Genomic DNA, 71,642 nt, shown 5'->3' on the forward strand with positions numbered 1-71,642 from the left:
GGACAAGAAGATGGGTGTAAAGGTGGGGCCAAAAGGAGGCAATCTTTCCCCACAAAATATCCCCGAATTGGGATATTTTCTAGGGGGAAACAGCTGGACAGCTGTAAAGCACACACAGTGAGGAAGCAGGCCGGCCCATTGCTTTGGCTGCAGGTGGCTGGCCGGCCACCCCCCCTAGCCGGCCGGCTAGGGGTCAAAAGGTTCAATCAAATTTGGTGGCCGGCCACCACATGGTGATGTTCCCCTAGGTCTCCTCATCACAACCATGTGGTTCAAAGTCCAAGAAAATGGGTCCAAGGGGTTCAACATTGGCTCGGAAAGAGGGGTTCAAAAGGGTCAATCAACATTAATGGCCGGCCACCACTTTTTAGTGGCCTCCCATGTGTGTACATCACAAATATGTGGTTGAAAGTTCGAGAAAATGGGCCCAAGGTGTTCAACATTGCAGTTAAAGAGGAGGGGCAAAAATGGAAAGAAAAATTAGTGGTCGGCCATGGGTTTTTAGGAGCCTCCCAGGTGTGTAGATCACAGATATGTGGTTGAAAGTTGGCAACACTAACCCTAGGGTATTCAACATTAGCCCGGAAGTGCGAAAAACGGGCGTCGGGAGGCTCCGGAGGAGAGATAACTGGTTGCTGCAACAATTGCTGGCCTCCCACCCTTCAGTGACCTTCCTGGTGATAAAACAGAGGTACCTGCCAAAAATGAACGAAAACCGATGCAAAACGAATGTTCGGGGGCCAAAACACGCAGTTCGGGGCCCCGGAAACTGCCCGTTAAACACCGAAAGTGGCGTTCGGCCACGAAGTGGGTTTCTCAGACCCCAGTGTCCCTAAAAAGGGAGAAAATAAGATGTATGCCAAAAATCAGAGCAAACGGAGATGGTTAGGCGGTCCCGAACCGAGGCACACGGCCTGACGGCTCCGAAAACCGGGAACCGGACTCCGAAATGGGCAAAATGGCCTACGGCCACCAAATGTAGCCTGCAGACATTGAGAGATGGTCTACAGGACCTCTTCCTTCCCTCAGGAAAAGAAACAGAGAAAACCGAGTCTGGTTCGCAAACCGAGACAAGGCACAGAAAAGGGTTCGGGAGTCCGGAGGCAGGGCTCACGGCCGCAACTCCGAAACTTCTGAACAAGCATATTATGCAACATCACCAAGCGCTCAATCGGTGACGCCTGAGTCTTAAGGTCGGTCAAAAATGGGGTGTCTACAGCTAGTTAAGGGTAGGAGTTCTCTTGCTGGTTGATGTATTTGGTGTGCGAATTTCTGGCATTTTTCACACTTCTTCACATATTTCTCTGAGTCTGCTTGCATATATGGCCACCAATATCCTTGCGAAATAGCCCTGTAAGCGAGCGACCTTCCCCCTTGATGACTTCCACACACCCCTTCGTGTATTTCAAACAGGAATGCTTCTACTTTGCTGGGATGAACGCACTTGAGGTAAGGCCCAGAGAACGACTTCTTGTATAATGCCAAAGATGGAGATAGCCAAAATTGCTGCGACTTTGCCCTTATTCTGTTGGCTTCTTTTTTCTCTTCTGGTAGGATGCCGTCTTTTAGGAATAGGATGATGGGATCCATCCAAGAAGGGCCTAATTCTGTGCAACATACTTCTTCTGCTTCGGGGTCTTCTATGCTTGGTCTTGGTAAGAAGTCGATGAGTAATGGATGAGGGATTGATGTATCTGCCAGTGAGGCAAGGCCTGCTAGCTCGTCCGCTCGGCTGTTTTCCTCCCTGCCAATTTGTTCTATCCTTACCACATCAAACTTCTTGATTTCTGTTCTGACTAACTCTTGGTACTTGGCCATTCTGTCGTCTTTTGCTTCGTATTCGCCAGAAATTTGGTTTACCACCAGCAGAGAGTCACTGTATACCTTTAGTTCGGTTGTTTTCATGAAGTGTGCTGACTTGAGTCCTGCGAGAAGTGCCTCATACTCTGCTTCATTGTTGGATGCTGGGAAGCCAAGGTTGATTGCTTGCTCCACAACCAGGCCGTCTGGTGAGATGAGGACTATGCCAAGCCCTGCGCCATGTCGGTTGGATGCTCCGTCCACAAAGAGCTTCCACATCTCTCCAACGAATAATTTCCAGCAAGTGGAAGGATCAGATGATGCCGTGAGGTCTAGAATGGTGTTTTCTTCAAGGTCCATGTTGGCTATCTGTCCTTCGTCCTCTGTTTGAACTGTTGGTGAGCCTTTGTTTGTCTCTTCCTTGTTGTCCTTAGTGTGGTTTGCCTTGGTGCTTGATTGACTACCTTCTACTAGGGGTTGCGCTATTCCGGCGTCAACTTCCGTCCCTAGTTCGGTTGTGTCAGTTAGGTCGACTGGGCAAATATGATGACTTCCAGGAGTAAATTCTACGACGAAGTCTGCCAAGGATTGGGCTTTTATTGCGGTTTTAGGTTGGAATTTGATGTCGAATTGTCCCAACTCTACTGCCCACTTCAAAATTCGCCCACTAAAGTTCGCCCTTTCAAACAGAGCTTTTAATGGAAAGGCTGTGAGGACGACTATGGTGTGGGCGTGAAAGTAATGCGCCAATTTTCTGGATGCCATCATTAATGCTAATGCTAGTTTCTCCAAGGGCAAGTACCTCGTTTCGGCTCCCAACAATGTCTTGCTGACATAAAAGATGGGCAAGTGTTGTATTCCTTCTGCACGAACCAACACTGCGCTGACTGCGTGCTGAGAGACTGCCAGGTACAAAAAGAGTTCTTCACCAGGTACTGGAGTAACGAGTAGTGGTGGGGAAGACATGTACTCCTTCAAGCTTTCCAGAGCTCGGTCGCATTCCTCATCCCATTCAAACTTGGCCTTTAAAGCTTGGAAGAATGGTCGTAGTCTGTCTGATGACCTGCTTATGAACCGGTTGAGTGCAGCCGCCATGCCAGTGAGATGTTGCACTTCTTTGACTGAGTTTGGTCTCTCCAACTCCTGGATTGCTTTAATCTGAGAGGGGTCTGCTTCTATACCTCGGTTGGTCACCAGGAAGCCCAAGAATTTGTCAGATCCAACTCCGAATGCGCATTTGGACGCATTGAGGCGCAACTTGTGTTTCTTCAGGATCTGGAACATCTCGCCTAGATCTTTAAGATGGTCATTCTCATCCTTGCTTTTGACCACCATATCGTCGATGTAAGCCTCCATTGTTCTGCCTAACAATGGTTCAAACATCTTAGTGACCATCCTTTGGAATGTCGCCCCTGCGTTCTTTAGGCCAAACGGCATGACCTTGTAGCAATATAACCCCCTTGGAGTTGTGAAGGATGTGACCTCCTGGTCTGGTTCATGCATGGCGATCTGGTGGTAGCCTCTGTACGCATCCAGAAAGCTAAGTCGGTTATGTCCTGCCGTTAGGTCCACCAGTTGATCTATCCTTGGTAGAGGAAAGCTATCTTTTGGGCATGCCTTGTTGACTGTTTTGTAGTCGACGCAGACACGCCATTTACCATTCTTTTTTGGCACTACAACTGTGTTGGAGATCCATCTTGGGTAGTGCACTTCTCTTATTGCTCCTGCCTCTAGCAGGTTGCCTACCTCTTCTGCCACTATTTCGGCGTGGTGGAGTGCCGACCTGCGTGTGCGTTGAATGACTGGTCTGGCGGTTGGGTGGACATTGAGTTGGTGACTGATGAAGTTTGGGTCAATACCTGGCATGTCGTAGGGTGTCCAGGCAAACACTTCGATATTAGAGGTCAAGAATTCCAAGACCTCTAATCTCTCAGTGCTGGACAACGATGAGCCAAGCAAGAAGAACTTATCCGGGTTTTTCTCATCTATTTTTACCTCCACCAAATCCTCCACCGCTTTCTGATCGGCCTCTTTGCCGACGTCTGCGAATAGTTCATTACTTTCTGGTTCTTCCACCGAATGAACGTATCCCTTGGCAGCTCGGCTTCCATTCGCTGTGGCGAAGCATTGTTTTGACATGATCTGATTGCCATAGACTTCTTCAATTATGCCGGTGTCGTTGGGGAACCGCATTACCTGATGGTATGACGACGCTACCGACCGCATGGCATGCAGCCATGTTCTGCCCAGGATGATGTTGTATGTGGAGGGGACTTTTAATACCCAGAACTCCACTTGTTTTGTTACACTCCCTGCTCTGACTGGAAGGATTATTTTGCCGACAGGCCACTCTGGCATGGAGTTGAATCCAATCAGGGGAGAAACTGCAGGCGCCAAGTCTTTGTCTTGCAGCTTCAGTTGTTTGAATGTGTCGTAGTACATGATCTCGCATGAACTATCTTGGTCAATCAGAATCCGCTTGACGTCAAAATCCTTGACTCGGAGAGTGACGACCAAGGCATCATTATGGGGGCAATATATTCGATCCAAGTCCTTATCTGAAAAGGACATGACATTTGTTGCCTCTGTCTTCCCCTTCTTGGCGGCAGGTTGGGCACTTAACACTTCCCTAAAGTGCTCAGCCTTCTTTATCGATCCCCTGAGCTTGCATACACGCTCAGGTTCAAAGACTCCATGTATTACATTGATGATGCCTTGTGGTGGGGCGTCAATTGGCATTCTGTTGGGATGATTATTATGATCTTGGGGGGCTGGTTGCGTCCCTCCTTCAATGTATTCGTCCAAGTGGCCTGCTGCCACCAATTCTTCCAAGTGCTATCTTAGTGGCGTGCAATTCTCAGTTCGGTGCCCCTTTTCTTTGTGGAAGGTGCACCGTGATCTGTCATCGTAATTTTTCTGACCTTCCCCTAACTTGGCTGGCCACTTGACAAAAGGCTCGTCTTTTATTTCGCTCAGAATCCGATATATTGGTTTTTTGAACACCGTTGTTATGGCAGTGCGGATTCTCAACCATCTTTTGTCTAGGTCTTCACTGTTATCTCGTCTGCCACGCCCGTTTTTGTTCTGCCTATCTACTGTATTGACCTTTGCTGAGGCCTTCTTTTCTGGCACCGTGGTTGCACTAGATTTTGCTTTTGCACGTGCGCCATCCTCTTTTACCCTGATGTGCTGATGCACTCTTTCCATCAGGGCCTCCATGGTGAGGGGTGGCGTCATGGTAATCGAATCCCTTAGTCTGTTCCCTACTGGTAGGCCTCTTTTATATTGCGCAATGGCTAGATTGGTGGGGCAGTCTCCAATCTGGTTGAATGTCTCCCAGTAGCGACTGTTGTAAGATTTGAGGGTCTCTTTTTCACCCATGTCGATGGAGAGTAACTGGTCTATCTCCACCGGTGTTTTAGTGTTTGTTCGAAACCTTGTTACGAACGCTTCTGCCAATTGGGCCCAGGAGGCTATGCTGCCCTCTGGGAGCTTTTCGAACCAAGTCAAGCCTAAGTCGCCAAGACTTGACGGGAAGAGTATGCACATTAAGGCCTCGTTTCGCCTGTACACAGCCATGACTTGGCGAAAGTGGCTTAAGTGTGAATACGGGTCCGTCTTCCCTTCATATGTGGTGAATTTCGGCTGAAGGAAGCCTGATGGTAGGGGCGCGTTTTCGATTGCTGGGACAAACGGTGAAGTCTGTAGTCTTGCCAACGCCTTGTCCGTTGGTTCGTAGGCCGATCGCGGTATCGGCATTCCAACCTCGACGATTCCATGCGTCCGAGGAGCCAACCGTTGTAAGGCTGAAACTCGGTGTGGATCCCTCGCCCTAGCGTCCTCCTTGCATCGTGCTTTTTCTTCGAGCACGGTTCGTAAGTCGGATGACCTGGGCAGCTCGGTTTGTCTAGATCTGGTTTGGTGTGAATGTGAAGGCCAATACGTGCTTCCTTCAGTGTATGATCTTTCGGATCTCGTCCTCTCAGACCTGGAGTGACGAGTCCTTGATGATAAGGAATGAGTGTCGCCTGTCCTGAGGCTTCTGCTCTCTCCTTGGGAGGGTGTAGTATTCCTACTACGATTCTCTGAGTGGCGAGGGGGCGTCTTGTGCTTGCGCCCCTCTCCTGTCGCCACCTCTTTAGTCTTCATCTGGCGTTTTAATGCTTCCATGTCCGCTGCCATCTTCCGCATTAGTTCATCTTGTTCCTTCACGCGATCTTCCAGGGCTTGTGGATCAATCCTCCTCATTTGCCTGTCAGGACTTTGAGAGTGACGAGGGCTGCTATTCCGCCTTCCCCTGCCACTCCTCCTGGAGCTATGTTGTTGGGGCTCCAGATCCGCCATAGGAGGGACAGAGGGTAATCCTTCTCGCCTTGCGCCCCCGTCAGGAGTTAGCCCGTCGACGGCGGACTGCGGTAGTTCTTCAATGTGTGCCATTGATTTGAGAAAAATGAGAAGCTTAGTCAAGAGGTTTTTGTTCTTGTCTGTTCTTCCCACAGACGGCGCCAATTGTACGGGGAGGAAATAATTCTCCTCGTATAATCCTGTTGACCAATTCCACGCTCCTTCGTACGACGTCGCTTTATCACATGAATACACAAACGTGAGCTAGCCGGCGGGTGTGTGCCGGAAACCTCTCCGATGCCTAAGTCAGTAAGTTTGACAAATAGACAAAGTTTTATGTTATCAGAAAGAATTACGTTCAATTACCTCCTCCAAGGTGATGCTTGTGGGCTTTTATAAGTTTTCCGTGGCACAATCCTAGTAGGACTTGTACTTCTCCATGCAGAGTCCTCCTAGGATTCATTCTCCTAAGGATAATGCTTATCCTTTTACACCCTCCCCAACTGCTTAAACCAAGTGGGATGGTTTTCTCCATGGCCGAATTACTATTTGACCGAAGTAACATTAGCTATGCCAAGCCACAAAGTGGGCCGTACTAACAGTAGTTTGGTTTTTCTTCATGCTACACCATATCTCGGTTCTCTCATACACGAACCGTGGTATGCTTGGACCGATCTACTGAGTAGCTACATTCCGACCGACCTACCCTAAATTCATCATGACCGGACTACCTTTCTTGGGACCGTACTAACTCAAGTTGTCCAAACCGAAGCAGCTTTACGATTCCTTAGCCGAAGTAACTTCATCTTTTTTGACCGTAGTAAGTCAACATCTCGGAATAAATCTATCGTTCTTGAACCGGAGTAACTTTAACAGCTTGGGCCGGAGTATCTTTTATCTCTCCTGGGCCGGAATAACCTTGCGGCCTTTTCACCAAGTCCTTGGTGCTTTGGGCCACGAAGCCCACCACATAGCTCGGCCCAATTTTTACCAAAAATTACCCTCTTAATTCATATCTTCAACAAGTATGATGTGATTATAAATTATTAAAAACAAAAAAAAAAGTTATTGAAGATGGGGCAAAGCGATTTGACGCAGCGGTGAATAAGTTATTTTAATAATTTTGTAAATTTTATAAGAAATGTATGAAAATTAAAAAAAAATAATGTGATGATTTATAATAATTTTTTTAATTTTTATGTATTTATTTATTTATTAAAATTAGGGCAAATTACATATACACCCCTCGAGGTTTGGCTAAATTACAAATACCCCTGAGGTTTGAGAAATTACAAATTCCCCCCTGAATGCTATATTTGCATAAGAAATTAGGGGGTAATTTGTTATGAAATATAAACCTCAGGGGGTAAATTGTTATGAAAATACAAACCTCAGGGGGCGGGATGTAATTTCCGAAATCTCAGGAGTATCTGTAATTTAACCAAACCTCGAGGGGTGTATATGTAATTTGCCCTAAAAATTAAGACAAGTGAGAGAGTACAGACAGACAATTTGCGACCTGGACTGCTTCTCCGACTGTGACTCTCTCCCTCTCTCTCAATAGATAAAATTCCCAGATATTATTGTGCATTGAATTGTGCCTTTCCTCTTCTTACTCTTCACCCCCCAAAGATCTAGACCGAGATCATTTGCTGTAAACAGATGGACCGAAGACGAACCGAGACTCTTCAGAGTCAACTCTACGTTCGCCAGTGGAGCAGCGAATCTAGCGCCACCGCCGCTTCCTCCTCTCCGGCAATGTCGCCGTCGCATCACCACCACTCTCGCTCTTCTTCCGCCACCGGCATTTCCACCTTCAAGCGCAATCAGACCTTCGCCGCCAAAGCCGCCTCCGTCAGGCTCGCTCAGGTCATGGCTTCTCAAACGGCTAACAACAGCGATGAAGATGAAGATGACGACGATGACAACTACAATATCATCGACCGTAACTATAATTCTTCGATTCTGTCTGCTAGATCTTCCTCCCTTGCGGTATTATTTTTTCAGTCCGCTTGAGTTGTGTTTTGATTGCTATTTGAGTTTGATGTTTATGCGTGATTATTTTTGATACATTATATTTTTTTTCTTCTTAATTGTGGCTTTTTATCGTGTTTTAACTCTTTCCTGGAGTGAACTTTGAGAAATCAACCGCGAAATTGTGTTTGGATTCCTCGTGCAACTGAATTTTGCAGTAGTTTTTTGTTTTTTTGTCTCGAGGGAACAACAGAGCCGTTTTGGATTGGATTTTTTTTCTTTTGTGAATTGCAATTCAAGGTTATGTTTTGTCTAGATTCAGTACAGCTTCGTAATCTCACAGAGAGAGAGAGAGAGAGAGAGAGAGATGCAGGTTCATTGTATTGTGGATGGTGTGTTAAGTTTACATAAGCTTCCGAATCTCTTTGAGAGAGAGAGTAATGCAGGTTCATAGTAGTCTGGATTGTGGTTGTGGATGTTGCTGTAAATTTAAATGCAGTAAAAAAACTAAGGAATTAAACTGGTCTGTGAATGTTTTCAGATTTTTTAGCATGGATGATTATGCTTAATTCTTATATTTCATCAACATATGTGTATTATGCTGAATTTTGAGAAATCAACCACAAATTCTGTTTGGACTCCTTGTGCAACTGAATTTTTCAGTAGCTTTTTTGTCTCGAGCAAAACGACAGATCTGTTTGGGATTGGAATTTATTTATTTTTTGTTTCTTTTCTGAATTGCAGTTCCTGGTTATGATTTGTTGTGATCTTAGTTTTTGTTCTACTTCAGTACAGCTTCCTTTCTGAGAGAGAGAGAGAGAGAGAGAGAGAGAGAGAGAGAGAGAGAGAGAGAATAATGCAGGTTCACCGTAGTCTGGATTGTGTTGTGGTTGTCGATGTTGCTTTAAATTTAAAGGAAGTCAGAAAAAAAAAAAAAAAAGGAATTAAACTGCTCTGTGAAAGTTTTCAGATTTTTAAGCATGGATGGTTAGGCTTAATTCTTATATTTCTTCAATTTATGTCTATATAAAGCTTGTTTGAGGTGATGATGGTAGTTCAACAAGAAGGCTAATTGGATTTTCTTGTATTTTAATTAGTTAGCACAGAACTTTGTAGAGGAAAATCCTTCATTCCACTCAACATCAGCTGGAAGGCCATTAATGTTTATTCCTACAACTTCTGCAGTACCACCTAGTAGAACATCAGTGAAGACTCCAATGCCTGTACCACCAATTGATCCTCCTACTTATAGGATAAAAGAGACAAGGTAAAAAGAAAGAATAATATGGGTTCCCACACACAAATTATGACTGCATACTCATTACATATGCGATGGAAAATTGCACTTGTAAAAGTGGCAGCATTTGCTAAAACCATTGGTTTGAGTAAAAAAAAATAAAAATTCATGAATCGTTGGAATAGATTTGACGTCTTGTTTCTCACCATAGGAAATACCTGTATATGTCCATGCGTACGCCCACTTGCATGTGCTCATGTGTGAGCTTTCTAGGTTGACTGATATTGAGTGATACTGGTGCTTATGCAATAGTGTGTCTTTGATATGGTTCTTTTATTGGATTGGGTGAATATAACTACTGATATAAATTGCAGATTCTCATCAGATATGGGGCAAATGTACTTGAAAGATACAGGGGATCAACGGGAAGCTTCTACCCTTCGTGATGAAGTACGTTAATCACACGTATCAACTTTATAAATTTCTGTCAACGTGCTAAAATTAACATGTGTATGCATATATATATATATATTTTTGGTTGTGAGTGTTGAAAATTATACATCTTTAGTTTGTTGTTTAGAGATATAAAGAAGAGGATATTATGTTTTGCTATGCTTGAAGATTCTCTTGTCATGCTAATGTCTGCTCATTCTGCAGCTTGATATGCTGCAAGAAGAAAATGAGAATATTATTGAAAAGGTGCAATTTTGTTTTTGTATTTTTGCTTTTATTTTTTTTTGGTCCCCAATAAATAAGCCACACACACCCTAAATGATGTAGCTTGTTTAAAGTTCAAACATGCTATCTATAGCAAGTAACATGTAGTTTAAATTCTGTTTTACAGCTCAGGATTGCAGAACAGGGGTACGAGGAAGCAGAAGCTAGAGCTAGGGAGATTGAGAAACAGGTTATGTCTTTATTATCTTGTGTTGCGCATCAGAATGTAAGAATATGGCTTAGCTTCCAACTAGGAATCTTTGATTCCATTATTTTACATGTTGGGTTCCTCCTTTTGTGACAGGCATGCTTGTAGATCTCTTTATTACTTCCCAAATGGGTATTATTGCTAGGCCTGAAATTTTTGAAACAATTGTTTATTAGTCTATGGTTCTGGTAGTGATAGATTATCCCCACCCTTCAGTGCGATGATCTTCCATTTCACTTTGACATTTTTTCTTTAATGTATTTTCTATTAATTCCTTTATATTAGTGTTTCTATGATTGACTTGTCTGACTTTTGAGGTTTTCCTTATTTTTGTCCCAATTTTTTGAATTTAGGCTGAAACTCCCCTCCAATACATAGCAAATAGTTTACTTGAGTTTATCACATGAGATCTGTTGAATGAGCATGGCAATTACGTTTCTAAGAAAACATTTTGTTGCCAATAAGATACTTTTTTATTGATAATTAGGAGATTAGGTTGAATATATTGAAAGGATTTTATCTATTCCTACCAATAACCAGCTCTTTCTCAATGTGACGCTGAAACTTTGCTGCTTGATTCTGATTCATCAGGTAGCTTCTCTTGGACAAGGAGTATCTTTAGAAGCAAAATTGTTGAATAGGTATGCTGGAGTTAATAAATGTATCTTACATCTGCCTGTTTGTGTCTAATGTTTGATTGTAGTTTCATATGATTAATCACGTCTCATGTTAATCACTCCCAGAAAGGAAGCTGCATTCCGTCAAAGAGAGGTAGGGGGGACATTCGAGTTGTTTCTTCATTTTGAATGTAATCGTTTGCCAGTGAACCTCTCAATTTATTGCCTTTGGATGGGGATAAACTCAGCTTTGTACATAGGCTATGATTTGAGGGGAAAAGTTGAAATTCGTATTTACATACGGGGTTGACTTGGTGTTCTTGACTTCGCAAACCTATTGGAATCTTTCATCTTGTATATGGCATGGTATTCGAATTTTTCTGCATTCTTTTCTTTAAGCATAACATAGAGATAATTTATTTTCACAGGCTGCTGCACTTAGAGATGTAAAACAAACAAGAGACGGGGTAGATGAGGAAATTGCCTCCCTCCGCTTAGACCTTGAGGTAAAGTATGCTGCCACAAAGCAATTATTAATTTATCTTTCTGTACTTATTTTATTGGGTCTTCCACTACTGTTGCATGTTATAATTTTATGCTTTGATATTTTGCTTGAATCAGAAAGTGAAAACTGAGGCTGCAGCTGCTGTAGACCAGCTTCAGGGAACTGAAGCTGAAGTTAGAGCTCTTCGCTCTATGACACAAAGGATGGTTTTAACCCAGGGTGAAATGGTATGTATTTGCATAGTTGTTTGAAGCCCATTACTGTTATTCTTTTCAGATTAATTGCACAAGCATATTACATTGCAGGAGGAAATTGTTCTTAAGCGTTGTTGGCTTGCACGCTATTGGGGTTTAGCTGCACGACATGGTAATCTACATGTTGCAATTATGGTTGCTCATTTTCATCTTTAATTATTAATTTGTCTGTTTTTTTTTTTTTAAATGTTCATTTTACCAACCCTAAGTAGTTAAGATTAAAAAAAGTGCAGTTGTGTTGTTTTGTCTTGTGTACTTCTACAAATTATGACAGTTTACATGTATAGACTGTATGAAGCTTTTTACGCCATCAAATCTTATATCTCTCAAAACATGCCGTCAAAAGCACTAAATTTTTTACCAAAGTGCTCTTCTTTTGTTCAATTGTCTATGTACTCACCCTTGAACTTTATAATACTTGGGTGTGGGGGTTAAGAAATATTGTGTGCATATTTTTCAATTTAGTTCTGCATTTTGTGAAGTTATCTGGAATTGACAAGGTCCTGTTGACACCTGCTTGGTCTTTATTTGTTTTAGTTTGATTGAGTGAATTCCTTTCACACTTTATCCTCTCAGATGAGATTTATTTTATCACAATGGTTCTTTGTTGTTTAGGCATCTGTGCAGATATTGCAGCATCAAAGCATGAGTACTGGTCATCTTTAGCACCTCTTCCTTTGGAAGTTGTCCTTTCTGCGGGACAAATGGCTAAAGAGGAATGCTTGGAGAAAGGTTAGCAGCAATTTCTCGTTGAAATTTCATGTGAATGTCATATTCTTTGATAAAGAAATATTTTTACATTATTATACATCTCCTTCAATCATGTTTGTATCCACAATGTTGAGCAGGTGATGAAAATCCTGAGAGGAGCAAACTCATTCAGGACTTGAATGATCTAACTGGAGAAGGAATTATTGAGAGTATGCTTTCAGTTGAAATGGGCTTGAAGGAGCTTGCATCCTTGAAGGTTTCCTTTTGAGCAGAAGATCAAAAATATATGTTCAATTTATCGTTCATTCTTTAGATAATGCTGTTCATCAGTTTTAATTTACCCAAAAGAAAACTTATACAATGAAAGTTCAGACGCAATCCCGACGGGCACCCAACAAATGTGCTAAGAAGCCATTACCTCACAAAGAGGATTTCCAAAAAAGCCACTCACAAGCCCAAAAGGCTAGGGCAAAGAAACAGAAAACCTCTTGCAACCTGAGAGGAAATAGGCACAATTAAACACAGCTCAAACCACATGTTGGTCGTCTTTAAACATGACTGTTTGACTTTCAAGTTTAATAATTTGGATCTTCTCTTTGTGCTTCTTTTGATTTTAATCCCTTGATAATGTTTGCTTCTCCACCTTTCAAAGGAGTTTATTCTCCTTCCATCTTGGTTTCATCAATCCGTTCAGCTATAACACCACCACTCAAGTCACCATCACCACTGTGCTCAGACATATGGCTCATTTAGTCATAACTCTTCACTCTCAAAATGCTATGATTCATACTGAGACCAATTCTATTGGAAGTTAGGCATCTTAAGCTTTAAATCCATAGGTCATGGGTTTATATTGGAGTTCAAATGAAGGAGTGATACAATTTCAAAGTTGATTCAACATGCTGGATAACAAAGCTGCAGACTTCAGTTTTGGGTTCACTTTGAGTTGAAAATGTATTTACTAAGAGGGATTCGAATTGCAAGCCCTATACCACTGGAAAGAACTATTAGTCTAGTTGCTAAAGCAACAAATGGTGCTTGATTTCGAGTTTTCTAGAGAGAGAGATATGGTCATTTTTCTACAAGGTGTCCAGAATCGGAGGCCTTTGATGTTTGGCTACCAAATTGGATGTCCGAAGTGGAGATCTAGAGAGCTTTTCACGTTGGAGGACATTACCAGTGGACAAGAGACCCAGATGTCCGCCCTCACATTCGGCGGTTGTGACATCAGCTTCTTAAGTTCATAAATTCGTAATTTTAACCAGAATCATAGTCTATAGGTCTCCAAAACAGAAATTCATTTGCTCGGCCAAGCTTCAATGTCAAATAATACTCTTATTACTTTCTGCAAGATTCTCTACCACCTATGAAGCACGGGTACATGTATGAGTACTGGTACTGGGTACGAAACGGGTACGTCGATACTATAAAATCCAAAAAAAGTAGGGTGCAGGTACGGCTTGGTACGCTTGTAAAAAAATATTTATTTTTAATTTGGAGTAATGTAAAAATTAATTAAATGGTTTAATTTGTTAAGATCCAGCCTATAGTTAACATTTAATGCCAAAAGTAAAGGTATATATCAAAATTAAATGTCAATATATTAAATAACTTACAAACCATAATTTAATTTTAAAATCATGGTAGACATAAAACTAAAAATAAAAAAAAAGTTTAGTGAAAGGAGTTTTATCTCTGTAATAATTGAGGTACGGTGCGGCTTGTGTATATATTAGGTACGTCTAGGTACACCAAAAATTAAGAAGAAAAAATTTGGGTACGTATTTCGTGTACCCAGTACATATGCAGAAGTACCATACGAGGAATCATATGCCAGTAAGTACCCGGTATGGGTACGGCATGTTTTTCGAAGTACCCATGCTTCATAATCTACCACCCTTCTTCTTCTTCAAGTTCTTAATTGCAGTGTTTATGATATTGTAGTATTTATTTTTAGAAAGGGTTGCTATACCTACTCTCATGTTCCATATTGCTCTTTCCAAGGTTGAGGATGCTACTGTGCTTGTATTGGAACAACAATGGCGTGCAAACGCAGTTCGATCATCAGTTTCAGGTTTGTCTTGTACATGTTGCTGACATGCTTTGTGGCTGATGCCTGCTTTAATTGATAATGTCCCTTGCAGTTTGTGGTTCCTTTTCAAAACTGCTACCGGTTGCCCTGTAATTATGAATATGAGTCCTCTCTAAAAAGAGGCACTTGTGTTGCATGTGTTGCAATGTTTTTGATAATTGATTTTAGTTGTTCTTACCTGGGATTTCCCTTTCATCAAAATTAGTGTCCCAAATCAGCAGTCTCTTGAATATAGAAAAAAATATATATGTACTTTTTCTGCACTGGCCCTCCCTAATTATCTTCGTATTTGCGTTTATCACTTATGTTTAAGTATTTCACATGTGGCCCCTTTTGATCTGATTACTCTTGTTTATCCTTCCGTCAGTTTCTTCTCTGAACATTAATCTAACTGATTTTATAAGTAAAATACTTGTGCCGATATGTCTCTCATTGTAACGTACTGAACTGTATTGCTGGAAATGGGTAGTGACTCCAATTAGCCTGTTATTAATTGATGATAACAGTGAGAACACAATGTAGGTGGATAATATAGGGGCTAGGATGAAATATTAAAGAGAAGTGGGCAAATTTAAAGTTGTTGAAACATGGGTTCACCCCCGTGCAAATATCCTTATAAAATTTATTTAGCTTTCACTTTTCCAGTCTCATTTTCTTGTTTTGCATTCCATATTGTATTTTCATCATTTGAGCGTGTCATTCAATCCCAAAAAGTTGGGATATGGCCTATGTTACTTGGAACATGGATCGTTCCAGTACGTGGAACGGGAACATGGTGCACCACATGCTCTAAAATATGGTACGATATGGGGTAGACTTGTATATATTACACTTGAGAATTTAAGGTACTTCTATAGTAATTTTCCTTTTACTATTAGGCATCCAATAAAATGTAAATTTTTTTTTTTTTTCATGTAGCAAAATATTTCTATGAACATTATGGCCCATTTTTTTATGTTTTGTCTTGTCAAAACTAAACTCATCTTAGATTTTAGTTCAGTATATTTGAATTTTTTTCTCCTAACTTTTGGGATCGCTTAAGATCACTAGATTTATCATTTTGGATCGGAAGTGTACCATGTTTCGGAACATTCGTACAAATACGTAATTCGCTAGGGTATTAGTGTTTTTAGTAACATAGGATATGGCTTAATTGGGTCAAGATGACTGAGTTTAACATGTACGGTTATTTATATACATTATGTTGTGGAATCTCTTATTTGTTTTATTTTTATTTTTTTCAATTTTGAGGGTACATGTCCACTAGCCAACAATTGAATACTCAATTCTCTGGATGCTTTCGTAGCACTTTTCTTTATTGGATGATGATGTCTTTAAGATAATGTCTTAGAGTTTGTAATGAGATACAAGTCATAGTAAAAACAAAGAAAGAATGACAAAACAATAAAAATGAGGACAATTTTAAGGGATATAAGTTGGCTAATAAGGAGGTTAAAATAACAATTAGAGATACTAAATTAAAAGCCTATGACGATCTTTATTCTAGATGTTAAAGATCGAGAAAATAACATCTATAAGCTTGCTAAATTAAGAAAAAGGAAGGTAAGAGACTTTGAGGCTTAGTTTGATTTATTCTTATCAGAGTGAATTTTATTTATTATAGTTATGACTTAGAGGAAGTCTAGTGGTTAATCAGGAACAGAAATGATAAAAAAAGCCACAGATTCAATAAATGTATCAAAATACTTATTTTACCTTCTTTTTTTTGTTTTTTGTTTTTTGTTTTTTGTTTTTTGTTTTTTGTTTTTTGTTTTTTGTTTTTTGTTTTGTTTTGTTTTGTTTTTTTGTTTTTGTTTTTGTTTTTGTTTTGTTTTTTTTTTTTTTGTACTTATTATTTTTTCCTTTCATATGCAGATATCAAGACACCTGGTGATCCGAAGTTTATGGATGCATTTGGTATGTTGTTCATGTTGCATGCTTTAGGTTTCTTTAGTGAAGTTTACTCCTGCATTTTGCATTAGAATCCATGTATGCATCCAAATTCCAGAAAAAGTACTGCCATCATTAAGTAGAGACGCAATTTTGTCAAAAGTTTTTGAGCAAGCTAATTGATGCAAAGTATAAGAAGTTCAAGGAAGACTAAATTTAGAGAAGTGATGATACTTGGACCTTGGCATAATTTCATAGAGAAATGGATAGAAATCTTCTATAATTATGTTTCTAGTATTATTAAAGTCTTATTTTATTATTATTTTTATGTTTTCTAGGATTTTTAAGGTTAGGGGTATTTTGGTAATTTTATATTTGCTGACATGGGCCGTTTGGGTTGCCCATTGGTCGACTTGTGGGTTAAGTTATTGAATTGAGTTTTATTTATGTTTTTTATTTAGTCTTAAATTAGTTTTGGAAGTTTAAGATATTATAATAGTTTCATTTTTTAGTTCTAGTTGGTTTAGGAAGTCTCCTACTCCTATATAAAGCCATGTAATGCTTATAATTGAGAGAGTTGATCTTTTATAAAAAGTTGAGAGCTTTGAAGCTTCTTTATGGGTTGTGTGATGCAATCAAACCCTAGGTGTGATGCCTAAGGAATTCTAGGAGTGATTCCTAGATCTATCTTCTTTTCTTTTTATTTCTTTCTTCAATTCCTGCAGCCTGCAGCACCCTAAACAGTGTAAAATCAGCCCCAAAAGCCTACTATTGTGGCTGTCCCTAATCATCCAGCATCACTAATGCTAGAATTTTAATTTAACAATCACCTCTGACAGATACGAGGAATTCTGTGCAAAAGTTGTATTGTATTAGTATCGCAAGCTTATCCTTCTTCATGGTTTTGCTTCATTCTTTGGTCATATCATATAATAATTGATTTTTTCTCACTTTTGTGGTCTTGCTCTGGACATGAATTTGTTTCTACAACTTGCAAGTCTTTCTCTATTTCATGGCATGTTTCTGCTAATCAAGACACTGCTGAAAGTACTTTGATTTTATTGATAATGTGGTGTGATCATATGATGTGGACTACTGGAAATCCCACTTGCAGAATGCCCCAATTTTTATTATTGAACCATTCTATTCTCCCGTTAGGCAGTCTCAAATATTTGAAAATTAGTAGAAACTTTTCTATTGGTTGCATTGTGGATCATCCAGGGGGAGCTGGTTATAACTTTGAGGTCTTTGTTCACCTGCAGAACTGAGTCCAGAAGATTCCGAGGATGTTCTTTTCAAGGAGGTCTGGGATTTCTCTCTTATTTGCCATTATTTCCACCTGAGTCACGCTAATTAATATGTTCACACTACTACAATGGCTTACTGAAGTTGCATATTTTATGGGGTCACAATCTACTGTTATTTTATTTAGTGAATTCATTTTCTTTATTTTGGTGTATAGAAACAATTTCATTTTTTTTCCCAATTATGAATGGCAGAAGTAATTTTAATCTCAACTGGGAATCCCAAAGAGTAAATTTCTGAAACTGAAGTTGCGAGTTCCATCCAGCACCAGCCTTGTCAAGGATTTGGAAATTCAGCATGCCTTGTCATGAAGAGATGTGTTACATATGCAGATTTCTTTTTTCTTTTCATCTCTATTTGCATCCCTTGCCTCCATAGAATTTCGTGCAAGAGTTAAAACTTCATGGTTTAGAATTCTTGGTCAAACAATGACCTCAATTAAGTTTTATGCACAATTTCATTTTTACTATATTATTTCTGTGCAATCTTTTCTTAGTTTAAACTTGATGGCTAATCCTGATGGCATTTTTTGTTTTGTTAATTTCACTTTTAACTTGCACAGGCATGGCTTATGTATTTTTGGAGAAGAGCTGAAGTCCATGGTATAGAAGAGGAGATTGCCAAAGAACGACTTCAATTTTGGATTAGCTGTAGCGGGCACTCACCAACCTCACATGATGCTGTTGATGGTAATTGTTACTTGACTTTAAACCCATCTTCACGCGCAGATATCAGTCATTAGTTTCAACAATGCCATTTGAAAATTTTTGGTGGGCATTGGTCATTGTCTTTGGAATTTACTTAGCTTAATTGCCTGATGTGTGTGGTGCAGTTTACATGTTACACAAACTTTCAAGTTGTCTTTCTGGAAGCAATTTTTTCAAGTCCATGCCTAGTGTTACATAGACTCTTACATTTCTCTCAATGTACCCATGTCTATTGGATATGACAATATGTGTCCAACCCCGTACTCAAATTAGGCACTTGAATCCTCTAATCCCCACCACCCCCTTCCCCCCAGCCACACACACACACACTCAAAAAAAAATAAAATAAATAAATAAATAAAACAAGTAGAAGAAGAGAGGAAAGGAAAAAAAGCTTGCCTATGCTTGGTTCATGTTGTTTTAGCCTAGCTAGTGCTCAGCATGGTTAGTATTAACATGAAGGGTAACCCAATCTTAAATTATTCAAGCATAACCAGAAACCTTTTTTCGACAGTTGCATTCTTATGTAACAATGATGCCAAGTGCCAGCATTGAAGAAGGATACGAGAACAGAGAAAGGGGCCTCTATTTTCTGGAGCCTCTTCCTTGATGTTGCTGTCTGAAATCATGTGAAGACTATTTTCAACAATCAATTTTTTTCTCTAGGCTAGGGGTGAATAAGAAGAGAGAAAACAATATGAAAGAAGAAAATAGATGAAAGGAAGACAGAGAGGAAGACAGTAGGTGATGCCAGGAAGACAAAAAGAACTGGATAGTGTCATTTGGTTTCTTGGAACCGAATATGCTTGGATTGTTTAGGACCCTTAGTTTATGAGAGTGTTTACTTAAACCGTAGTTTGGTCACAAGGCTAGTGAGCCAATCTTTGGCCCTTGGCGGTTTAGGCTTGCTATTAATTTCAAGCTTGGTTTATTAACTAAATAAACGAACACAAACCAAACCATCCACAACCAATCCTGTGTTGTTTGTTAATCGCTCAGTTTATTTGCAGCCTACTTATTTTGTATATGTATGTGTGTATTTATTTATGTGACCTGTAGATAATAGGAGCAAGTTGGTTTCTTGAAAAAAGTTAGGTCTGTTTGCTTGTGCAGATGGATTTATTTCATTTTGAGTTGACTAATGGAAAATAATGTTAAATTTGTAAATGACTTATTCTTAAATTTTGTGTTGGTATAAAATAGAATATATTTTGAATCTCTTGTCCCTTTGGGCACATCCGATAACATTGGAACAATACAAGGAGAATAGATTGTGAATCTCACAATTTTAGATCAGATAATTCTATGTTTCAAAAGTAATGATCAAATTTAATTTTTCATTAAGTAAATTTTGTAGATATTTGAGGTATTTCTAAACACATTGAGTTATTTAATTCCTGAGTGAGGTAATATTAAAATGGCCCAATTCACATTTTGGGACAAAGTATACAAAACGTGATGTATTGATAAAATTTATGCTATTAAGCTGGGGAGTACCAACTGTGTATCCTGTAAGGTTGAGTAATAAAAATGTGATTTATGGAGATGCGTTAGCCTGTTCTTCTGAGCAATAAATTAGAAACCGGTCAAAACATATATTTTGCCCATACTAATTGGGAAGTCTAAAACATGACACAGCTTTATAACTGCAATTGTTATATTGAGATTTGAGTGAGTTGGCCACCATAACTCTCCAAGTCTCCTAAGGGCTTAGTTAGTCCTAAGGGAGAGGTCATGGATTCAACTCTTCCTAAGGGGAGTTGAATTATGAGGCAAGCACTTGGTGCTTTGCAAGGGTGAGGAGGCTAACTCTCATAGGTGCTAATTTAACCACTAACAGCTGACTTTTGCTGATAAATTATTATTATTTTTTTTGGTTGAGATTTGAGTATTTTTTTTTAGTTATCATGTGCAATACAGCATTCCCTTTTCGTCATCTATTGTTACTTGCTTGCTTGTTTGCTTATGGTGAGTGGATTATGTTTCAGTTGAGCAAGGTTTGATGGAGCTGAGAAAATTGGGTATTGAGCAACGACTCTGGGAAGCAACCCGCAGAGAAATTGAGCAGGACCCGTCCATTGCCGTTGCATGAAACTCTTCTATGCAATTGGAAAACTTTGCTTCAAATATTTTTTGTGACACTTTTTTTTTACTTTGGATGTATATTTCTATATTTTTTTAACTCTTCTCAAGTGCTTATGTTAATAAGTGTAGGATTGCCTATAAAAAAAATAGAAGAAAATAGAAAATGTGAATTTTTGACAGATGCAAGCAAGCTTTTGTTTAATTATATTGAAAGTGTACCCCTCTTAACTTGGAATCATTGGAGCTTCACCTATTAATGCTGATATCTGAATAGAAATTGTGTTTAGAGGGCAAAACTTTTGGTGTCTGTTATCTGTTATGGAATGATAAGCAGGGAGACTGTGTCTCGCATCCATTTGCAGAGGTTAGTTACTTCCCTTAATCCTGTCGATAACCTTTCTAGAGAGTGAAGGTGTCCCTGGCTTGGACTGAAAAGTTGATTAATACTACTGGCAGGCTCTTTGGCTCAGCACAAACATGACGAAATTAAAGAATTCATGGGTGAGTTTCTAAATGCACGCACTTAATTTATCTTCACATTTGTTGCATGTATTATGAGTATTACCTCATGATCCAAGATGAAGTACTAAAACAGTATAAATATTACCTTTGCGCTAGTGGTATATAGGGTATTAAAACAGCTATTTTGGCCGATTCCAGATGATTCAAGCAAAAAGAAAGTTGGATTAAAAGCTCCAAAGCTTTTATGCAATTTTTATGGTTAATAGCAGTACATTATTTTAGAGGCTATTGTTCAGGAAAGCCTCCCTAGAACCAGTAGTAGTTTATGATTTATATAGACAGTCACAATGGTACAGCTTAAATAACAATTTTAGGGGAAAGGTGAGTAGAGAGAGAAAATATTTGTCATTTTTCTCACGAAAGATTGTAAAATGGCCGTTTTGGGAGCTTAGAAATTTTAGATTAGACTGCTCTTTTTTATTTATTTTAAATATGCTTTTTTTGTTTTTCTTATTGAACATATACTATGTTATATGCAGGTGCAGCAGCCTCATCACGCGGTTTATGGCATTCCCATGCGCTGCTGCATCCTGCAGGCTTTGTTTATAATTCTTGTTGAGCCTCTTACTGAAACGTACGTTCCTATAAATAATTAGAGATGACAAACTCAATTCAAAACCATGAATTTGTCCAATTACACTAATTTAAAACTCGTTTAAGCCATCTAAATTAATAAATAAGTTTAAATAAGTTGGATCTTGCAAATTCAACTATAATTAAGTTTAAATAGGTTGGACACAGGTATCTGTTTACAACAGCGACCTCCACTTATGGTTGTAAATGAACAAAGCTTTTCACGAGCTAAACTTGACTCATTAGGTAAATAAACAAATACAAAGTATATTTTTAGGCTTGTTTAATAAACGAGCTAAGTAAAAGGTCAAATAAGCTTGGCTTGTAAAGTTTAGTTTGTTTATTATTTTTTTAAATAATGGGATAAATAAGTTTGGCTTAGCTTACTCAATTCATTTGTAGTCCTATCTTCACCCCACCATTACCGTTGCCCCTAACTCTACGATTACTAACAGCACCACCTCTACTACACCACCATCACTACACCTCCACTCCCATCACATCACCGCCACTATTGCCGTCACTACAATTATTATAGAAAAAAATCAATAAAATAAAAAGGTTAGTAGGGTTTATTTATTCAACCTGTTTATTAAATGAGTGGGGTTGGGCTTATTTTTAATGCTCAACTTATTTTGATTTCTCCCAACCCACCCATTATATATATCTATAAACACACCCTCATAAACAATTACCCTTGGATAAGTATGTCATCCAAAGAGTATGGATAATGTAATAGAGGTGGTGTCTTTTTTCCTTTTTTTTTTTGGGGTCTGGAATTGGAAGAAAGAGAAGAGGTGTCGAGTATGGGCAAGTAGGGAAACCTTGCTAATATTATAAGATGTTGAATGGTGGTTGGTACTGGTGGTGGGGGCGTGAGACCTCCTCGGTGGACACGCAGCAAAAAGTACAAGGCATTCTTTCCAGTAAAAAAAGGTGCGCATGTGGTCAAGAAGATGGAGAAGTTAGAAAAATTATGGTGTGTACTATATGTATCTTATAATTATAAAAAAAAAAATAGTATAATTTCATATTTTTGTGAATCATAATTAAAAAAAAAAAAAAAAAAAATCCTAACCAAATATTACATGAAGCATAACTAAACATATATATGGTATAAGATGTGTATGATAGAATTCTCCTAAAACTCTTCATAAAGTTCAAAGCTACTTAAAGGCCAGTTTTGACCCTAAACTTAGCTTTTACACTCTAATGAAATGAGTAAATTTGCTATAAAAATTACCCACACAGCTATAATTTTATCTCAACAACTTCATAACAAGACTCAATACTTTCATTATTAATTGTTGATGGAAATGAAGTTAGAGATTATTTAATTTAAGTAATCAAATTGACACATCTAATATACTGAGAACCAAAATAATTATACTTTGAAGACCATTTATGTAATTAACCGTACTAAAAAATATTTTTGGGATGATGATTTCTTCAGCAGGTTTGAGATATGGAATTGTGGATGGAGGTGGAAGTTGATAGGCACGGGGCTTTTGAATTGATTTAATTCTACTTTCTGTCTCTTGAAATGGAAATGATTGGTCCAAGTTTTATTAAAAACCAATGCCACATAAGCATCCCCTTCCATGTTTCCTCCAACATGCTGAAGTGGGTATCATTCTCACCTTGACATCATCATCACCTCCATGACCTCCATGAGAGAGAGTGAAAAAGAACTCTTATCAGGTTCCCAATTCCAATTCACTTTTTTGTGTTTTCAACATTCGTTCAGTTCTATTCTAGCCATTATGTGTTGTTCCCTTTTTGTGTATAGAATAAATCAAAATTAGTAAGTGACTATATGGGGAAAAAACTATGGAGTATGGAGGGGGTTTAGGATTCAAATTTCATCGCTTATCAAATAAATATGAACTAAATCTTTTTATTTTTAATTCCAGAGCTATGGTAAACACCTGAAAATGGTAGAAAAAATTTATCTGTTTCTTGATAAGTATCGCAAATGATCTTGATATTTGACTTTCTATGAAAAAATAAATAAATGATATTTACATAATTAGAGTAACATTGTCAAATTATGATATTTTAACATTATCACGTGTCAAAATCTGATTTTTGATATTATGATTTTATGGGGAAGAGAGAAGTATGGCTGCTAATGACAGAAGTCCTCATGAATCTGCATTCTGCCATCCGACTTTTCTCTGAAAATTCCATATGAATTTCTTGGAAGAAATTATTACATTGGTGTGCGGGGGTGATTTCCGCACTATGAAGAAGGGTTGAACTTCGTGAATGAACACCGTGCTCCGGGAATTGAAGATCTGCACAGAGTAACAAACGGTGAGGCTGCCCGACCGGGGTTTGGTCGGAAACCCCTCCGATGGTAAAGTCAGGGACTCAGGGAGAGGAAAAAGAGAGAATACAAAGAGTATATGTGTTGAGTGTGTCCATTTTCGGATCCCTTCTGAGTGAATAGTGTTCACCTTTTATAGGAGAAGGTTGTTTGTCGTTCAAGTCCTTCTCTCTCCGCCATCTGCCCAACGTGTCTTATTCGTGGTCGTCTCCTATTGGAGGAGGACGACCACTCCGCCTGATACTCGGGTGCAGGTCTGTTTTGTTTGTCTCATTAGCGGACATCTCTCATTGGAAGAGGACGACCACTCCGCCTGCCATTCAGACGCAGGTCTGTCATATATGCTCCTTGTCCCTCTGCACCTCCATGTCTCCACGTTATGTTCATACAGAGGGAGAGGAGCAGAGTTGTTTGTCTCTAGTGGACCCAAGAAAGATCTTCAGTGAATTGGCCTTCTCTAAGTTGGTCTGCTCTAGAACGGTTGTCCAACCAGGAGGTCCAACATGTTGCTCAACCCACTTCGGAGTGGTTCTGTCCATCCAGAAGGTCCAATATGTTGCTCAACCCACTTCGGAGTGGTTCTGTCCATCCAGAAGGTCCACCATGTTGCTCGACCCACTTTGGAGTAACGCTCGTACATTGGGCCGAACTCCTATGATTGTCTTACTTCGGAGCAAGTGTTGGCCATAGGGCCGAGGTCCGACCTAGCTCCACCTTGGAGTGAGTATTGCATTGGGCCTAGCACCAAGACTTGATTAATTTTCACCCACTTCAATTGGTTTTCATATTCGCCAATTTTTCTGGGGAAAATGGGAAAGAAAATCCTGTAAAGCTCCTTTCTATTGAGTATGGACCAGAGTGTTATCCACTACTACTATAGGTCATCTGTACAGTGTAATCTTTGTCCTATATGTAGTATGCATTTCTTTGGGGGTAAAACAAATGCCAAAAATAGTGGGATTGTAATTCTTAAAAAGCAGCTCATTGTTGTTGCTCTCACTTTTCATTTTCAGAAATATATTCACACCCCATCCCCACTTGCTGACTCTGGCCAAGACAGGAGAGTGAGACCCAACTCTGAAGCAACAGAAGTTGTATATAATAACAAAGTCTGATTCTATACACATATTATTGAATTATGAAATAAAATATAAAATCTAATTGATTTAAAGTATATTAAATTTACAATTTTAAGTAGGGCTAACACTCTATCAAAGGTATGTAAACAAATTCATTTTGTTAAGTCATGGGATTTCAATTCATAATTTAATTTAATACTGTCACTAGTTTTCGTGACGCATGACAAAATGACAACATAGCAACAAAACTAAAAATATGAGGTTCAAGTGAAACTATTGCAAAATTTTTCTTAATGGTGCAATTTGTCCTAATAACAACAAAGAAAACAGCACTCTCTTCATAAAGACACAGAACTGAGCAACCCCTTTTTGCCTCTCTCTCTCTCTCTCTCTCTCTGTAGCCTCTTTCCTCTTTATACTACTGAAAGTCATGCCATCTTCTTCACAATGGAAAACTATGGCATTGCCATTGGCCATAGTATTGTTTGAGGGGCTAATCCTTGTGATGGAAGTAGAATCTTCTCTGTTGTCTACAATGGATAGGATTAATCAGCTACCAGGGCAACCCCAAGTCAGCTTCGAGCAGTATTCTGGGTACGTGACTGTTGATGACAAGAAACAGAGAGCTCTGTTCTACTACTTTGTTGAAGCAGAAATAGATCCACCTTCCAAGCCTCTTGTTCTCTGGTTAAATGGAGGTTTCTTCAACTTCTCACTTCCTCATGCACACCCCCTACACATGTCTATTCTATTATACAAAGTGTACAACCTATTTCTTGTGAATGTTTTCTGAAACTGTGAATGAATTTTTTTTCTTTTTTCTTTTTTCCAAACCTATAATTTGGTTAATTTAAAACTCTACATTCAGTAAAATAGTTGCTAAATGATTTTCAGATTTAACCCATCCTTCTCATTCGTTAAATTACTCAAAATTTAGAAGTAAACTTGCAAAAACATTGCATTTGCACTGGTTAAGTAGCCAACTTCTCCAAAAGCTTAAGTTGTTAACAATGTATCAAGCTATTCAACACCCTCCTTCCTGTGCAACCCCATCTTGCACGATACATAGAGAGAGAAGAGAATGCAAACGAAACCAAATGCAAATGGAGATAATTCAACCCAAAACTTCTCTCAATCTCAACTCTGAAACCTTGTTAAAGTTACCAACTTTCCCGAAGCTTAAACTACTATGAAATGGTCCAAAAATGTATATCAAACTGTTCAACAACAACCGCCACTAATATATATATATATATATATATTGCAAATGGTATGTATTTAATATTATTGGGTATCTAAATTTTGTTTTGATGTTGATTGTAGGACCTGGTTGTTCTTCGTTGGGGGTTGGGGCATTCTCTGAAAATGGGCCTTTTAGGCCTAGTGGGAAGGTACTGGTCAGGAATGGATACAGCTGGAACAGAGGTAGTGTATTGTATTATTGCCTTTTTAAGTTGTGCACAAGTGGGTATTTTGAAGCAATGCATGAACTGATCTCATGTGATTGTGTGTGTTTATTGATTTGCAGAAGCAAATATTTTGTATTTGGAGACACCAATTGGAGTTGGTTTCTCTTACTCAACTGATTCTTCCTCTTATGTAGCTGTCAATGACAAGATTACAGGCATGTCTCTCCAATTTTATCCACATTTACCCAACTTTCTTTAATTTCATCACATTGATCATTTCCAAAACCAAGTTTTCCGTAGAGTAAAAAAATGAAGTCCTCGTGTATATATTTTCTAAAAACATCTCTATACTCAAATCACAAGTCAACTTGTTGGAAAATGCAACCTATAATTTTTACCTCAAAGTGAAGTGTATGATGTAGATTCAAAGTTGGTATGATGTGGGTCACATCCAAAATGAATGTGGTCCATAGATATATTTTTCTGAGTACGTAGCCTTGTTTTCTAAGAGTTCTTTATTATATTTTTTTTGGGTACAAGTTTTATGAATCTTATCGGGGTGTAGTACTATGTAAGTTTTCAATTTAATTTCATGTTCAAAGTTCACCTTTTTTTATTTTTTCTTTTTTTCCTCTACTTGGACTAGAAAAAAGTCCCACTTTACAGATAGACAGACAGCCTTTGAATTCTGAACTCTTTGTCTCTGTCTTTGTTTTTCCATTATAGCCAGGGACAATCTGGTGTTCTTGCATAGATGGTTTGCCAAATTCCCACAATACAGAAATAGAAGTTTGTTCATTACAGGAGAAAGTTATGCTGGTAAATAACTTTCACTAAAAAAAATATTTTTCTAAAATCAGAATACTTAAGATAGAGTTAACGACTAATTGTTTTGCTCGCTTACGAACAGGTCACTACGTACCTCAACTAGCAGAACTTATTATTCAATTCAACAAGAAGGACAAGTTGTTTAATTTGAAAGGAATCGCCGTGAGTAATCTAGTGATGAAAAATTCAAACTTTTGGTTGTAAAAAAAAAAACCCAATTGAATTCTTGTTGATTTATGAACACTTTCAACACGATTTTATGATCTGTATTTAAGTTTTTTACTTGACTGCAGTTAGGTAATCCAGTTTTGGAATTCGCAACTGACTTTAACTCGAGGGCTGAGTTTTTCTGGTCTCATGGACTGATATCGGATTCCACCTACAAATTGTTCACTTCCACTTGTAACTACTCACGTTATGTGAGCGAGTACTATAGGGGCTCTGTGTCTCCAACTTGTTCAAGAGTCATGAGCTTAATAAGAATTGAAACGAGTAGATATGTTGACAAGTATGATGTTACCCTTGATGTCTGTATATCATCTGTGCTCTCCCAATCCAAAGTCCTCACTCCCCAGGTGAGTTCAACCAATTTTTTTCATTTTCCAACTTTACTTTGTGATCTAATTTGAAATTTGTAATCCATTCTGATTTGTTTTCTATAATTGGACAGCAAGTTGCAGAGACTGTAGATGTATGTGTGGAAGATGAAACTGTAAGCTACTTAAATAGACGAGATGTGCAGAATGCTCTCCATGCACGCCTTATAGGAGTCAAGCGATGGCTCGTTTGCAGCAAGTAATTCTCTTTCATAAATATCAATAATTAACCAGTCTTACGTTGATATATTAAAATAGAAAAACCAAAATCCTCCTAAAGCACTTTTGTCAATTAGCTAGCTTTTAAGTTGAAGCAGCATAAAAAAATACCAAATCAATTATTCCGAATTGTAGGGTGTAAATTTGAATAACAAAACAATCATGCCTCCATTGAGAAGGCTGGATGTTGTCAAAAGAAAAGCTTAGGAAGGATCATTGGAAAATTTAGCTGGTTGTTCTGCCCCCACTTTACTGCAAGAATTTCTTTACAAATGGAGTGATAATGCACTTCTGTATTCTTGAATGCACCACTTTTGCTACAAACTGAGTTCAATTACACCTAGATCAATTTGTAAATGAAACATGTCACTGTGAAGAGTTTTCTTGAACTGTGTTGTTTCTTTGGTGAAGTTGTTTAATTCATTTTTTCTGATCCATGGATATCAGTATCTTGGATTATGAGTTGCTTGACTTGGAGATACCAACAATCTCTATCGTGGGAAAACTCATCAAATCGGGAATCCCTATGCTGGTTTACAGGTATTGCCACTGAACTTCAAAGCATAAGATCCTATGTAGTTGTTTTAGTTGATTTTATGTTTGGTTTAAATCACAGTGGAGATCAAGATTCTGTTATCCCATTGATTGGAAGTCGAACGTTGGTTCATGGACTAGCAGAAGAGATAGGGCTGAAAACCACGGTGCCCTACAGAGTTTGGTTTGCAGGGATGCAGGTAATTCATGCTAAACACTTTGTTTTTTGTTTTTGTTTTTGTTTTTTGGCATTCCTAAAATTCACCAGAAACCTAGTGAAAAGTAGGTATTTTCTCAATAAAGAGAAATTTCCCCCAAAGATGTTTTGATTAATCTTCTCTTTCAGGTTGGTGGATGGACTCAAGTCTATGATGATGTCCTTTCCTTCGCCACCATTAGAGGGGCATCACATGAGGCTCCTTTCTCTCAACCCGAGCGATCGCTTGTGCTGTTCAAGGCATTTTTGGGAGGCAGGCCTCTACCGGAAGCATTCTGATCTATCTGATTAATCCCAATTGAGATTGTAAGTAAAGTTTGATAAGTGAATGCATTGTTGATCTTTGAGAATGAAATTTTTTGTTTGTTTGATTGCTAGGTTTGTCCATGTTATGGGACTTCCAAATCAAAGAATTTTGTAAAGGTCTCAAGAAATGAAACAATATTTTGCCATATTTCTTCTTTCTACCGATGTGAATGAAAGGGTAAGGAAATGTGAATGAAATATAAATCTCTACTCGAATCCAAGATCCAAACACAACATAAGAGAACCGAAGGTCAAATTGCTCGAAAATCAGCTCAAGCAATGTATTTAATCATAGAATCTTGAAACAATTATACAAAAAATTGCAGCTCAAGACAACAAAATTCCACGCACAATCAAATTATAACACACAAAATCGAAAGGATAACTACAAAGACTAGTTACAATCAACAACTTCTAGATGTGTTCTTAGAGCAGGGAAAAACTATAATAGGAGCTCCAACCTGCATTTTTAGACAATTGAACTCCAGAGCTAAAATTGGCTTCGATAACATGACAGATATGCTAAGGTTTCTTTCGTTTTCTCCAAGCTCTCTGGTCATGGAATCCACAAAATTGGAACTCTGCTGTTCAGGAGACTGTTCAGTGTCATTTTTTGGTTTCACAGGCAGTCCTGACACCTTTGCAGGATGCACCGCTCTTATCCTGCATGAGATAACTGTATTAAAGCACGTGAAATATATCTATTTAAAAAAAAAAATTATATCATTAGAATCAAATAACATAATTTGTTTGCAATCAGACTGAGCTTGCCTTGGAGCCTAGGAGTACAACTAACCTGCACTCAATTTGGCAAGAATACTTGAGAAGATGAGGATTATACTCTGTACGGCCACTGCAATTTTACAGAACGGAAAAAATTTAGTTTTTTTCTAAAGCAGACTTTAATAATTGTAGACAATTGCAGAAATTACCTAAAGCTTGGAAGTGACATATTGATTACTGGCCCCGTCAACTTGTTCAAATTTGGCTCTGGCACTGCCTTTGCCAAAGCTGAGATGAGAGAGATAATCAAAACCAAAAACCTAAAAAAGAAACAAAAAAAGAGAGAAGAAAAGAATACTTCAACCAACTCACCAGCAGTACCAACGCTGATGGTGCAGATATCTGTTGCCACAGGGCCCTTGACTTCAGTCACTTGAATATCCAAGCAATTCATTGGCTTGTTGAATGCAGTACCAACGCCAATCATGCCCAAAAATCCATTTGCTTTGCTTTCTGATTGCCTTGGTATTGCTGTAATTCGCTGCTGTAAACAAAAACCATATACACAAAAACACCTGGGTTTTTTTAATTTTTTTGAGAACTCAAAGGCATCCCAGTATATGCTTTAAGATGAACGAACAAATTTGTTTGCAATGTAGAGTTTCAGTGGCTTACTGATAATTCTTTTATCAGTAAAATTAACATCTATAACCCTTGTTTGAGAAAAGTTGATCATTTGAAAGAATCACATACATCAGAAAACGAGAACAACTTAATGTTTGAATTTCGATATATGACAGCAACAATAAAATGCTCAACTCAAACGCCCACCTTGGAAAACCGAGCAGCTTGACTTGGAAGTCCCACAGCCTGTGAGAATGAATACAAGAAAAGTAGAAACACCGCACTTCTTATTAAACGAAATCTAGCAAGTATGACAGCATTTCCTAATTAACCAGCCATACTAAACCTTTTTTTTTTTTTTTTTTTCATTTTCCCTAATGTTATTTTTCTTTTAAAAATTATGCCAGAAAATAATGAATTTTCCATAACTGATGAAATCTGAAATATCAAAAATATATACTTGGGACTCTGTAGCTTCCCACCTTTCGTCCATGAACACATGCCTCATCACTGCTCACAAGCACCCTAGCAGCCCATCTGTTCACAAAAAGTATGAACCTTGCTTACTTTCTAACTGCTTTAAAGTTACAGTTTCATGGTCTAATTAATGTGCTTCATGAGTCATACGAGCTGAATCAGCCTTGTCAAAATGTTCGTTTGCACATTTGGCTTACTGTTCAAGTTTTAGTCCCGACTTGTAAAGATTTTTGAAGTGGGTTATCTTTACAAGCACGGATTATTTGCTGAGCCTTGTCAAAATGGTTACTGTTCAATTTTTGGCTTACTGTTCAAGTTTTGGTCCCAACTTGTAAAGATTTTTGAAGTGGGTTATCTTTACAAGAACGAATTATTTGCTATTAGCTTATTGTTACCTTGTGGGTTATCTTGTAAACACAATTATTTGCTATTAGCTTTGTGTTACCCAAAATAAATAGGTAAAAACTTACGCACAAGATGTGGGTGGATTCCATACAATTCCTGCAATCACCACGAGCTGAACAAAACAAAATACCAAGTCACTATTCTAGTTCACAATCCCCCCCCCCCCCCCCCCCCCCCCCCCCCGCGGGAAATTGGTTTCAACTTAATCAGTTTCTAGAAACAATATAGCACTCATTTCATGCTTTCCCATGATTACAAAGATGCAATTCAATCCAGAGCTATCAATTTAAGGTTAAAACACAAAACCTCATCAAAGATTCCAACCGGACTGTCATCATAACTGGCAAGAAAGAAGCCACCAAGCGTGTATCTGTCAAGTACAGACTTAAGTTAACTAATGAGAAATGAAAATTCTCAAAACTCCTCATTTGCCTCACTAAGATTATAGTAAGGATATACCCAAAAGCTTCAACTAATTTGAACTCTTTTGGGACGAAAGCTCGAGCAGTTTCTGCTTTGACAAGATGAAGTTGATATAGGGCACTGCAAACAGAAACCAGGTGGTTGTGCAAAATTACTTTCATGCTGGCAAAGAAACATACATAATGAAAGCAATAAATCCAAGAAGAGAAGAACTCTTGCCTGCCCCTGAATACCCATGGTGGCTTGCCATACCCTGAAGGTGGTTTTACTTCTTTAACCTCCATGAAGAAACCAATAGTCCCTCAGAAAGTAAGGAATTTGAGCTCCATCCACAGAATGCCTACAGGGAAAAAATGGAGAGAGAAAATAATAGCATCAACATATGAACGATGGACTAAATTGCCCCACAATGCAATTAATTATTGACAATTAGCAAAACTCAATAGTGAAACTAACAGTCGAATCAAAACAACTTGTACATAACAAAGAACTACACTTTGGATTCTTGATAAAAACCAGCATGATTATGCCTTTTAAGAAGGAAGGAGTAGCCTTTGTAGGTTCAAATGACATCTAAAACTGTGTTTGGTTGGGAGATTTAAAAAAAAATTTAAAAAAAAAGAGAAAATAATGTGTAAAATTAGATAAAATATATTTTATTCACATTTCACTAGGGATGGCAATCTGAAACCGGCCCGATGGTGACCCGACTCCCCGACCCTGAATTCAATGGTTATTCACCGAAAAATATCCCCTATGGGCCGGGGACGGTATGCAAAAATTCATCCCCGATGATATTCGGGCCGGGGACGGGGACACATATTTCAGCCCCGGCCCCGGCCCCGATCCCCGGCCCGGATGTCCCCGAAGCAATATATATATATATATATTATACATACTTTCTATACTGCTTCTTTCTCTCTCTCTCTCTCTTTCTTTTATTTCATTTGTTTTTCATTTCACATCTAATCTCCCTCTCTCTCTTCCCTCCCATCTCTCTCTCCCTCGCACTCACTCACTCACCGTCTCTGATCTCTCTGTCGTGCTCACCGTCTCTCATCTCTCTCTCCCTCTCACTCACCCACCGTATCTCATCTCTCTCTCTCCCTCTCACTCAAAGTTCCTCTGTTACAACTTACAAGCCATTAAAGAAGCATCTGAAGCAAGCCATTGAAGAAGCATCTGAAGCAAGCAGATCTGAAGCAAGCCTCTGTTACAACTTACAATCCTTTCATCCATACATATATATATAGATATATATTATGATTATTTTAACAGATCTATGATTTTTTTTTGAAATCTATGTTTTTGAAATCCTTTCAACAAATGTATGGTCCATCCTGAGATTTTTTTTATGCCTACACTAACCAACTTGACCGATCAATTTTATGCCTACACTAACCAACTGGATTTTTTTTGAAATCCTTTCAACAAATCTATGTTTTTTTTTTAGATATAGATCTTTATATATATGGATTCAGATCTTTTTTTTTTTTTTAAACATATCTAAATGTTTTTTTCAAAATCTTTATATATATAAATGTTTAGTAGATCTATAATTTTTTTTTGGATCTGTGTGTTGGATTTAGATCTTCTCATTCAATGTTTTTTTTTTTTTTGACCGGGGAATTTTCGGGGCCGGGGAACCCCGATCCCCGTTAGGGGACGGGGCGGGGATGGCGATAGGTTCCCCGTCAGGGATTGGGGACGGGGACGGGGGAATTTGTACTATCGGGGATCGGGGACGGGGGGTGTGATCCCCGGCCCCGCCCCGCCCCGCCCCGTTGCCATTCCTACATTTCACGTCCGTTTTTCCTTCTCCTTTTCGAAATCCCAACCAAACACAGGGTAAAAAATTTCCCAAGACATACTGCAAGGAAATGGATGTGGAAAAAGCTTCAGACCCCTAAATTATGACTCGCACAATAATGTAGACTATTTTATGTCAGTTACTGATTGGTTTAAAAAATCAACCCTATGTCATTAGAGGTGAATTTAAGGCTCGTGTTTTAGGTTTGTCAATAGATAATGTTTTGTCCCCATACCACCCAAAAAAGTGTATTATAAAATATATTTACATTTTATTTAATTATACATATCTTTTCTCTTTCTCTCTCTCTCTTTTCAAATTTTTTTTTCTAAATTTTCAACTAAACAGAGCGTAAATGTGGAGAAAAGACCAACAGATTGGCCCGGTGGTCGAGCGCTCCCTCACTAGACCTAATGCTTATGCTACTTCCTTTTTCCTTATCCCATCATACAGATTCTTAAAAAAAAATTTAAACAAAACAAAACAAAACAAAATAAAATAATAATGAAATCCATGACAAAGAGAGAGAGGATAAAATCACAAAATCAGTAAGAGCACATCAGTAGAATAGGATAACTAAATAGGAAAAGGCATATATATTCACCAAAATATTGAAAAATGAAGGTGTTAGCACACATTTGGTAACAATGAATAGAACCCATGATGAGTGTTTTCAGAGGAAAAAGCAAAAAAGGAAAGCACTTTTGTTGAGAGAGAGAGAGAGAATTCAAGAAAGTTTTTTTACTTGCGGATTTTTTGCCACAATCCCAGAAGCTTAGATGCAATCCCAGAAAGCTTTGGCGTGAAATTTCTTTGTGGGTTAAGAGTAGGGATGTGAATTTGGCACTTTGTGGGTTAAGAGTAGCGGTGGTGGTGATGAGAGAGAGAGAGAGAGAGGGGGGGGGGGGTTTGTTGTTGGTGGTGGTGGTGGTGATGAGAGAGAGAAGCATGAGTCATGACATCAGCAAAGAAGTGAAGTGGATAAAATAAAACCATAACTACTTTTTCTATCCAATCCAATTCCAATCCCCAATCCCAGTTCCAGTTTCCCATGACCACTGATTTGGCGCCAACCGATTACTCAATGATAAGTTTTTATAATGGCGGTGTTTGACAACTTGAATTTTTTAGTTTTTTTTATTAAAAGATAAATTAATTATAAAATTAAAAAAAATAAATTCAAATAAAATATCACATCAAATTTTATAATTATTTTATTTTTTTTTTTCACACAAACATCACATTCAATCACAAAAAAACTCAACTATCTTCTCAAATATAAAAAAAATAAGTGCTAAATTTATCCATCTTAGAATCAACAAAACAAAATTTTTCCAAAAAGGAAAACTTAATAAAAAAAGAAAAGAAAAAGTTTTTATAGAATTCGATTGAGGCGTTGAGAAACTTAAAAAAATAAAAAAGTTAGAAAAAGTATCAGAAATATAAGAACACAAGCACATTATCTTTTACCTTTTCAAGAACTCACCACCTCCTCTTCGATCTATAAAAAATTGGAAAAAACATTATATATATGCTGGTTGAGCTAATCAAATGAAGGATTGTTGAGATGAGTTTTTAGTGCATGCAGGAATATTATAAACATTTTTTAAAGTATATTTTGGTACATTTGAAGCTTCTTTGAAATCACAAATGATGCCTTTCAAGTTAATTAATAAATATATATATTTTGAAGCCTAAAGTTAAGAGTAACACACTATCCACAGACAATTACATGTATTAAAAATATTGATGTACTTACAGATACAAATATTTCTTTTGCAATAATATTTTTGAATATATCGATATATTTGGTATGTGTTACTTTATCATTGCTCTAAAACTAAACCCGAGCTAATTTTGTTATTGTAAGTGGGGACAAGGGAATGTTTCTTCAATAAAACTTAGGAAATTACACCTGTGAAGATTAGAAGTGATTAAAATATGAGCATTTCTCTTCACCAAATAACTTTTCCATACTCTTTAAGAAATATTACAGTACAATAGTGCTTTTACAAAATATTTACTATAATTTTATGAAAAATTATTAAGATTTTAATTATTAATGTTCCTAAAATTAATTACTCTCTCATTGATGTTTTTCTTATAATTGCTTGTAATTTATTTATTTTTTGTGAAAAAAATTATATAAGAGTTTTTAATGTAATTTTTGTTTATAATTTATGGGTTAGAATTAATTTAAATAGTTTAAAAAAGGGAAGATTCAAATCTTGGGTGTAGGAGTTTTTTTTTTTTTTTTTTTTAAATTCAAGATGAAAGTTTCAAATCTTGTGCAATTTAAAGACTTGGACATCAGACTAAACATTTTAGACACAAAATTAAAAATGTATTATAAATTATCATAATATTTTTTATATTTTTTTTTATAAAAATTTAAAAATTAATAAAATAAGCAGTTATACTTTAGGATCAGTCAAACTTTAACCAGTCTGTTTTAGTTTCTTTTTGTCCACAAATTCCTCATAGTCCAATAGGTGACAACCCCAAATTTTATTTATTTATTTTATTTAATTTTTATTAAAATAATCTTTTGCCCTAACTACTGTGGGCCTAATAATCGAAGACATTGGACTGGGTCCTGGCAAAAATCGTTTATATTGCAGTGCTTTCAAGGCGGGGAATTCTATTTATACTTAGCCTCTGTTTGGCAAGTTAGTTTCCAGGTTTTTTTTGGCTATTTTAGCCACAAAAATAAAATAGGCTATTTTAACCATAACAAACAAAACATCACATCCAATCCATAATCATTACATTCTTCTCTCACAAAAAAAGTCAAAAAAGCCAAAAAGCCAAAAAGCCCTTTCCAAACCAAGCTTTTTAGCCAGGCTAAAATAGCCAAAAAAGTCAAAAAGCCAAAAAGCCAACCCACTTCCCAAACCAAGCCTTAAAAAAACATTTATGTGAGTCTAATTTTGTAAGTATATTTTATTAAATTATTTATAGTTACAATTTATTTTCAATATATCTTATTTTTTTTAAATTATTCTTTTGAGATACACTCAAATAAAATTAATTAAAAATTTTAAATTACTTTTGAAAAATCTTTATTTTGATCATGTATATACATGAAATAAGATCAGGAAATTCGACACCGGCGAAGGCGGCACTAGTAACGAAACAAAGTGAATTTAAAAGTTTGAACAATAATAACGAAAAACAAGCTAAATATTCGCTTTTATCTAATACAAAATATAGAAATCAATAATTGTACTTTTATATTTATGTGAATATTTACATCTTCTTTGATGGGTTGTTTTAAAAAATTATTTTGATTATTACTCTCATTTATTGTTGGATTTTGTTCAAACTTTCTTATATTTGCAAGTAACAACATAATAAAAAATGATGACATTGTTGATAAATGTGAGTTTTGGAGTGAGGAAGAAGAAAACAAAATAATAATTGAAATTTGGGAAGAAAATGAAATGATTAGAATAGGAAGAATACATATAATTAATTAAGGTGTATCATGAAAAAAAAATATATATTTTAAAATTTAATATGTATTGTTTTTATTAATAAATTTATATTAAAATATAATAAGAATTAAAATTTTAAAATTTGAATTTAGCGTACTAGAAAGGAGATTCTATTTGCACTTAAAAAATCGTTAAGTTCAATTTTTCAATACAATTTATTAAATTATTTAAAATTATTTTTTATTTTTAATATATCCTATATTTTTTCTTAAATTATCCTTCAAGGTATATCAAAATAATAAACAAATCAAAAATCTTAAATTAAACCACTTCAAAATGCGTGGTTCTTATACTATGTCAATATCAATTGAATCCATTAACATTAATGTGGATATGGTAAATGAGGTCAAGGAGGTAGAGCAGTGCGTGGTATGCGTATTCATGATTTGCTTCAGGAATAAAGCTTGAGACCCCACCCCAGTGACCCCCAATGATCTCCCAGTGCCACATGGCATCGCGTGATTGGAAGGAAAGAAAAAAAAAAATGTTTTTGGCCTACTGGGGGTGCTGGGTGCCACTGGGGGTCCCTAGCACCACTGTTTGCTTCAGTTAGGAATGTTATCAGGTGTCAGAGACGGAATTAGGAACTCATTTGCAAGGGGGCAAGACATGAATTCAGATTTAACATATATAAATTATATAAAAGTTTCAATTTATTTTAATTTTAAATTTATAACATTTAATTTAAATAAAATTAAATTTTTTTAAATATGATTAAAAAAAAAACTTAATAATTGAAATCATAAGTCCTAATTTATAATTTTTTCTTAATATGTAAAATTAAAAAAATTATAATTATATCAACGTGACATTAAAAAAAAAAGATAATAAAAATTGCACTTTGCTTGGTTCTTATTTTTTAAAAACAGTTTTCAGAAAATTCTACACTTTTATTTTCCGTATTTTTTTGTTTTTACTAAATTTTTTTAATATTTTATGCAAATTTTTTACTTTTTAGACACACCTAACATAAATACACCTAAAAAGTAAAAAAATTGTAAATTTTTTTTTAAAAAATTCACTAAATACCAAAAATACAAAAAAAATATAAGAATTAGTACATTTTTTGTATTTTTATGTATTTCTTAATTTTTTAAAATATTTTTTCACAATTTTTTTACTTTTTAGACACATCTAAGTAAGGTGCATCTAAAAAAGTAAAAAAAATATTTAAAATTTTAAAAATATTCACTAAAAATAAAAGAATACAAAAATCAAAAAACTCAATTTTTAAAAAACTTAATTCAGAAAATTCAAACCAAAGTGATTAGAATTTAAAAACAATAATAAAACCACATACATATTGTAATAATGAAAAGATTAATGACATAAGCAACACTTTTTTCTATGTTCCTAAGTTGATTTGACTTAAAAAAAAAAACCTACACTTTTAATCAACAAAACACTGTGCAACAAGTCAAAACAGTTGGTGTATGTTTGGTTTGGTTTTGAGGGAGTGATTTTTAAAAAAAGTTTTGGAGAGAGAGTTTAAAATTTTTTTTGATTTGTTTGATTGTATATTTTGAAAGTAATTTTAAAATTTGAAAGTTTAGGATGATTTGATATTTTGTTGTAATTGAGTAGATGTGTGTGAGAGAAAAAGTGATTGAGAATGAGAGAGGAGAGAGAAAAAGTGATTGATTGATGTGTAAGAAAGAGAAAGTGATTTTGAAAATTTTTTGAGAAAAATCTCAAACCAAACAATTTTTTGAATTTTTTTTTTTTAAAACTCATCTCTCAAAGCTAAACCAAACATTTTTTTTTCCGGTCCATTGGCTCTTTCTCATCGAGAAAAAGAAGTGAATTTTTAATTATATTTTAGGGTAAATTATTGACACCTCTTGGAGTTTACATTTATTACAATTTCTTCATCATTTTTTGAAAATTACATACCCTCCCTGAGATTTAAAATTTCATTATAGATTTTCCCCTTAGTAATTTAATTTTTTTAAATACTAATTTTACCCTCACTGGGTAAACTACATTGACACCCCTCACATTTTAGAAATTACAATCCCCTTCCTAAAGTTTAAAGTAACATTACCAATTACCCCATCGGTTAGTATTAGTTGGAAAAAAATTCATTGAAAAAAAAAATAATTGGAAAAAAAAATTTAATTGAAAAAAAAATTATTTAAAAAAATTAATTGAAAAAAAAAAATTGTTAGTAAAATTTCTAAATTTCTGTTTAAAAACCAACGTAAACTCATTTTTTGAATTTATTTTTTTTCCTCAAATTTATAAACTGAGACAACAATTTATAAACCAAAAAAATTATCAAACAAGTTTTTATCACAGCTTTAAAATTTTTTGTAAATATAAATTGAAAACTAAAAATGAAATGGTTACCAAACAGGCTTCAGATGATAAAAATGTCGTAAAATTAACAAATAATTAAGTAAGTTACCAATGTAAGAAATGACTTATCAAAAGATTCTTAGGTTATGTATGGTTTGATTTTTAATTTTTTTTAAAAAAAAATTAAAAAGTACTTTGGTTAAGAAATAAAAAATAAAAAATAATTATCATTTAAGGGTAAAAAATAATTATCATTTTAATTTTTGGACAGGTTATATACATACGTATGACTGTTTTAGTTTAATTTGTAAAAAATTATTTCTAACCACTCGAAAGATAAAAATTATATAAAAATGATAATTATTTTTTATTTTTTATTTTTTATTTCTTAACCAAATTAATTTTTAATTTTTAATTTTTTTTTTCTAAAAATCAAACTATACATAACTTAACAATCTTTTGATAAGTCATTTCTTATATTGATAACTTATTTAATTATTTGTTAATTTTACGATATTTTTACCATCTGAAGTCTATTTGGTAACCATTTCGTTTTCAGTTTTCAATTTATATTTATAAAAATTTTAAAAACTGTCATAAAATCTTGTCTGATAATTTTTTTAGTTTATAAATGGTTGTTTCAGTTTGTAAATTTGAAGAAAAAACGTAAATTTAAAAAAAGAGTTTACGTTGGTTTTTAAATAGAAATTTAAAAATTTTACTAACAAAATTTTTTTTCAATTAATTTTTTTTCAATGAATTTTTTTCCTAACTAATACTAACTGATGGAGCAATTGGTAATGTTATTTTAAACCTTAGGTAGGAGATTATAATTTTTAAAATGTGAGGGGTGTCAATGTAATTTACCTAGTGAGGGCAAAATTGATATTTAAGAAAATTAAATTACCGATAAGAGAATCTGTAATGAAATTTTAAACCTCAAGAAGAGAGATGTAGGTCTTGTTTGGTTTGTTTTTCAGAAAAAATTTTGAAAAAAATTTTCTACAAATAAATTTTCAAGAGTAATCAAACCAAACAAATTTTTCTAAGAAAAATCTCAAAATTTTGTTTGGTTACATACTTTCCAAAATCACTCTCTCTCTCATATACATCAAATCAATCACTTTTTCTAAAACTCTCCCCAAAACAATTTTCCAAAACTATTTCTAAAAAAAAACAAACCAAACAAATTTTCGTACTTTTTATCTCAAAAATTATTCTACAAACACAAACTAAACACACCCGTAATTTTTAAAAGATGAGAGGGAGAACTGTAATAAATATAAATCTCAGGGGCGTTAATGTAATTTATTCTATATTTTATTTCTTATTTTATGTTCAGCTTTTTTTTCTTTTATTTTAATGGAAAGAAAAGACCTGAGCCATCTAAGAGCATCTCCAACGGTGACTCAAATTTTTCACCAAATTTGAGTCAAAAATGACCCATTTCACTAAATTGATACCACTCGCTCCAACGGTTCACCTTTCACCAAATCTATCCCGGGACAACCGGGTGGTCGACCGGCCTGTTGACCGGTTAGGCAAATTTTTTTTTTTTTTTTTTTTGCTAATTGTCTGAACTTTTTTTTGAACTTTCTGAACTTTTTCGGGACGACCGGCCGGTTGACCGGTTAGGCAAATTTTTTTTTTTTTTTTTTTTAACGATTTGAACTTTTTTTTCCTGAACTGTTTGAATCTTTTACTGGTTGACCAGTTGGTCAACCGGCCGGGCAACCGGCTGGTTGACCGAAGTACCTCTTTCAACGGTTAGTAACAGTGATTTGGTAAAATCTGTGTCTCGTTCTCAGTTTGATACTTTTTTTACTGAAATCTCATTTTGATATCAATCTAGTGCAACGATTGGAACTTGAAAAAATAAATTTTTTATCAAAATTTAAATTTGATGCTGGGTTTGATTCACTATTGGAGATAGTCTTAGGAATAGGTGTGACTCATTTGACAAAGACAAAAGCAAAGCAGAGGAGCCATCTTTGCTTTATTTATTATTAATATTAAATTCAGAAGTAATATATATTAATATTTTTTTTTATTTGAGCGAGGGGCCGTGGCCCCTGTTTTTCTGAGCGTTGGTCCGTCCCTCGCAAGTGTGCTATGACAGGTAGGGCTGAGCAAGAAATTCGTAAAATCCGTAATTTGATCCAGTCCAGTCCAATCCGATAGGTTTAGATTGGTTTTTCGAATCCGTGGTTTGGTTCCGAATTGAAGAATTAAAAATCCGTAGTCCATGGATTGGTTCCGGATTGAACCTCACGGTTCCGGATTGGAACCGATCCGGACCGTATACAAATAGTCTATATTTTTATTATACATCCTCCCCTATAGTATCTTCTCTTATTCTATATAAAATCTAAACTCAAACCTAAACCTCGTATAATATCTTCTTTTATTACTTTTGTTTTTTAGTTTTTAGTTTTAATTTGTAATGATCTAAATACTTATGATGAAACTAGTTTTTTTATGATTGTTTAAATTCTAAAACATTATGTCGCTATTATAAAAAAACATGTTGCTATTGTAGAACTAATATAGCGCTATGTTTATATTTTTATAAAATTAAATTATTATATATATATATATATATTTTTGTTATTTAATTATGCGAATCCGTGGTCCTAAACCGATCCAATCCGTGTTGAAATGGATTGGTTCGGATTGGTTCAAAGATTTAAACGGATCGGATTGGTTCCGATTTTTCAGGAACCGTAGATAACGGATTGGTCCTGGTTTTATCCCAATCCGGTCCAATCCGGACCATGCTCACCCCTAATGACAGGAGGGTTTAGAAATAAACTTTTTTATTTAGGTGTCGTTTGGTAACACTTACGTTTTCAGTTTTCTATTTATATTTATAAAAATTTAAAAAATTCAAATAAAAATTTGTTTGGTAAAATTTTTAATTTATAAATCAGTGGTCTCAGTTTATAAATTTGGCAAAAAAATAAAAATACAAAAAATGTGTTTCCATTTTGAGTTTTCAATTTTTTTTTTTACCACCTAACACTAGCCACCACCCGCTACCATTTTCCACCACTGTCTTCCGCCACCACCAGCCACCAGCCACCACCAGCTACCACCCACTTGCCACCTACTCGCCACCACCACCCACCTCTCGCCACCCACCACCATCACCTACCACCCACCCGCCGCCACCACCACCACCACCACCACCACCATCACCTACCACCCACCCGCCACCCACCTGCCACCACCACCCACCACTACCACCACCCACTCGCTAACACCGACCACCCGCCACCGTCACCCACCCATCCAGCACCAGCACCAGCACCACCACCCGCCACCCACCTGCCACCACCACCCACAACCCGCCACTACCACCCACTTGCTACCACCCGCCACCGTCACCCACCCACCACCACCCACCACCACCTGCCATCCGCCATCCGCCATCCACCATCTGCCTGCCACCACCACCCACCACTACCACCACCCACTCGCTACCACCGACCACCCGCCACCGTCACCGTCACCGTCACCCACCCACCTAGCACCATCACCACCCGCCACCCACCTGCCACCACCACCCGCCACCCACCTTCTACCACCACCCTCCCGTTACCACCCGCCACCATCACCCACCCGCCACCACCTACCACCACCCGCCATCTGCCATCCACTTGCCACCACCACCCACCAACCGCCACCACCACCCACTCGCTACCACCTAGGCCTGTAAATGGATCGGATCTGTCAAAATTCGAATCCGAATCCGATTAAGGCAAACCCGAATCCGATCCGAATCCGTTTAGTATATATCCGATTGTAGATATCCGAATCCGAATCCGAATCCGATGATTTCGGATATCCGATCCGATAATCCGATCTGATCCATTTATTTATTTATTGAGCTACAATTTTATATAATTTGATTTTTTTTTTCATTTTATGTTTTTTCATTCAAATTGAGAATAGTCGGATCGGATTATCGGATTATCGGGTCTGATCGGATTTTTACATATTCAATCCGTTTAATAAACGGATTAAACAGATTCGGATTATCGGATTACCGGATCGGATTTTTTTGTACACGGATTCGGATTATCGGGTCGAATTCGAATTAAATCCGATTCGTTGACCGCCCTACTACCACCCAACACCCGCCACCGTCACCCACCCACCCATCACCACCACCCGTCATCCGCCATCCACCTACCACCACCACCCACCAACCACCACCACCACCACCACCCACTCGCTACCACCCACTACCCGCCACCGTCACCCACCCACCCATCACTACTACCCGCCACCACCAGTCGCCATCCGCAACCCACTTGCCACCACCACCCGCCACCACCACCATTACCACCCACTCGCTACCACCCGCCACCGTCACCCACCCACCCACCACCACCACCACCACCACCCACCCACCACTAGCTACCCAGCACCCACCGTCACCATTTTTCACCACTGTCTTCCGCCACCACTTGCCATTTCTTACTCTTTTTTATATTTTTAATTTTTTTTAAATATTTTGTCAATTACCAAACACGTTTGTAATTTATGTTTTTCTAAAAAGAAACAAAAAATAAACAAAAACCAGTTTATAAAATTTTTGTAAATATAAACTGAGAACGTAAACGTTATCAAACACACCCTTAATGGTTAAAGTTTAGAATTAAGTAAGAGTGGGTGTGTTCTTTTTTTGTGGTTGTTTGGGAGCCACGAGGAGTGAGGGTGATGCTATGTAGGTTAGAAAATAATAATTTTTTGATAATTTTAATTTGAAATTAAAGTAGGATTCAACTGCCGATTGAGGTGGGTTTGAATAATTTTATATTCTCTTAAATGAGAAGATTGCTATACACAAATAATGAGCCGAAACCATTGAGTTGTGAATGAGAATTGTCTCATAAAGTGAACATTAATAAAGTTGGGTTTAGATTTAAACTTAGTCTTACTTTGGACTAGGGATGGCAATTTAAACCTGGCCCGATGGGGACCCGACCCCCCGACCCCGATTTGAACGGGTTTTCTTCGAAAATTATCCCCATAAGACCGGAGATGGTATTGAAAATTGAATCCCCGATGGTTTTCGGGCCGGGGCCGGGGCCGGGGACCGGGATAGGTTCCCCAGCCCCGACTAATCCCCAACTAATCCCCGTATATATATATATATATATATTATGTTTAGGGTTATTTTGTGTCACTTCTCTCAGTCTCTCTCTCACTCACATCACACTTACTTCTCTCAGCCTCTCTCCCTCTCTCTTCTGCTGTGTAGTTCTTGTGATGAAGATTAATGGCGGACGTGTAGATGGGCAAAACAGAGACCTTCGCTTTCCTTCGAAGCCGAGATCTCCTCTGCTGCCACACTTGTGCTTCGTCGGCAATGAATTTGCCGTCACCATCACCAGATCTAGAGTCCCTTCTCCTCCGCCGTGAGAGCTCTTTCCCCAACACAACGCCGTCGACGATCCAAACAAACGGCAATAATGTCACGACCCCAAACCGCCCCTAGTAGTTTGGTGCCGTGATGGCCAGTAATTGGAGATTACCGAAGGCCAACTTTCAAAATTCACACACAATCAGAGTATAGATATAGGGGGCTCACAAGTGTGGAAGCAATAATCTAAAATACAAGTGGTCCATAAGAGCAGTGTATAAGTCAAATGAAATGGCATACATCTTTACATAGCTTTACAACTTGAATACAAATAGAAATGAAGTACAAAAATACATATTACATCTTGGTAAAAGGCTTCTCAAGCCGACATGTTCAAAATACATAAGCTTCAAAATTGCCGACATAACAAAATACATGAAATACAAGTCGAGATACATAATATTCAGGATTGCCGACATAAACATTGCCGACATAACATGCATCCAAAACATCTTGCAAAACACACATCTCAGCGTAGCCGACTTCTTGCTTGTTACCTACATACATACATAGGGAGGGTGAGCTTGGATACTCAGTGAATGGTATAAGTAATAAAGGGGTTAAATGAATGATACCCGAGATCTTTTCAAAACAATACATATTATATCCTTGTCAAAACCATACATAACATAGCCTAGCTTGGCTTGAAATAAAACATCATTCGAAACTTGGTCTTTCAAAACTTGCTTACTTAACATACGTCAATCTTAAAACATAACCTCGGCATAACCTCGGTCCTTCAAAACAAAAGCATAACCTCGGCATCGAGCACACCCGTTCATAGTCCGTTGGTGGCCGATAGCTTAACAAGGGTGCTACTTAGGCTTAACGTCCCCTAGCACGAAAGGACGGTGCTACCTAGGCTTAGAGTCCCCTATCACGGAAGGACCTTCAAAACAAGATGTGCTGCGAAAGTTTAGAGTCCTCCAGCACAAGGGACTTCCAAAACAAGATGTGCTGCGAAAGTTTAGAGTCCTCCAGCACAAGGGACTTCCAAAATAAGGGAATAATCGACCCGGAATCGATTAGACAAACCCACCTGCACAAGGCAGTCGGTGGCAAGGGAGATATCTCAAACAAGGGTGCTGCGAAAGTTTAGAGTCCTCCAGCACGAGGGACCTATGTTACAAAGGCCCGTAGCCCTTTAACACTAGAGTGCTGCGAAAGTTTAGAGTCCTCCAGCACAAGGGACTTTCAATTCAAGAGATGCTGTGAAAGTTTAGAGTCCTCCAGCACGAGGGACTTTTCGAGAATGTCGTCAAAACAAAGCTTACTTGATACATTGCCATTCAAAACAAAGCTTATACTTGATACATAAAATAGGGATATCATTCATGCTTAACAAATACTTTTATCAAAACAAGGCAAAACTTTATCAAAACCTTAAGAACATAACTTTATTAAAAATACCACTCACTTAGTTCTTGGGACGTCGGGGTCAAGGCAAGTCCAAGTCCTACAAACACATGGCAAAGTATACTGAATGCACTTCTCAAAACAAGTCTTACATGCACGCAAATGATCTCGGAAAAAAATGCTGGAAGTCAAAACACTGTTTTACATGTCAGGAAGACATGCTGGGTACCAACCAGGTCTTTGCCGAGGTCCCACACCTCCTGGCTGAGGTGTGGCTACCCTGGCTTCGGCATGCGGCTGCATGCCGAGATGCGCACAAGACAAACTAAAGGTGTAAGTGATCATGCAAGGTAGGCCAAGGTGAGATACGATACTTGGCCTAAGTGTGAGGTCTAGGTAAGAGTGATCTCGGCGACTACACCTCGGGAAGTGAGGTCTGGAGATCTGGGTTTCCACCCGTGAAGAACAGGAAGAACATGGACATGAAGATCATGAAGAACATGAATGTTAAAATCATAACTTCTTTATTACAAAAATCTGGGATTTCATGCTATGAGTTCGAAAATATGGACCTGGGCACCCATACTTGAAGATCATGTGAAAACAAACACAAAAACATGGATCTTGGCATGAACTTTCGGATCAAAACATGACTTTTCTTTAAGAACACATGAATGCTATTTCTCTTTCTAAAACCGAACTTCAAAGCAATGAATGGCTTACAAATCATATTAAATCATGCAATGCAATAACATGAACATAAAGAACAACATGAGCAGATCAAGAATCTAACCTTAGAACACGGATCTATCGGTTCGATCTCTAGGGATCAAGCTTGAAAATCTTCTCTCCCTCTTCTAGAGCTTCTCTCTCTACTCTTCAAAACAAGTATAGAAACAAATGATGGGTTTCTCTCTCTGCAGGCTGACTTAACACTCAGCTCGGACACGTGGCAACGACTGGTTGGTTCTCCTAAAAAAGGTGATAGATTGACAAGACAAGACTATGACAAAGTGTATCTAACAAGCTACTCGGTATGGCACTCCGGAAAGTGGTGACACCGGCCAAGGACAAGGTTTCGGCAACTAAGGTGACAATGACCTCGGCTAGGAAGGACGACACTTGACTAAGCTGTGCCACACCTTGGCCTAGATGTGCCACACCTCGGTCTAGGTCATACCACTCCAGGACAAGACCACTCAGGTGCAAAGGTAACATCTCGGCCTAGATAATACACATCTCGGCCTTGGTGATGAACACCTCGGCCTAGATAATGACATCTCGGCCAATATGTCAAGGCGAAGGCGGAGGTCAAACAAAGTGGTTCCAAGGTAATCTCTAGACTGAAGGTGACCTCGGCTTGGAATGATCTAGGCTTAACATAACTTAGGCTCGAGACACAAAGGAAGGAACACAGCATGCACACAACACTTAGACAAATCACATAAACACACAAAACAAGGCATGGACCTTACTTAGGCAAAACAAGTTACAAACATGCAAATGCAAACTTAACGAGTCGTATTCATACAAATGCTCATGAACATGACTAAGACATAAATGTGGGTTGTTACAAATAAGGTGATCTGAACCGAAAATGCTAACGAAGCTTTTCTTCATCTCGCTGTCGCCTTTGTTTTTCTTCTGTTGTCAACGCTGACGAAGCTCCGACGGTGTTGAGTCACACCACCATTACTCTCTCGTTCTCTTTCTCACATAGATTTGGTCGCGGCGGTCGACGGTACAGATCTGTTTTTGATGAAGATGAAGATGAGCTCAGATCTGTTGTTGCTTCTGTTTTGTTTTGGGTTTTTTTTTTTTTGGTCGGGAAATTTTCGGGGTCGGGGAAACTCGACTGCCGTTTGGGGACAGAGATGGGGATGGTAATAGGTTCCCCGTCAGGGATCGGGGCCGGGGATGGGAAAATTTCTACCATTGGGCATCGGGGACGGGGAGTGTGATCCCCGACCTCGGCTCGGCCCGGCCCGTTGCCATCCCTAATTTGGACTGAGCCGAGGCTTGTGCTTGTGCTTGTGCATATGCTGAGTTTGGACTTGGACTAAGACTTAATCTTGAGCTTGGGCTAAGCTATGTTGTGTTGGGCTTAGCTTGTGCATGTGTTTGTGAATTGGGCTTGGATCAGGTTATGACCCAATATTAATATCCATTTTGTGACCCATCTAGTTGGTTTATTCAACCATCATTATATACATATTTATTTGTATATATTAAGCACATGAGAGGTTTAAATCTTTGTAACTCAAATCTTTTGATGATGGAGTTGATGGCCATATTTCAACCTTTGTAACTTTAACCCTAATACCTAAAGTTGATGGCCTTGGTTAATGGCATTTGATGACCCTATTGATGTATAGCTTTCATGGCTAGGGATTCCCTTACTTGTATAAATAGAGGCCTGTTGACACCCTATTTTTGACCGTCCTCAAGACTTGGACGTCATCATTTGAACACTCGATGATCATCCATGTTCGTGTTCGTCTTGAGTTCTCGGAGGTTTCGGCCGCGCGCCTTGCCTTAAGACCTCTCGACAACTTTGTTTTGTGTTTGGTTTTGCACCAAACACTTGTTGTTTTGCTTTTGAGGGTGGAAAATAGCTTGTTGGCCATCCCCACACCTCACCGGCCATGGCTTGAGGCCACCGGCCCTGTTTTCTTGCTACCGGCCAAAAGTGTTAGCCGGTCGGCATTGTGTTTGGTCGGCCGGCCACTGATTTTGGTCAATCGGCCACTTTTTCTAGCCGAGACCTTTTCTTAGGGAGGTTTGAACCTTTTGAACCTTGGTTTTAGCTTCTTCAAGAAGCTTGAACCTTTTGAACCCTTGGTTTTAGCTTCTTGAGGAAGCTTGAACCTTTTGAACCTTTGTTCTAACTTCTCCAAGAAGCTTGAACCTTTTTAGCTTCTTCAAGAAGCTTGAACCCTTTGCCTAGCTTCTCCAAGAAGCTTGGCCCCTTTGCTCCAAGCTTCTAAAAGAAGCTTGACCCTTTCTTAGCTTCTTGAGGAAGCTTGGCCCTTTTGCTCCATGCTTCTAAGAGAAGCTTGGCCCCTTTGCTCAAGTTTCTAAGAGAAGCTTGCACCTTTGTTCCTCTATAAAAGAAGAGCTCCTCTTCCATTGCAAGGGTTCCAAGAAATTTGTCTAAGGCAAAAACCATACACTTCCCTCCATATCTCTACATTCCAAGCTCCAAACTCCATTGTTCTTGCCTCTTTGCACACCAACCCTTAGCCTAACACCACCATCATCAACCTAAGGATTTTGGAAGCCATTTTCAGAGGCTAAGGGATTGGTTTTCTGGACCAAGAAGCTGCTGTCCCCTTTTAGCTACAAGGGTAACACACTTTACCCTCTTTTGGTCTTTATTTTGTTTCATTTTTTAGCCATACTTATAAGCATTTTCGAGCTTTTTCATAAACTGAAAAAAGTCTTATTTTGAGCTCCTTTTTAAGTTTGTTTAAGATCACTTTTGTGTTTGGGGTTGTCTACCCCCTCTTAGGCCTTGTTTGGCCTCATTTTTGTGCCTTTTTTGTGAGCTTCGGGACCACCTTGTATTGGCCCTCTCACCACTGAAATCCAGAGGGATTTCAGTGGTGGGGATGGTGTTTTGAGGTCCTAAGAAGGAGAGGGGCGACCCTCTCCCTTGTTGCCTTGTTTACTAGCATTGTTGGCTTTACAAAGGAGCCCATATTTACACACTTCTTGAGCATATTTTAGGCCTTTTTTGGTGAGTTTTAAGGTCTTCATAGGCTCTAACTAGAGCCCATTTTTCCATATAAAGTGTCTATTATGCATGTGTAGAGTAATCCTCCTCAAGGCCTTTCAAAGGGGCCTTTACTTGTATGCTTCCTTGACTCATTCCAAGCCCTTTTCAGTGAGTTTTAGGGCTGTCATAACCTATTTCCAAAGGTGGTTTTGCCATTTTGTATGTTTATCATGTATGTGTAGAACAACCCTTTGCATGGCCTTCCAAAGGAGCACTTCGTTCTAACATGTATTAACTGCGTTTCAGTGGTTATTTGGGCATATTTTAGTATGACATACTTCTTTTTTTGGCTGGTTTGGTGACCTCTCATATGCTTCATATAGTTGTAGTGCAAATCATGGTTCACTAGCTTACTTTGCATTCTTTGGTGGCCCTTGATTCTAGCACTTTTTGACCATACCATAAACTAATTTCGTGCGTATTTTGGACTGCCCTAGCTCTGTTTTGGGGCCTCATGGTCGAATGTTTCTCGCTATGCATGGTTGTAGTTCAATACCCTTGCCTAGCTTTGAGTTTTGGAACCTATTGCATGCCTATGTTGAGGTGTTTCTATGTTTTGGCATCATTGTGCATCATATTTCAGAGCTTATATGTATGCCATATTCTCATGTTTTCCACTCTTTAAATGCGTTTGAGAGTTATGCATAAATATCTCATTTTTGGACCATTACATGAGCTTCATTTTGGTGCATGTCAAGCCATCATTTTCGCACATTTGGCCACTGATTTTAGACATGGCTGAGGCTTGTCCATATTAGTTTAAGTCCACCTTTTGCATGTTGCTCAAATGTTGTTACATTGCTTCATGTTTGCATTCTTTGGTTGCATGATGTTTTGCATGCTCATTACTTGCATTTTTGACACATGCTTAGCCATATTGCATTTTGTTGCATTGCTTGAGCTATATGATATGTTGTTGCATGCTTAGGTTGTAATGCATTTGGCATGTATTCTCTCTTTTAGCCACTTAACATGTTGTTACATGTTTGTGTGTTGTCCATGTTGCATGTTTGCATTGCTTGCCCTTATGTTCATGGTGCGTACTTAGCTTGCATGCCTAGGTTGCATTGCATTTTGCATGCATGCCTTGCCTCTTGAAATCACCATGATTGAGGTTGGGTCTTATGTGTTTGTTTGGTGTGCATTACATTTGATATCAAAATGCACAACTCGGCTCCTTTGGCCATCATGCATTGAAATGCGTGATTGGTGGCCCGAGGGTCGAGAACCATACTCCCTTGAGTTCATGACATGATAGAGAGGGTGGTTGTGCATACATTGCTTTGAAAATGCATTGCCATGCTCTGTTTGCCCTCTGCTGCTGTCAAAGAGGATTCTGCAGGAATAGGTGGCCGGTTGGCCATCTTCAGTGCCGGCCGGCTATCCATTTTTGGCTGAGAGCACAATTTTTGGTCGATTACCTGTTTCACTTGGCCGGTGGTCCCATCTCATGGCCGATGGCCTCTCAGCATGTCTCCAAGATGTTTCAAAGGTATCACAGAGGTTGGCACAGTTTTCAAAAGAGCAGAGCAGTGTAAACAGAGGCAACTGTGGAATGGCGATGGATTTCCGAGCAAAGCTGACCGAGCATGCGTGTATTCCTCTTCCCGAGGCTGTTTTACTGCTTTGGTAGACTAATTGATTTGTTAATTAGTTAAGTGGTTTTGTAATTAATTAATTAGCTCGTGAGTTACTTAATTAGGTGATTTGTATTATTCTTTTGGACCCTCCGCGAGAGGGCAATGTTGTAATAAGTGTGCGTGTGTGTGATGTCTGTCTTCCAACCCCACGTCTTTTTCCTTTTTATTTACCAGCTTGTGATGGTTAGTTTTAGGGCATGTTTCAATTAGTATACTTGTGCTCGCATGTTTGCATTCATTCATCTGTCTTGCATGCATCGGGCTCGGCGCATCATGCTAACTGCATTGTATCTCAATTCCAAATTGAATACATTTTGTATGTTGCACCTTATATTCCATCTTAGAGTAGCCGAGCCTATTCTAGTTGCATTATTGCATGTGTTGCATTAGCCATCTTAACATGAACTAGGATCATGCATTGATTACTAACTAGTTTCTGTGTTGGCTCGGAGTACTCGGTAAGTGTTTATGTTTTAGCACGCTTGCATATGTGTGAGTGACTGCCATGATAGCATACTTACCATGAGGCTAACTACTTATGTGATATAACTGCCTGAATGCCTGTGGGTGAAAGTTGGATTGCTTGAATTAGAACAATTCATCGAAACTCGTGTTTTAGCCTACTTGCGAGCAGCAAACCTCAAAGTATTTTCCAAATAAACGGATATGCGATGCTTTGTTCCAAATTAGGCGATCTAGTCTATACTTTTGTGCTGTGCGCATCACATAGTAAATCTAGGCTAATAACCGGAATAAGAACGCATAATATTTTCAAAACAAGATATCATGGTTAGTAGAGGCCGATCTTCGGATCGGGCGAGCGGGGGTGCTCATAGCTGACCTTCCCCAATCGTACCCAAGTTCCCGAGCAGAGGCAACTTTGGTGATGACGGACACATGGCCTTAGGCAACGAGTCAGGGTTTCTTAAATTCCCCCAAAATAAATATTTAGGTGGCGACTCTGTATCTGGCAAAGCAGTCAATGTTTGACACTTCTTTACAAAAATCTATTTTCCAAAACGATTTGTCGGATTTGGACTCTTTGGTTCAGATTAAGAACCGTGACAATTTGAGTTTGAACTGTAGTGAGCCCAAATGAACAAAGCGGGGGATTCCCTCCCGGGCGTTCGGGGACGTCTACAGTTTCTAGCGACTCTGTTGGGGAGTTAGAGAACTTGACTTGAACTCATGATATCTTGTTTTGTTCACACTTATGTGTTTTTTTGCATTGCATGTGCATTGGTGCGCCTAGGACACCGTGTTTTCCATCTGCTATTCCTGAACGGTTTGCCGAAGGCTCGCTTTGTTAAGCGTGCCATAAGGCTGACCGGTTACAAGCTCTGCCACGATGGGAACACAAACCCCACCGGGGCATCATTTTTGACCATTTGACCTAGTGCATATTCGGAATCCATAGTGACCATTCCAAACTAGGACAGGTTGCTTACCCGATTGTAGGTTGTTTGAAACCGCTGCGTGCGTAGTGAAATCCTAGCTCCTGACAAAATAGGACAGGGAAACCCTACCCCAACATAGGGGTGTTTTGGCTCTCACTTGTTTGCTATGTGCTCTACAGTGTATCTCTATAGGGAATGCATGTATCAGTTGCAAGTTTGGGTATCAGGCCTGTGGGCATCAGTATTTGGGGAATTTTGGGCAGAATTCTATAGGGAGCGTAGTTATTCAGCTATGCTCAAATATGTTCTGGTGAAATTGGGCTGAGATGCTGTCTGTTTTCTCTTTTGCTAGGTAGTCTTGGAACCATAACTTTAGAAGGCTCTGAGATCCCCCAAATTCATTGGACTTATGTTGATAGACTTTGTCAGGTCGGAGATTCAGTTCAAAGGAAAATCAGTGTTCCTTCGCCAGAGGCAGGGTAAAAGGGCCAGTCAGGCACAAATCACTAATTCAATAATTACCAGATCGATGGTCCTTATCCACCCCACCAGTGAACAGTCGGGCTGAGGTCTCAGTTTTTACCACAGAGATAGAAATACCGGTCAGTCAGCCGGAACAGCAGAACATGGCAGGGATGGAGGAAATGATGCGTCAACTCCAAGAAAGTATGAAACTTATGCGGTAGGATGCTGTCCGCCAAGCGAAATTTGCCAAACAGCAGGCTGCGATCATGGCCCAGCAGGCAGAGCTAATCACCAGGTTGCAACAGTAAAACGGAGCATCTGCTTCGCATCAGAAGCACCCTTTTGAACTAGGGGCAAAAGAATTTCAAATGTGCTCAAAGAGTCAAAGATGAAGATCGGCAAGAATGCCAAATCCCAGAAGGGAGGAAAGAAAAAAGCATTGCTGAAGGACAACCGAGTTCCTATCCACAACACTAGGGCAAACTCAACCCCCATTGGATGGACTCCTACATCATCAGCAAACACAACAGCTATTCTCCTGGATTCAGATGACTTCAAGATCTCAAAACCATTTGACATGGACAAAGCTACACTTTTACCCTTGAGAGGCTCGCTGGGCCGAAAACCCAGAAGGGCGACCCAGGCAAAAGTTAGAGCAAGAAAAAGAAAAAAAAGAAAAAAAAATGCAAAGAATGAAAAAAAAGAAAAGAGAAAAAAAATACAAAGAATGAAAAAGAAAAGATAAATAATAATAATAATAATAATAATAAGAAATGAAAAGAATTGAAAAGAAAAGAAAAACAGAGCTCGCAAGGTCGAAAACCCAGAAGGGCGGCCTTGGCAAAAGTTAGAGTGCAAAAGAAGAGGTTAATACCCGAGTGTACCTTACCTCGAACTACGTAAGGCTTGATTCCCATGTTTAGGATACGCAGGCAACTTCATTCTGAAGTCTAGACACAAACACTTCTACAATTGATTGTGTCCATGTAATGGTTTTTGATCATCTCTGCATTCTCTCTATCCCAGAGTTCGGTTATGATCGTCACTCTGAGGACTGATTGCAGTGTGCTATGGTGCTATCCAAACAAGGGGCAACTTTCCGTTGCCATTCAATTCGCTGCAGTGCCATTCAAACAAGGGGCAACTTTCCGTTGCCATGCAGCTCTCTTCGAGCAAGGGGCAATTTTCCATTGTTATGGATCCGAGGTTGCGCATCTCAAAAGTAGGTTTCGTGCTCGTTGAGCAGTAGCTGATTTGCAAAAACAGTTTTTGAGAATTTTTACTAAGGTTGACTAATTCTCTCGAAAATTATCTTATTTTTACCAAAATTGGACCATTTCTTGGACCCAAAAAAGAGAAAATTTTCAGTGCTCATAACCTAACTTGCATGATTTTAAATCAGAAAATCGAACAAGCATGTTAATCTAACTCTCATGTTGGTCAAAATTGTTTTAGTAGAAAACCAAAAACAAAAAAATGGTCAACATGATGAACTAGGGGCACAGTTCAGTCAGGTGTTCTGTCTTTTTCCCATTATCATCATACTTGCCCGAAAGGGCACTATACTTGCCAGAAAGGGCACTCTACCTGTCGGAAAAGGGCACCACTGAAGCTGACCGCAAAAGGGCAGAAAGCTCTCACATCCTCCAAGCAACGAGGTATCAAGCCAAGTATGAAGCACGAACTGGAATGGATCAAGATATTCCACTTCCTCATCTGGACAGATCTGATCACGTCCAAACTCCCCAGTAGAGGATCATCAACCAATGTCAATTGCAGATCTGCTGCACATCCAGTCGTATCGCAACCCCTCTGTGGGGGAAGTTCACTGTTATGAGCAGAAGAAAGAGAATCTAGCAGAATGTTAGGGGCAAGAGCCCGCAACTTTCTGTTTATCCATCAACCACCCAGGGGAGGGATAAAAAATGAGAGATTGAAGAATAGAGAGATGTGCGTTGAGAGAAAAAGTGAGAAAAGAGATTTTTCAGAAAACTAGAGATTGAGTGCCAAGTGATATGAGAATCACAAGTGAGAAAGGGTGGGAAACAATACCCGGAGAAACAGGCTCCCTGTGCACGTCTGAGTGTCGTGTCTTTTTGTTTTCTCTCGTTTCTTGTTTTGAGTCGTTTCGAGTGTTACTCGATGTGTTTAGGTTTTTTACCTTTTGTTTTCCGTTGTTAAGTCGTAGTGCGCTTTGTTCAGTCATAGGCTCAATACCCCGGTCAAGAACTCATCTCTCCATTTCAAAAATAAAATCGTTTTGCGTTTCGAGTGCCGTGCCGTTCTCCACATCTGTACAAAACAAGATTCATTCTTTCATAAAATCGTAGGGTTCAACCCAGGTCATGAGAGAACAGTAGAACAAGGACCCATCTGAAGCTATATAGGTTCCGGGCTGCAAAGCAAAAGAAAAAAGGGAAAACCGAAGCATCTGAGTGTGTTTCACCTTCAGCAAATTCCGTGATTGTACTCTGGATGTACCTCTTCAGGCCTTGTCAGTACTCTGAAGAATGAGTGTGCCTCTACTCCAAGCTTAAGCCTGCTTTAAGTCAGAATGGCAAATAAAGCAGCAGTAGATGTTATCTCTAGCCAATATAAACAGGGTGTCCTCTTTTGAGCTGAGCGTGTTGCCAAGTCCTCCGAGAGGTAAATCGGAGGCATTGAAGTACATGTTTGATGCCCCTTTATTGCATAGGATGTGCACTTTCATATACACTTTTGTTGCATGCGTGCCGCGCATCGTTATGATTCATGCATAGAATATGCTTGCTTTCGATTCCGCATAGAATATGCTTTCCATGATTGCATAGAAAATGCCCCCATACTTGCATAGAAAATGCATCTTATCGCACTTCATTTGTGCACCTCACTCGCACTGTCTTGTGTACCTGTATTGCATTGTTTTGCACATCTCTAACATGTGCTGTCACGCACGTTCTACTTGCATTGTTATGCACGTTTCAATCGCATTGTTATGCACACTCTAGTTGCATTATTATGCACACTTCACTTGCATTGTTATACATGGTTCTAGTTGCATTGTTATGCACATTTCACTTGCGTTGTTATACGCATTCCACTCGCTTTGTTATGCACCCTTTCAATTGCATTGTTTTGCACTCTCCTTTGTTTCGAAACACCGGGATATGTCCCTATGTTTCTTCTCCTTTGTTTGGAAACACCGGAATATGTCCCTATGTTTTTTTCTCCTTTTCCGAAACATCGGGATATGTTCCTATGTTTCTTCTCCTTTGTTTGGAAACACCAGGATACGTCCCTATATTTCTTCTCCTTTTCCGAAACACCGGAATATGTCCCTAAACATCGAGATACATCCCTAACCACCGGGATACGTCCCTAAACACCGGAATACGTCCCTAACCACTGGGATACGTCCCTAACCACCGGAATACGTCCCTAAACACCGGAATACGTCCCTAACCACCGGGATACATCCCTAACCACTGGGATACGTCCCTAAACACCGGGATACGTCCCTAACCACCGGGATACGTCCCTATGTTTCTCCCTCTTTGGTTAAGAGCATTTGGAATACGTTCCAATGCTTATACCTTTCTGAAATACCGGAATACGTCCCTATGTTTCTCTCTCTTTCCGAAACATCGAGATACGTCCCTATGCTTCTCCCTCTTAGGTTAAGAGCATTTGGAATACGTTCCAATACTTATACCTTTCTGAAACACCGGGATATGTCCCTATGTTTCTCCCTCTTTGGTTAAGAGCATTTGGAACATGTTCCAATGCTTATGCCACTCTTTCTTTTTTTGCGTGCAATGCGTCAGAATCTTGTTTGAGACCTTAGGTGTCCCCAATGGTCGCTCTTAGTTTTTCCTGCATGGCGTATGGTTAAGATTGTATAACTCTCTTACATCTTTTTTGCATTATGATTTAGTTTGGTTTTTGCTTGCTTAAAACTGTTGCATGTTATGCTTTGTTACAGCTTTCTTTGCATGATCAAAAGTTATGCTCGGCTTTGTGCATTGTTCTTGCATTTCGCCCCTGCCCTCGGGCGCATATCTTTGTCTGTAGCTTGTATGCTTTGTATAAGTCTTCGGCCTTGTCAAAAATATGTCGTCTTTGGGCTTTGACATTCACTTCTGTCATTGTTATGACTTTCGAGTTCTGTCAAAGAAGGGCAACTGTAGACACCCCATTTTTGACCATCCTCAAGACTTGGACGTCATCGTTTGAACACTCGATGATCATCCATATTCGTGTTCGTCTTGAGTTCTCGGAGGTTTCAGCCGCGCGCCTTGCCTCAAGACCTCTCGACTTGTTTGTTTTGTGTTTGGTTTTGCACCAAAACACTTGTTGTTTTGCTTCTGTGGGTGGAAAATAGCTTGTTGGCCATCCCCACACCTCACCGGCCATAGCTTGAGGCCACCGGCCCTGTTTTCTTGCTACCGGCCAAAGGTGTTGGCCGGTCGGCATTGTGTTTGGTTGGTCGGCCACTGATTTTGGTCAATCGGCCACTTTTTCTGGCCGAGACCTTTTCTTGGGGAGGTTTGAACCTTTTGAACCTTGGTTTTAGCTTCTTGAAGAAGCTTGAACCTTTTGAACCCTTGGTTTTAGTTTCTTGAGGAATCTTGAACCTTTTGAACCTTTGTTCTAGCTTCTCCAAGAAGCTTGAACCCTTTGCCTAGCTTCTCCAAGAAGCTTGAACCCTTTGCCTAGCTTCTCCAAGAAACTTGGCCCCTTTGCTCCAAGCTTCTAAAAGAAGCTTGACCCTTTCTTAGCTTCTTGAGGAAGCTTGGCCCTTTTGCTCCAAGCTTCTAAGAGAAGCTTGGCCCCTTTGCTCAAGTTTCTAAGAGAAGCTTGCACCTTTGTTCCTCTATAAAAGAAGAGCTCCTCTTCCATTGCAAGGGTTCCAAGAAATTTGTCTAAGGCAAAAACCATACACTTCCCTCCATATCTCTATATTCCAAGCTCCAAACTCCATTGTTCTTGCTTTTTGCACACCAACCCTTAGCCTAACACCTCCATCATCAACATAAGGATCTTGGAAGCCATTTTCAGAGGCTAAGGGATTGGTTTTTTGGACCAAGAAGCTGCTGTCCCCTTTTAGCTACAAGGGTAACACACTTTACCCTCTTTTGGTATTTATTTTGCTTCATCTTTTAGCCATACTTAGAAGCATTTTTGAGCTTTGTCATAAACTGAAAAAAATCTTATTTTGAGCTCCTTTTTAAGTTTGTTTAAGATCACTTTTGTGTTTGGGGTTGTCTATCCCATCTTAGGCCTTGTTTGGCCTCATTTTTGTGCCTTTTTTGTGAGCTTCGGGACCACCTTGTATTGGCCCTCTCACCACTGAAATCTAGAGGGATTTCAGTGGTGGGGATAGTGTTTTGAGGTCCTAAAAAGGAGAGGGGCGACCCTCTCCCTTGTTGCCTTGTTTACTAGCATTGTTGGCTTTACAAAGGAGCCCATATTTGCACACTTCTTGAGCATATTTCAGGCCTTTTTTGGTGAGTTTTAAGGTCTGTATAGGCTCTGTCCAGAGCCCATTTTTCCATATAAAGTGTCTATTATGCATGTGTAGAGTAATCCTCCTCAAGGCCTTTCAAAGGGGCCTTTACTTGTATGCTTCCTTGACTCATTCCAAGCCATTTTCAGTGAGTTTTAGGGCTATCGTAACCTCTTCCCAGAGGTGGTTTTTCCATTTTGTATGTCTATCATGTATGTGTAGAACAACCCTTTGCATGGCCTTCCAAAGGAGCACTTCATTCTAACATGTATTAACTGCGTTTCAGTGGTTATTTGGGCATATTTTGGCATGACATACTTCTGTTTTTGGCTGGTTTGGTGACCTCCCATATGCTTCATATAGTTGTAGTACAAATCATGGTTCACTAGCTTACTTTGCATGCTTTGGTGACCCTTGATTCTAGCACTTTTTGACCATACCATAAACTAATTTCGTGCGTATTTTGGATTGCCCTAGCTCTGTTTTGGGGCCTCATGGTCGAATGTTTCTTGCTATGCATGGTTGTAGTTCAATACCCTTGCCTAGCTTCGAGTTTTGGAACCTATTGCATGCCTATGTTGAGGTGTTTCTATGTTTTGGCATCATTGTGCATCATATTTCAGAGCTTATATGTATGCCATATTCTCATGTTTTCCACTCTTTAAATGCGTTTGAGAGTTATCCATGAATATCTCATTTTTGGACCATTACATGAGCTTCATTTTGGTGCATGTCAAGCCATCATTTTAGCACATTTGGCCACTGATTTTAGACATGGCTGAGGCTTGTCCATATTAGTTTAAGTCCACCTTTTGCATGTTGCTCAAATGTTGTTACATTGCTTCATGTTTGCATGCTTTGGTTGCATGATATTTTGCATGCTCATTACTTGCATTGTTGACACATGCTTAGCCATATTGCATTTTGTTGCATTGCTTGAGCTATATAACATGTTGTTGCATGCTTAGGTTGTAATGCATTTGGCATGTATTCTCTCTTGTAGCCACTTAACATGTTGTTTACATGTTTGTGTGTTGTCCATGTTGCATGTTTGCATTGCTTGCCCTCATGTTCATAGTGCATACTTAGCTTGCATGCCTAGGTTGCATTGTATTTTGCATGCATGCCTTGCCTCTTGAAATCACCATGATTGAGGTTGGGCCTTATGTGTTTGTTTGGTGTGCATTACATTTGACATCAAAATGCACAACTCGGCTCATTTGGCCATCATGCATTGAAATGCGTGATTGGTGGCCCGAGGGTCGAGAACCATGCTCCCTTGAGTTGATGACATGATAGGGAGGGTGGTTGTGCATACATTGCTTTGAAAATGCATTTCCATGCTCTGTTTGCCCTCTGCTGCTGTCAAACAGGATTCTGCAGGAATAGGTGGCCGGTCGGCCATCTTCAGTGCCGACTGGCTATCCATTTTTGGCCGAGAGCGCAATTTTTGGTCGATTACCTGTTTCACTTGGCCGGTGGTCCCATCTCATGGCCAATGGCCTCTCAGCTTGTCTCCAAGATGTTTCAAAGGTGTCACAGAGGTTGGCACAGTTTTCAAAAGAGCAGAGTAGTGTAAACAGAGGCAACTGTGGAATGCGATGGATTTTCGGGCAAAGCTGACCGAGCATGCGTGCATCCCTCTTCCTGAGGTTGTTTTACTGCTTTGGTAGACTAATTGATTTGTTAATTAGTTAAGTGGTTTTGTAATTAATTAATTAGCTCGTGAGTTAGTTAATTAGGTGATTTGTATTATTCTTTTGGACCCTCCGCGAGAGGGCAATGTTGTAATAAGTGTGCGTGTGTGTGATGCATGTTTTCCAACCCCATGTCTTTTTCCTTTTTATTTACCAGCTTGTGATGGTTAATTTTAGGGCATGTTTCAATTAGCATACTTATGCTCGCATGTTTGCATTCATTCATCTGTCTTGCATGCACCGGGCTCGGCGCATCTTGCTAACTACATCTTATTTCAATTCCAAATTAAATACATGTTATATGTTGCACCTTATATTCCATCTTAGAGTAGCCAAGCCTATTCTAGTTGCATTATTGCATGTGTTGCATTAGCCATCTTAACATGAACTAGGATCATGCATTGATTACTAACTAGTTTTTGTTTTGGCTCGGAGTACTCAGTAAGTGTTTATGCTTTAGCATCCTTGCATATGTGTGAGTGACTGCCATGATAGCATGCTTATCATGAGGCTAACTGCTTATGTGATATAACTGCCTGAATGCCTGTGGGTGAAGGTTGGATTGCTTGAATTCGAACAATTCATCGAAACTCGTGTTTTAGCCTACTTGCGAGCAGCAAACCTCAAAACATTTTCCAAACAAACGGATATGCGATGCTTTGTTCCAAATTAGGCGATCTAGTCTATACGTTTGTGCTGTGTGCATCACATAGTAAATCTAGGCTAATAATCGGAATAAGAACGCTTAATGTTTTCAAAACAAGATATCATGGTTAGTAGAGGCCGATCTTCGGATCAGGCGAGCGGTGGTGCTCATAGCTGACCTTCCCTAATCGTACCCAAGTTCCCGAGCCGAGGCAACTTTGGTGATGACGGACACGTGGCCTTAGGCAACGAGTCAGGGTTTCCTAAATTCCCCCAAAATAAATATTTAGGTGGCGACTCTGTATCTGGCAAAGCAGTCTATGTTTGACACTTCTTTACAAAAATCTGTTTTCCAAAACGATTTGCCGGATTTGGACTCTTTGGTTCAGATTAAGAACCGTGACAATTTGAGTCTGAACTGTAGTGAGCCCAAATGAACAAAGCGGGGGATTCCCTCCCGGAGCGTTCAGGGATGTCCACAAGGCCTTTCCCCTCCAACTTGGGAATATAATTTTGTAGAGATTTTTTTTTATAGAAAATGGAGATGGTGTTTTGAGATAAAAAAGTTGGATATGTTTTTTTTTTCACCAAAGAAAAATTTTCTTATCTGTTTTTGCTAACCCATTCTTTGGTTCTTGCTAGAGAGAGTGCAACCGTTGTCAAGTTCACCGAAGCTATTCAAAAGGTGCTTCTGCATTAGCTGGTTTCGACCGTCGTATCCTGGGAGACAGACGCTAACGTACCTCTAGCATCTATCGGGAGGCGGTAAATCTATTTTAAGGAAACTGCGTTATCATATAGGTTTTAGTTTGCTTCTTTTATTATCATTTGTTCTTAAATTTTTCAATATTTAGTTTACAAAGATGAGTTCTAAAATTTAGTTATCCATATTCATAATTTGTTCTATTAATAATGTAATCTAATTCATTTTTATATTTTTAGTTATGTTGTTTATTCTATATTTTATCCTTTTAATAAAAAATTATTTTGTCATTTCTCTTTAATTTATTTTATATATTTTTCTTGTATTATTATGGAAAAATACCAACAATCTTAAAATAGATTCTTTATAAATAGTTTTTGAAAAAACAATGTAGTTTTTATTGTAATTTTATTCTTGTGACTCTTGGAATTAAAATTAATTTAATTGCCTAGAGTTATTGAAATTTGAGTGGTTTGTTTCAAGTAATTTATTCATGTAATTTATTTCATATTAATTAGTTGTTATTGCATGCGTTATTTGATGGTTAGTGCTTAAGTTGCTAGGAGTTTATAAAAATAAAATAAGAATTTTATTTCTTAAGATTGTTACTAATTTATTTGATTTATTTATTATTTGTTTTCTGTTGTAGTTAACTTTCTCTACATGTTTACCTAAATGAGAAAATTATGATATATAATACAAACAAATAAAATAATTTGGAATTAGTAAATTGGATTACTAATTTTTTATTTGAACAAGATTACCTTTGCGTGGAATAAGGAATAATATTGGATCTTCGAAATTTTAGTGAATTTAATTATTCACTTTAAAATTCAGTGTAATTTCGGATTTATTCCGTATGTTGTTTTGAAAGTTTGGTAACAATTTCGATTTAATTTGATTAATTAAATTCTGAAAAAAACAAAGTGCTGGATTTTGAGAATGTTAAGAGATTGGGCTAGTCGAAAGGCTTCCGACGGTATAATCTCCAAACAAGTTTGTTTTAAGAGAAAAGATAGTAAAATAGTTTCGTTTTTTTTTCTATATAATGGCCTTATTTTTGAGTTTGCTTATGATTATGTTGTATTATAAGGTGGATAGATCCTAAGAGAGAATTAGTGCATGGTAGAATAATTTTGCATTATAATTCTATTAATTAATTGTTGTTTCGGTTGTGAGTTTTTGCATGTCTTGATGTGTATAATTAAGTGATTTACTCCAAACATTATTGTGTATTGTTGGAGTTTACCTCTATTGTTTATAAAATTATTTGCTCATAGTTAGATAGTTGGAATGCCAATGTTATGACCATAATAGTCTTATATATGTAGTTATTTCATAGTCATGAAACTCATGACATTCTTGTAACTGCAATGCATCTATAATCTTTGAATTACACATTGCGAGTTACAGTTGAAATTACTTGTGTAATATTCACTTTATTAGTTCATTAACTTATCTTGTATCCAAGTGTATATATGAATAGTGAGCATGGAGATTTAGCGATAACGAAGATAGAGTTTTGTAATGTGCTTTATACAAAGATAAGCATTACAAGCGGAGAAGTGTGTTCTTGGCTAAACAGACGATTCCAGATGCAACCATGAACTCCGTTTTGCAAATTTAGACAATTTGTAATTGTAACAGTTGCATTTCCATTTCCATTTGTAGTGTTTTTAATTTATAATTTGTAAGAGTTTCATCATAGTGAAAGGAAAGGAGGAATGAGAGAAATTATAAACCTTCGAGTTTAGAGAAAATCTTTGGGATTAATTTTATTATTCCCAAAGTGTTTTGGTTTTCTGTAATGGAAACCAAAGTTTAGCCTTGGCTGAAAAGTGTTTCTGATTTGTTTAGCAATGGCAATTAAGATGGATTTGGTTTCAAATCTTTGTGGTTAAAGGAAATCTTTGGGTTTAATTTTTTATTTCCAAAGTGGTAGGAAACCAAGTTTTGAGAAAGTCTTTGATTATAATTTGATTATTTTCAAAGTGTTTTGTTTTGGGAAAAGACATCAACTTTTAGCATTAGCTAAAATATTTTTAATTTTTATTCAGAAATAATGGGCTCAGTTCTGGGAATACCGGTTAACTTTTATGAGTGGTGTAATTCTGATAGTAATTTTTAATTGCTTATTAGTTTTATAAACTTGGTTTGTTTTAACCTAGTTTATCTCCTAGAAAAACTTAATTCTAAATTTGTTTCTCATGGACTAAGAGTCAACATGCTCTTGAAAGTTTTGTCTAAGGTTAACTAGGTCTTAAGTGGGGCCGATGTGACCCATCCAATTTTCTTGAAAACTTTCCTGACCATGTTCGATTCTAAAGTAAGTGGTGAGATCAGTTTTGAATTAAATTTCAGACCTTGGGATTTGCTACTGTTAAGTTTAGTTTATGGAAAAACAAAATAATGAAATTTTTCTATGATTTTTCAGAAATGGCTTCAAGAGGTGACAACAGGAAATGTTGTTCCACGTTACAACCTTAAGCCTTGTGAGGTTCTTAAAGGAAAATCTAAAAAGATCAAGTGTGATTAAAGGAAATCATAAGATTGCATGATAATATCTCTGAATTAATCATAGGCAATTAGTATGTTATCCTCGTGTCAATTATAGCATGTATGATTGCTATGTGACTTTGTTTGAAAGTAAAGATGAGACAATCCGTTAGGGTGGGTGAATATAATTTTTGAATTTTTAAATTCTCAATATATTCTTAAATTGTTGGCTCCTAGTAAGTATAAGGTCACTGATCACAGAGATGGAAAACTGGTGGTTCCTAAAGGGTGTTAGACCACTAGCTACACAGTTATGAGTTTGTGGTTCCTAGTAGTAAATAGATCACCGATTACATGTTAAGACATGATGGTACCTAGTACTGGAGAGGCTACTGACCATATGTCAAGGTATGGCGATTTCTAGTAATGAAAGTGACTACTGATCACATTTAAAATATTGTGGTTCCTAGTAGTGGAAAGTCTACTGATCACATGATAAGAAATTAGTGATTCCTAATGATAAGACTACTGGCCATGTTATGAAGCTCCAAATAGTAGACTATTGATTAGTAGGTTTGTGATTCCAAATAGTAAGGCTATTGACTTCAAAGTAACATGTAGGACCAAATTTGTTTGGTACCTTGAATTCGAAAGAGACCTAATTCGGTTAATGGCGGTTTAAAAATGTATTTTCTATGATATGATTATGAGAGTCTCATAATCGTTGTGACACAAGGAATTGTTTAAAGACCCTGCATGAATTTTTAGAAAGGCCGAAAGCCTTCATATAAATTCTACAAATGTGGGGTGTCATGCAAAAGGTGACAATACCTAAACCCAAGCGGGTATAATAGCCTTAAAAATTTGTTAACTTTGTGTTCAACGGTTATGCACAATATAGTAATGCATATCGGTTTTCTTGTTAACAAATCTGATATTCAAATTCACTCAAGAATGCCATCATGGAATTGAGGAAAGGATTTCATGAGAAAAAAAAGATGAGCCTAGAAGATGTTAAAAGACTAGGACTTTAAAGTTTTTTTGTCTAAATCTTCTTAAACCTATATGGTGGCTAGTGAGGCTAAAAGCTTCTTTGAAATTGTGATTTCGCTAGCAATAAGTTATTAATTTAACTTCATCTTGCATAGGTAATAAGCCTTGGGATGCAAGTAAATGAAAGCTAATGAGGCTGGCTTGTTATCAAAGGATACCAGTGAAGAGAAGACATGGATGTCACGGCCCAAACACACCCCTAAGGATTTTGCATTGTAACCGGCCAGTAATCTGTGATTACCAAAGGCCTGCTTAGCAGTAATAACAATTATACAATATAAGGGGCTGGCGAAAGCCCGTAAATATTAAAACATAATGTCCAAAGAGTTGTGAGGCCTTAAATGCACAAACAACTTCTATATATATATATATATATTTACTGATACACAGATAAGTCCAAGTCCATATCCAAACATATATGTAAACACTTAAGTCCAAAACACGTCTAAGCACAAAATAAAAAACATGTTAGGAAATTAAATCCCAAAGCCAAAACAAATTATGAAACATTCACTTGACTCCATTTAGCATTCATTCAAAAAGGGCGGATTTAGATCACCCAAAACAAAGCCTTGACAATAACGGTTCGGAACCTCGTGGTGAGGCACAGTAGGTTGGCTTGACAAAACGAAATCAGGTTGACGCCGCTAACTTTGCTCCAGTGCCTGACCATCTAAATATATACAATAAACTGTGAGCTAAAACCCAGTGAATAACAAATGTGTAAAAGGGTTAAGAATGAATGTCTTTTCAGTATTTAAAACAGTCAATTACATTAATAGATAATTTATTCGATCAATATCTTATATTTCATATCATATCAGTCATTTAGAAATCATAATAGTCATACGTGGTACATCCAATAGCAGTACAATATAGTAGGTCTTAGAAGACCGAACAGTCAATTGATGGCCATCAAACAGTAAACAATAGTTCCAAAAATTGAAATTGAAAGAGATCTTTGTAACAGTAGCAGTAACAGCAACAATAGCAGTAGCAGTAGCAGTAGCAGTAGCAGTAACAGTCAGTTGCTATGGATGCCATGATGTAGACACTTTATTTTTGACCACCCTTACGACTTGGACGCCACCACTTGCACGCTCAATGATGAATGTGTGTATGCTTGTCAAGTGCTTGAAATCCTCAGCAGAATGCCACAGTTTTGAGCCTTCAAACCCTATACACCTCTTGCCTTGTTTTGGACCACAATCATAGTTCTTCAAGCTTGAAAAACCTTGGGACTTGCCGGCCACCACTGTTGGCTGCCGGCCACTAATCTTGGCTGCTGGCCACTTGTGGGGCCTGCCAACCAGAATTAGTGGCCTGTCGGCCACAAGTGTGTTTTGGTAGATATTTTTGCCAGTTGTTGTCACAGATACATGCACTTGCTTACACGTGTATGTATAGATATTTATAAGGGAGTTTCATTGTTTTCTATATATAGGAGATCACCCCTTCCATTTTTAGAAGGTTGGAAAATTTTGGAACAAAATATTTTCTCTCTCTCTTGAAAATTTCTTGAGCCTTTGCCTATACACTCTGAACCAAACCTTGTGATCTTTGAGCCGAGGTATTTTTGAGCCTACTTTGAGCTCTTGAGAGTGTGTATGTGTTGATTTAACACTTGAAAAGTGTTCTCGTTTTCAAGAGGTATAAGTCTTAGTTTATTGTTTTGCTTTAATTGCTATTTTTCCTACTGTTTTTTGGCTATTTTTAGACTGTCTAAACTCTGAAATTTTGGGCTGAAACTTGTGGTTTAAGGCCAATAAGGGTGGAGAGGTGGCTCACCATTCTTTCTACCTAGCTTCCAAGGCCTTTACCTTTGTGTTTCCCACTTTGTTGTCACTTTTTTTTGAGATTTTAAATACTAATTTTCAGAGCTTTTTCAGTGGCTAAAAACATGTCTTGAGGTCCAAAAATGGAGGGGGTAGCCTCCCCTCCTTATGCTTTGTTTATTAGCTTACATAGCTTCATGTTTTAGCTTATTATTCTAGCTATTTTTGTCTAAATCCCAACATGTTTTAGGACTGATTTAGCACTGTTTTAGGACTATTTTTAGTTATTCATTGTATTTGAGCCTTGTATTGTATTGTATGCTTGTAGTGTAATGGCCCTCCTAGGTTGGTGGTTTAGGCTTTAGTCACCAACCTATTTGAGTTGATAGCATTTGTTTATGGCTTTCCATACTTGTTTTCACCCCTAATCACTTCTACAACCTCCCTCATTTCTTGGCTTTTGCTTTGCTTTGAAAGTTGGTTCAAACTAGTTGCTTGTTAAAGCATGAGATTGAGGTCTTGTGCTTAATGGTGTAATCCCTTTGGGAGTTCATTACCAATGGCATGACACTTCTCTCATGCCTAAAACAACTCTTGATTTGATGTTTCTTTCCATTAGAAGACTTAAAAGCTCACCTTTGGACTTAATTTACTAAGGAATGGTTGGTAGTTAAAATGGAGTAATAAAATGATGACTAAAAAATGATGCAAGATAATAACTTGGCTAGGGTTCAATCGGACGTTAATTTAACCCTTGAGTCTTGAATTGTTTCATACTTGTTAGTGATGTAAACGGTTGAAGAGTCATTGTCGACCATTTCCCTTGATCAATCCATGATAGGGAGGAGGTTTGAGAGTCTTTTATTGTTGCATTTATTGAACTTGCACACTTTGGTTCATAGGCCGTCATGCAATGAAATTGCATCGATTGATGGTTTGTGAATCAAATTTACCACTCCTTTGAGCTGTTTGATAATAAAGAGGGGTAAGTTGTGCAAAACAACCCTTGAGAATACCTTGGTTGTGCTCTGTTTGCTCTTTGTTGTAGGAGGAGGAACTAGGATTTTGTGGCCGGCAGGCCACCATTTCTGGACGGCAGGCTACCATTTGTGGTCGGCAGGCCACCACTTTTAGCCTGCCGGCCACTTTTGTCAAATTAAGCAGTGCCCTTTTGAAACAGAATAGGGTTAGTTTTGAGGTGAAAAACAATGCAAATGTTCTAACTGTGCAACAGAGGTTTCTTGGCAGCAGAACAGTGGCTTTTTTGAGTGGAAATCCGTGCGCATGCATGAGCACATCTCGCTTCCCGAGGTTGTTTAGTTTAATTACTTAGCTTAGTTATTTGTTGTAATTAATTAGTTGTAGCTAGTTAATTTTGTTTTGTAAATATTTAGTTAGTTTTGCGTTCTAATTATTTCTAGACTAGTTATTTAATTTGTTGTTGTAATAATTAAGCTAGCATAGTTTAATTCATTTGGTAATAGTTAGTTAATTCATAGTAATTAGCTTGGCTAGTTAGTTTATTCGGACTCTCCTGCGTGAGGGCAAACTTGTAATAATGTGTATGTCTTCCAACCCCACGTCTTTCTCCATTTTATTTACTTATTTATGATGGTTAGTTTAGAGCATCATGTCTTGTTTAGCATCTCTCATACCTTGCATCCACTGTCTTGCATGCACCGACGCTCAGCGCATCATTCTAACTTGCATTGTAATTAAACATTCTTTGAATATATGCTTAGACCGCATGCTATCAAATTGATTCATATGCCATATTAGTAGCCGAGCCTAATAATTGCATATCGAATGTATTGCATTGGTCATATTGCATAGTTAGGATCACGCATTTTTCCTAACTCTTTAATCTTTTTGGCTTGAAGTACTAGGCGAGCTCTTTTGTGCTTTCGCATATTTCACGAATGTTATTGTTGCCATGTCTAGCATGCTTGCCATGAGGCTAATTACTTAAATGATAAACTGTTTGAATGCTTGTGGATGAAGGCTAATTGTTTGAATTGGGATAGTTTGATTCATGTACATTTGAGCCCACTTTTTTAAGTGGCACATTCGCAAACTCTTTTCAAAAAACAAACATGAAATCCAGTGTTTCAATTTTTGCAAGTTAGTCTATACTTGTATGTATGCGCATCACATAGTAATGTTAGCCTAATAATCGGAACAAGAGCATGTAATGTAAATAGGATTCACATCATGATTAGCAAAGGTCGATCTTTGATCGAGCGAGCGGGGGTGCTTAATTCATGACCTTCCCCTCTCGTACCCAAGTTTATGAGCCGAGACAATCTTGGTGATGACGGACACATGGGCCGAGACAATCTTAAATTTTCAAAAACATTTAGGTGGCGACTCTGTATCTGGCAAAGCAGTCCATTTTTAGCTTTTTGATTCAAAATCGATTTTCTAAAAAGATTTTCTGGATTTGAACTCTTTGGTGCTTATCTATTTCACATTGCTCTTGTGAGATCAGATTCAGAACTGCGGGAGTCCGATACTGTAGGGCTTATTCATCTTCCGAAAGGGGCCCAAAAAGTCGAGCTACAGTTTCTGGCGACTCTTCTGGGGATTTAGAGAACTTGACTTGAAATTCATGATGTGAAATTTTAGCTACACTTATATGTTTCTTAGCATTGCATTTGCATTGGTGCGCTTAAGTGACTGTGTTTGCCATCTGCTATTCTTAGACGGTTTACCGAAGGCTTGCCTAAAAGCTTGCCAAAAGGCTGACCAGTCATGGGCTCTGCTATGATGGGAACAGAACCCTTGGATTTGGACTACCGCTGTACCGTTTGATCTTCCTTTCACTTCTTAGTGTTAAGTGTGAGAGGTATATTAGGTAGTCTTGCTGAGGTACCCTTTTTGACCATTCGGCCTAGTTGCATATCGAAAAGTCATAGAGACTGTTCCAAACTAGGACAGGATCCTCACCCAAAATGCAAGATTTCGTGAAAACCACTTTGTTTGAATAGTGAACCCTAATTCTTGACGAAACTAGGACATGGTAACACTACCCCCTCATAGGGGTGTTTTGGCTCTCACTTAACTGGTATGTGTTTTGCAGTAAAACTGTATAGGAATGTGCATAGCAGTTGCAAGTTTACAAGTTTGGTATCTGTTTTGGGGGCGGAATTCAGTGTGGAATGCAGTCCTACAACTTTCATCATGTCTGTGTTGATAGCGTCTTAGCTGAGGTGTTGTACGGTTTCTGATTATTGTTTTCTTTTGCTTTATTTCTTTTTGCTAGGTAGTTTACCACCATAGCTTCAGAAAGTTCAGATATCCCCCAAGTACTCTGGACCCGAGTCAGAAGGCTTTGCAAAGCCGAGGATCTTGTTCAGGGATAGCCCATGTTCACCTCACTCCCATCAGTTACAAGACGAAGGAGAATCAGGCAGAGTTCACAGGTTCAAGGACAGTCTTCTACTTCTAGCTCAGCACGAGATCACTCACTTATTCTGATGACACAATATCCCCCAGTTAGTATGGAAGAATTGATACATCATCTACAGCAGATAGTTGAAACCCTACAGCAAGATGCTGCCTGCCAGACCGAGGTTATAACCAGACTAGCAACACCAGCAACCACAGCCGGCTGCGGCCTCTACATTCCATACACCTCCCACTGGTATCCTAGCACCCAGAGCCACTGCTCATACTGCCAATGTCCAAGAAAATCAGGGCAATCCAGCAGAGCCAATCCCAGCACAAGCCTTCAAAACCCCTGTTTATCAGATTGAGGCTCCGTTTGAGTTTGAGGTTGACATAACTATACTCAAGGTCAATAAACTAGAAAAATTGTTCAAGAGAGCACAAGGGGTTAACTCTATCCCAAATATAGAGGATAGGTATACCGATTCTGTAGTGACATTGCCAGATCGGTTCAAAATGTCGCATATTGACCGTTTCGACGGCTTAGGAGATCCAATGGTTCACCTTCGGCTGTTTTCGGATATCTTGCGGCCGATGGGTTTGACTAGACTACAGAAGCTGTCTCTCTTTGGCCAGACCATGTTAGGTATAACGGCCATATGGTATGCTAAGTTGGAGGACTTTGTTAAACAAAATTGGGAAGAGATGGCTGAGGCCTTTATTGCGCAGTATTCGTACAATACTCAAATCAAGGTCACAACTCGTGATCTCGAATCAACATGCCAAGAGCCAAAGGAGGGCTTCTCTAAATTTGTGACAAGGTGGAGAGCTAAAGCCTCAATGATGACTACAAGGCCTTCTGAGAAGGATCAGATTAGGATGGTTATCCAGAATTTACACGGCAAGTTGCTACAAAAGATGATCATCCTACCTCTGTTTACATTTACAGAACTCTATGATATGGAGGTGCAAATCAAAGACGCCATGACGTAGGGGTTGATTACAGGTGAGAAGGAGCC

At 38.2% G+C, this 71,642-nt stretch overlaps 3 protein-coding genes across 12 annotated transcripts; 2 read left to right on the forward strand and 1 right to left on the reverse strand.

Annotated features, from left to right (window-relative positions):
* Positions 1 to 7,619: 7,619 nt before the first annotated feature.
* Positions 7,620 to 20,681, forward strand: LOC114279014 (coiled-coil domain-containing protein SCD2). 5 transcript variants are annotated; one of them, XM_028221165.2, is made up of 17 exons: positions 7,620 to 8,136; positions 9,216 to 9,385; positions 9,730 to 9,805; positions 10,013 to 10,054; positions 10,200 to 10,262; positions 10,872 to 10,921; positions 11,024 to 11,051; positions 11,326 to 11,403; positions 11,519 to 11,629; positions 11,708 to 11,768; positions 12,272 to 12,388; positions 12,505 to 12,623; positions 14,372 to 14,441; positions 16,335 to 16,376; positions 17,612 to 17,652; positions 18,217 to 18,343; positions 20,350 to 20,681. In XM_028221165.2, the coding sequence occupies exons 1-17, from the start codon at positions 7,807 to 7,809 to the stop codon at positions 20,451 to 20,453; spliced, it is 1,629 nt and encodes a 542-aa protein (XP_028076966.1). In that variant the 5' UTR covers positions 7,620 to 7,806; the 3' UTR covers positions 20,454 to 20,681. The 5 variants fall into 5 exon arrangements, 1 of the variants encoding a protein (XP_028076966.1); XR_003635132.2 differs by having other exon boundaries at positions 7,636 to 8,136; positions 17,849 to 18,343; XR_003635134.2 differs by having other exon boundaries at positions 7,640 to 8,136; positions 17,571 to 17,652; positions 17,849 to 18,343.
* A 2,468-nt stretch (positions 20,682 to 23,149) lies between these two features.
* LOC114279016 (serine carboxypeptidase-like 45) lies at positions 23,150 to 29,206 on the forward strand. Its single transcript, XM_082893079.1, has 10 exons — positions 23,150 to 25,647; positions 26,273 to 26,374; positions 26,478 to 26,577; positions 27,089 to 27,177; positions 27,269 to 27,348; positions 27,480 to 27,761; positions 27,857 to 27,981; positions 28,449 to 28,541; positions 28,618 to 28,735; positions 28,882 to 29,206. The coding sequence occupies exons 1-10, from the start codon at positions 25,380 to 25,382 to the stop codon at positions 29,029 to 29,031; spliced, it is 1,407 nt and encodes a 468-aa protein (XP_082749205.1). The 5' UTR covers positions 23,150 to 25,379; the 3' UTR covers positions 29,032 to 29,206.
* A 101-nt stretch (positions 29,207 to 29,307) lies between these two features.
* LOC114279015 (protein NEOXANTHIN-DEFICIENT 1) lies at positions 29,308 to 34,585 on the reverse strand. 6 transcript variants are annotated; one of them, XM_028221169.2, is made up of 11 exons: positions 34,266 to 34,585; positions 31,930 to 32,050; positions 31,747 to 31,830; positions 31,594 to 31,657; positions 31,353 to 31,399; positions 30,888 to 30,942; positions 30,613 to 30,651; positions 30,154 to 30,322; positions 29,991 to 30,069; positions 29,855 to 29,911; positions 29,308 to 29,721 (listed from the first exon to the last, which is right to left on the reverse strand). In XM_028221169.2, the coding sequence occupies exons 2-11, from the start codon at positions 31,992 to 31,994 to the stop codon at positions 29,463 to 29,465; spliced, it is 918 nt and encodes a 305-aa protein (XP_028076970.1). In that variant the 5' UTR covers positions 31,995 to 32,050; positions 34,266 to 34,585; the 3' UTR covers positions 29,308 to 29,462. The 6 variants fall into 6 exon arrangements, with proteins under 6 accessions (XP_028076970.1, XP_028076968.1, XP_028076971.1 ...); XM_028221167.2 differs by having other exon boundaries at positions 30,154 to 30,325; XM_028221170.2 differs by lacking the exon at positions 30,613 to 30,651 and having other exon boundaries at positions 30,154 to 30,325.
* Between the last annotated feature and the right edge of the window lie 37,057 nt (positions 34,586 to 71,642).

The sequence above is a fragment of the Camellia sinensis genome, chromosome 10 (assembly GCF_055761805.1).
Source record: "Camellia sinensis isolate YWXY chromosome 10, ASM5576180v1, whole genome shotgun sequence".
NCBI lineage: Eukaryota > Viridiplantae > Streptophyta > Magnoliopsida > Ericales > Theaceae > Camellia > Camellia sinensis.

Coding starts and splice junctions, on each gene's coding strand:
- LOC114279014 (XM_028221165.2), top strand. CDS start 7,807: ATGGACCGAAGACGAACCGAGACTCTTCAGAGTCAACTCTACGTTCGC. Junction 10,922..11,023: donor GAAGCAAAATTGTTGAATAG/GTATGCTGGAGT, acceptor AATCACTCCCAG/AAAGGAAGCTGCATTCCGTC. Junction 11,769..12,271: donor GGGTTTAGCTGCACGACATG/GTAATCTACATG, acceptor TTTGTTGTTTAG/GCATCTGTGCAGATATTGCA.
- LOC114279015 (XM_028221167.2), bottom strand. CDS start 31,994: ATGGAGGTTAAAGAAGTAAAACCACCTTCAGGGTATGGCAAGCCACCA. Junction 31,400..31,593: donor CGGTTGGAATCTTTGATGAG/GTTTTGTGTTTT, acceptor TGTTTTGTTCAG/CTCGTGGTGATTGCAGGAAT. Junction 30,070..30,153: donor CATCAGCGTTGGTACTGCTG/GTGAGTTGGTTG, acceptor CTCTCATCTCAG/CTTTGGCAAAGGCAGTGCCA.
- LOC114279016 (XM_082893079.1), top strand. CDS start 25,380: ATGCCATCTTCTTCACAATGGAAAACTATGGCATTGCCATTGGCCATA. Junction 27,178..27,268: donor TACAGGAGAAAGTTATGCTG/GTAAATAACTTT, acceptor GCTTACGAACAG/GTCACTACGTACCTCAACTA. Junction 27,982..28,448: donor CGATGGCTCGTTTGCAGCAA/GTAATTCTCTTT, acceptor CATGGATATCAG/TATCTTGGATTATGAGTTGC.